At 37.4% G+C, this 72,089-nt stretch overlaps 3 protein-coding genes across 3 annotated transcripts; 1 reads left to right on the top strand and 2 right to left on the bottom strand.

Moving 5' to 3' along the window:
- Nucleotides 1-5,178: 5,178 nt before the first annotated feature.
- On the bottom strand, nt 5,179-6,696 carry LOC108225848 (uncharacterized). The gene has a single exon (XM_017400802.1). The coding sequence runs from the start codon at nt 6,694-6,696 to the stop codon at nt 5,179-5,181; it is 1,518 nt and encodes a 505-aa protein (XP_017256291.1).
- A 5,365-nt stretch (nt 6,697-12,061) lies between these two features.
- Nucleotides 12,062-13,212, top strand: LOC108225847 (protein FAR1-RELATED SEQUENCE 1-like). The gene is made up of 3 exons (XM_017400801.1): nt 12,062-12,506; nt 12,603-12,778; nt 12,886-13,212. Exons 1-3 carry the CDS (start codon nt 12,062-12,064, stop codon nt 13,210-13,212), a joined length of 948 nt encoding a protein of 315 aa, XP_017256290.1.
- A 19,292-nt stretch (nt 13,213-32,504) lies between these two features.
- On the bottom strand, nt 32,505-52,435 carry LOC108225845 (uncharacterized). The gene is made up of 14 exons (XM_017400799.2): nt 51,754-52,435; nt 51,209-51,658; nt 50,863-51,115; nt 49,764-50,779; nt 48,815-49,581; nt 47,996-48,676; nt 47,308-47,463; nt 46,937-47,216; nt 46,762-46,858; nt 35,251-35,323; nt 34,149-34,303; nt 33,941-34,061; nt 33,653-33,862; nt 32,505-32,768 (listed from the first exon to the last, which is right to left on the bottom strand). The coding sequence occupies exons 1-14, from the start codon at nt 52,433-52,435 to the stop codon at nt 32,505-32,507; spliced, it is 5,205 nt and encodes a 1,734-aa protein (XP_017256288.2).
- Between the last annotated feature and the right edge of the window lie 19,654 nt (nt 52,436-72,089).

Raw genomic sequence — 72,089 nt, 5'->3', positions numbered from 1 at the left:
CTTACTTGAATTACTTTTCCTTGGTGTGTTCGTAATTAACTGTGTCGCTTGATACCTTTTGGTTTTTCTTTTTGTGTATGTAATCTTGTTTCGTATGTTGTCAGAACCATTCTTCACATTTGACCCTACCAACGAGGCTGCCCAGAATGTTGTTGATAAAATTGTATCCCTGCCTATTGAGGACAGGATTTGGCCCAACTGTTTGGGTCGTCCCGTACGTAATGCTAGTCCGGTTGATGTTGCTTAGTGGATCAAGAAAGGAAAGTTCAAGGAGGAGGGTGAAGCGTCTGAGATTCTTCCCGTGAAGACTGTTGCTAATAGGACCGGTAGCAAGATCAATATCACCATTAGCCGAGCATCATCCACCCCTCAAACTCTGTCTTCCGATTCCCATAAAAGCCCTAAGACCGAAAAGGGGCTTGAGATGAGTTCTAGTCGGATTTTTGCGAAAGGTATTCGGTACTCCGTGAAATTATTGAGTCGGTGTCTTATTCTTGTGCTTGTGGTGTGCTTCTCATCGTTCTCATTTTTCATGTTTGCAGAGTACAAGACACCTGCCATAAAGCCGCCAGAAATGTCCACTAAGGAGATGTTCGCGAAGAGAGCACGTGACGAGAAGTCTGTTGGGACGGGATCTTCCATGACGCCACTACTGGTCAGCCCCATACTTAGTCCTGAGGCCAAGAGGATAAGGTCTACGCCATCCGAGACTGGTGGCAAGTCAGGTTCTTCCACCCCTCTGATATTTTTTGGTTACAACGCACATGCTAGGCCTGCGGAGTTTGCACACTATTTGGGTGACTTGTTGTTACCACAGTATATCGAATCATCAAACGGCAAGAGCCCCAAAATGCTATTATCTGAGGCTACTGGTTACTCCTTCCATGTGAGTCATCTTTATCTTCGACATCTATTCTCGTATTTTCATTGTCCTTTTATTGTTGGATTAATCTCTTCTGTGCGTACAGGCCTTGCAGGCTTCTCTCATGGCTCAGGAAGCTTCCATGCATGAGAGTCGGGAAATGGAGGAGAAATACAAGGAGGTGGTGACCAAGTTGCACACAGCTCAAGTGGCGGCTTCTGAGAACTTGAAGGCTGCAAGGGACGTGCAGCAGGATCTTGATGATTTTACCGTGAAGGTAAAAGCCACTGAGGAGAAAATGCATGATGAAGCCCAGAAGCTCACCACACAACATGCGATGCGCGCGAGAGTCGAGACCATGATGGAGTACTTTAGAGGCAAGCACGTTTCCTGGGACATGAATGAGACTGTAAGGATCTATAACGAGGCTTATCCGGATGACGCATTCCCCCTTCATGTCTCAGGAGACAACGGCGTGGAGTCTCTTGTGGAAGATACTTGGGCGGTAGATGTCGTTGCTGTGGAAGAAAAGCTTTCTGGTGAGGACGGTGATGGCGACGCTCTTGGCAGCGATGGGAAGGATCCATGATTCTCTGTTTAATTTCTCGTTCTTAAGTTTCAGCTGAACAACGTTGAATTAAGTCTTTTGTCGTATTTTAAGTATTTTGGACCTTTTGGATGATGCATTTGGATATTTTGCTATCTGGATTTTTCTGGCCGTGGCCAGACTATTAACGCCGTATTGTTCTGAATTCGTTGTTATTGTTGATTTTGTTATGAGTTCTCTTTTTTATTTGTAATTTTGTGGATTGCTTTTGTTAATTGTTAGTGATTGTAGACGTACTTTCGTAGGTGTATGCTCATGTGGGGCAACTAAGAGGCTTATCCCTCTTGAAGCATGCCTTGTATCGTTATTAGTTGGTGATTGGCTTGTGTTGTGTTTTGAAATTCGTGTGATTTGTGGAATGCAATATGCTTTGTCATGATTTGGATGCAGAGGAGAGTAAATAAGAAGGTTTGAAAGTCTTTTAAGGATTAGAGTTTTAAGAGTTTTAAAATTGTTAAGCACGATATCGTGAATTTTATAGATTTCAAATTTTAGATGTATTTGAGAGGAAAAACTTACAAATTCTAGGGATGCACATGCTCGTGGAATATATGGGTCATTGTTAAAACATTAAGTGTGAAATGCCATACCACATGTGTTTTATTGATGGAAAATTCGAAGACAATAACATTGAATAAGCTAGACTGCCAATCAATGCTAAACAAGCTAAACTGTTCACGTCAAGTGCCATGATGTCCTAGCGACTTATTTGATAACTCTGAATTATGAAAAATAGAGCTACATGTGGTAATTCTTGAGATGTAGAGCATTCCAGCTCCTTGGAACTTGCTCTCCTTTGAGTGTCGACAGTCGATAAGCCCCTTGTCCAACAATGACGTCGATCATATATGGTCCTTCCCAGGTGTCTGCGAATTTCCCCGCGGTTGGGTCCTTTGTGTTCTGAAACGCCTTCCTCAGGACCATGTCCCCCACTCTGAATGTACGAACATGAACATGCTTGTTATAAGACTTGGCCACTTGTTGTTGGTATGCAGCTAGTCGCACCTTCGCTACTTCTTTGACCTCGTCTATGGTGTCGAGGTCGTGAATTAGCTCTGTTGAATTTGTGTCCTGAGTAAGGAGTCCGTCCCTTGCCGTTGGCATCATAACTTCTGTTGGCAAGACAGATTCCGCCCCATAAACCAGGCTGAAGGGTGTTTGTCCTGTGGATATCTTTGGTGTCGTCCTGTCAGCCCATAAGGCCCAAGGCAACTCTTCAGCCCATCTTCCTTTGTGGGAAGTCAACCTCTTCTTCAAGTTGTTGATGATGACCTTGTTGCTTGATTCCGCTTGTCCGTTGGCTTGTGGGTATCTAGGTGTAGACTTCACTAAGTTTATGTTGTATTTCCTGCAGAACGCTTCAGTCTTTTCACTTATGAACTGTGATCCATTGTCGCATACAATTTCTGACGGGATCCCAAACTTGCAGAGAATGTTCTTTTTGATGAAGGAGATGACATCTTTTGACGTCACCTGTCTGTAGGCTTCCGCTTCCACCCACTTGGAGAAGTAGTCAGTCTTGGCAAGCATGAATACCTTTTGCCCTGGTGCTGTTGGTAGTTTACCCACTATGTCCATTCCCCATTTCATAAAGGGCCATGACGGTATGGAAGTGTGCAGGTGTTCCGACGGCTGATGGACGACGGGTGCCTGACGTTGACAGGCGTCACACTTGTTGACGAAGTCCACTGCATCTTGCTTCACGGTTGGCCAATAGTACCCCATTCTCAATGCCTTTAGTGACAAATTTTTCCCCCTGTGTGGTTTCCACACTCTCTTTCGTGGAGGTCTCGTAGAACCTTGTCTGCCTCATTGCTGGTAAGGAACCTTTGTAGGAGTCCTGATGCCGACTTCTTGAGTAAGACGTCATCAATCATGATGAATTTTGAGACTTTCATGCGTAGGACCCTTGCCTCCTTGCGGTTAGCAGGCTGATTTCCCAGCAGCAAGTAGTCCTTGTATGTTTGGATCCATCCATCTTTGTCATGGGCAGCCACTTCTACATCTAGGATGGGGGTCGTCAATTGGGTTTGATTCCTCGAACTTGCTGGCTCCAGGATGTGGATGACTGGGATGTTGAGGGTGTTGATGTTTTATAAGATGGCAGCCAGCCCTGCTAGTGCATCAGCTTGTGTGTTGAATTCTCTGGGCACCTGTTGAATGTTGAATGTGTCAAATGAGTGCTGCAATTCTTTCACAGTGTTAAGATACAACGACATTTTAGCATCTTTGGCCTCGTAAGAGCCATTGACGTGATTGACAATTAAGAGAGAGTCACAATTGACGTTAATGTGTTTGACCTTTAGATCTTTTGCGATGATTAGCCCCATGATCAGCGCCTCATACTCAGCCTCGTTATTTGTTGCCTTGAAATCACAACACACCGCGTATGGTAGGGTGTCCCCCTGTGGCGATTTGAGGACGAGTCCTAGTCCTGTGCCATTCACGTTTGACGCCCCGTCAGTGTGCAGGATCCAGGGTCCTTGGTCTCGTATTGACGTCAATTGTCGACATTCTACTTCTGCCTGCACCATGAGACTCGGACTAAAATCAGCCACAAAATCAGCTAATGCTTGGGACTTAATGGCGACTCGAGGTTCATAAATGATGTCGTAAGTGCTCAGGCGGATGGACCACTTCTCCATGCGTCCTGTCATGTCGGGTTTGCTCAACACCATCCTCAAGGGGAAATTTGTCATGACACGAATCTTGTGCGCCTCAAAATAGTGTCGTAGCTTTGTTGACGTCACATCAAGGGCTAGCACCAGCTTTTCCAAAGATGTGTATCTGGTTTCGGTGTCGACCAGAATTTTACTGACGTAATACACTGGAGATTGTGTGTTGTTGAGTTGCTTGACCAGCACGCTACTGACGGCATGCTCTGTGACCGAGAGGTAGAGGTAGAGTTCTTCTCCTGGCGTGGGTTTGGCAAGGAGTGGAGGCGTAGTTAAGTACTTCTTCAATTCCATGAGTGCTTCTTCATGCTTGGTTGTCCATTCAAAGCCTTTATTCTTTCTTAATACGTCATAAAACATTCTGCATCTGTCGGACGAGCGCGAGATGAACCTGTTCAATGCAGCCACTCTTCCCGTCAATTTTTGGACCTCCTTTACGTTGGAGGGACTCGTTAGGTCAAATATTGCCTTCACCTGTTCAGGGCTAGCTTCAATTCCCCTTCTCGTCACCATGTGTCCCAGGAATTTCCCTGAGGAGACGGCAAAGTTGCATTTGCTTGGGTTGAGCTTCATGTTGAACTCGCGAAGTATGTCGAATGCCTCCTCAAGGTCCCGGATATGATCCTCTGCATGTCTAGACTTCACTACCATGTCGTCAATATAGACCTCCATTGTGTGTTCGATTTGCTGCTTGAACATTTTGTTGACCAATCTCTGGAATGTGGCACTAGCATTACGTAGGCCAAATGGCATGGCAAGGTAGCAGTATATGCCTCTTTCCGTGATGAAGGCAGTCTTCTCGGCATCGCTGGGTTCCATCTGAATTTGGTTAAATCCGCTTGAGGTGTCTAGGAATGTCAACAATTCATGTCCGGCTGTGGAGTCTACCATCGTGTCGATGTGGGGTAGTGGGAATGGATCCTTGGGGCATGCTTTGTTTAGGTCCATGTAATCCACACAAACTCTCCATTTACCGTTCTTCTTTTGCACTATGACCACATTCGCAAGCCATTCTGGATACTCCACCTCCTTGATCATTCCTGCTTGTAGTAGTCGTGACACTTCCTCGTTGACAATCTTGTTTTTTCAGCTGCGAACTTCCTTCTCTTTTGCTGTATGGGTTTGAAGTCTGGTTCCACATTCAGTTTGTGTGTGATGACATCAGGGCTGATTCCCGTAATGTCCCCAAGTTCCCATGCAAAGGTGTCAAGTCGTGATGTGAGGAATTCGACGAGGTTCGCTCCCAAAGTGGGTGTCAGGTCCTCTCCCACAAGAACTTTCTTATCTCCGGTTGTCAGATCTATCTCTGCTAGCTTTTCTGGTCCCTTCATGGGTATTTTGGGGTCTTGCACGCCGTCACATTGAGCCGTAGGTTTCATACAGGTTTTGTAACATTCCCTCGCCATGCTTTGCTCTCCTCGTATCTCTTGGACGCCCCAGGGTGTTGGGAACTTGAGGACTTGGTGGAAGGTGGAGGGTACAGCCTTTAGGTCATGAATCCATGGCCTACCCATGATTATGTTGTACGTTGAGTCGCAATCTATCACCAAAAACTTTGTCAGTATGTTGAGTCCTTTAACATACGTGGGTGATGTGATTTCTCCAATGGTCCTCTTGGTTTCGCCACTGAATCCCACTAAGGTAGTCGATTTTTTGATCATGTCACTATCCTCAAGGGCCATTTGCCGCAACGTGTCCTTCATCATGATGTTCGCAGCACTGCCGTTATCCACCATGATTCGCTTGATGAAGCAGTTCCCGACGGGTAGGGATATTACTAGGCTGTCATGTTGGGGTTCCATCACATGTTGTCTGTCAGGGTCACCAAAGACAAGTGCAGGTGTGGTGTCGCCCACTTCGACAACTGCTGATACTTGTGGACCCTTCCCTCTGGCTAGACGTTTGGCTTGTGAGTACGTAGTCCCGCTTACTTCACTTCCTCCGGCTATAAAGTTGATTATTGTCTGATACGGTGGGGGTGGCAGTTGCTTTGAAGGGGTTTTGTGTGGGGAGCCTCGTGTGACACTCGCCGTCCTGCCGGCCATGAATTTTGTCAGGTAACCCTTACGGACCAGATATTGTAGTTCACGTCGTAATGCGACACAGTCTGAAGCCTTGTGTCCGTAGTCGCCATGATAGTCACACCATAGTTTTGACTCAGGATTGGCTTTTGGTTTGTTGCTCTTGACAGGCCACTTGACCGCATCTCCCATTTTGGTGAATTCCCTCATCATCTCCGTTGGGGTTATTGTGAATCCATAACTGTCATACGTTGGGGGAGGTTGGGATCCTTCCTCCAATCTGTTTGCTCTTGAGTACAGCTTGTAGTCCTTGGTTTTGGTCGTTAGGATCTTCCTGTTTGGCCGGTAATACTTTTCATCATGATCCCTTTTATCCTCCTCTAGTCGCACATGGGCCATAGCCTTGGCTTGGACGTCATCTAGTGTCTTGCACGAGTATTTTGTCAGTTCATCGTAGAGTGAGGAGTCTCGTTCCAAGCCTCTCCTGAAGGCTTCGATGGCCGTTGGAATTTCACAGTTGGTGATAGTCATCTTCTCTCGGTTGAATCTGGTCAGGTATTCTCGAAGTGGTTCCCTGTATTTCTGAGTTATCTTATACAAATCACTTGTGGTTTTCTCGAACAGTCAACTGCTCGCAAACTGAAGGTTGAAGGCGTCCACCAGGTCAGCAAATGTTTCAATACTTCCGTTAGGTAGGCTTACATACCACTGCAAGGCTGGTCCCGTAAGTGTTGCGCCGAAGCCCTTGCACATGCACGCTTCTCTTGGTTCGTTCGAAATGGGCACAGTGAACATTCTTTGTTTGTACTGCGCGACGTGTTCCTGAGGGTCAGTCGTGCCGTCATAGGCCTTCATGGTTCGCACTGCGAAGCGTTTCGGGGTCTCAACCATGGCGGCGAGTCCGCGTAGCTCAGGGGTGTGGCTTTTTATAGGGGCTTTGGCACTCCCGGAATGCGCTGCACCATCTCCTTCAGTGCTAGTAACTCCTTTCGCATTGTGTCATGGCTTCGTGATTTGGAGGATTTGCTGTCTTTCTTCTTCTTCTTCTTGTTTCCTTTGTCGCCTCTCTCGCCTTCGCCTTGTCGCCCAGAGCCGTTTAGATTTTCAGGGGCGTTGTTGGCAGCTGGGACCTCCTGTTCAGGGTTTTCCACCTCAATTTCCTAGTCGTACTTTTCTTCCTCTTCGTCCTCCATGTTCAAGCGCCTGGCTACACTGTTCAACACTCCTCTTGACGTAGGATTGGACTTTGACCTGGCTGTCGTAAGTTCTTTCTGTAGTGTCTCCCTCTCAGTCCTCCAAGCTTCTTGTTGAGAACTCATGTCATCTTGCATCTTCCGGATCGTTTCCAACAGCTGTTGTATTGTGGGATTGTCTCCCTGGCTCGTAGAGCCGTGTTGTTGTTGATCACTCGTCATTACATGTTTCCTTGTAGAATATTTAGCAAGTTTCCCAGCGCCAATAGTTTGTGCTGAATTTTACGGTTAAATGCTAAAGAAAAATAAGTGCGATAAATAAATATTAAGACGAGAATTGGTTACGCGGAAAACCCCGTGAGAGGAAAAAACCGCGGGAGGGTCGTGACCCTGCCAAGAATGCTTCACTATAATTGAGTATGTGTTACAATGTGTATGGGCTAATGTGACTTGTCTTTTTTTCTTGAGTCTAAGCCCTATTTATACAAATTGAATCACAACTACTAGTCCTATTATTACTCCACGTGCTGCTGTGGCTTATCTTCTGCAACAGCCCCGCACATGATTATCTCAATAGTTATCCACTTCCCTTGACTCGGTCCACGCAAATTCAAACACTCGATTTGTCACCATGCGCTTACGTCTGTCTTGTCGCCTTAGCATGACGTCAAGCATCTTCACGTCAGTTGCAGTCAGCAAACATGCACTAACATATAATTTTAATTTTTAATAAGTATCAAGAATATGCATCACGATAAGCATGTAAAAAGAAGCATATGCATATAAATGTGAAAAACAAATAAATTAACCAAGATAAAAAGACTTTGAGACTTATCTCGTTCATGGACAAGAAACTGATTCCTGTTCTGTATATTCTGCACTCACTCCTTTAGTCAGAGCTTCTTCTTTTGCACTATTGTTACTTATTTGTTTTAATGTTGTATGGAGTATGGACTCCTGTCACGTGAGCAAAGTGGACCCGTCACATCTCTCCTATTTGAATATCAACTCCATGCACCTTGCTGTTCTTGTTCAGGCCGAATCTCCGATTTCTTTGTTTTCGTTTTTCTTAAACGCCAGTTTCATGAGACAAAATCAACTAACCACGCACAGATAATGAACTCCCAAGATTAATCACAATTATATATCTACTATAATTTATATGTAATATAAATTAACAAATCAAGTTTCCTGAATATGTATGATATTAGTAACATATATCTCACAGTAAAATAAAATATCAGCTTCATGACATAATTATTCATAATCATGGAAAATCAAAAAAAATAAAAAATAAAATAAGATAAGAAGAACTTATCTTTTATTTTGAGAGGTCTGTTGGTTCAAGTTTAATACATAACATGGCTATCAAAATCAACCAGTAACGTTAAGTCTTTATCGCGGCAGCCATCATAAATTGATCCCGGAAACTATCCTGCGCAACCATGAGTCTATCACTCCAGGCATATAACATTAGAACACACCTGTTTTCTCTTACAAATTTTTCACGAAGAATATAAAAATAAAATACAAATATCATGCCAGAATCTTTGTTAATATTAATAAAAGATAAAACCATATATGTAATCTTAAAAAATTAAAATAATAATAAGAAGAAAACATATCTTTAGTACGTAGATCGGAGATAGTTCAGGGTCCCGGTTGAATGCAAGAAATCATGCAGCGACCATGTCTAATCTAATGTTAATGGCTAAAAGTAATGATGACCCATGATAGATATCGATGATAGATTAGAAACACCCATCCACGATTCACCGCTGGCCGACTTATTGATGAATAATCAACCGTTAATTATTGATGAATAATCAGTTGTAGTTTGAGTAGGTCTCCGACGATCGTTTGTCCTCCACAAACGAAAGATCTAAAACAGCCCATCCTTCTAGCGCCAATTTGTTAACGGTGGAATTTGGTAGTTAACAAAATTCGAGGTTCATGACCGGAATCAAGATCTGTGACGGTGACTGAGTGGTGGCGATGGAAAATATGGGGTGGCTGAGATTAAGGTTTCGAGTTGCCTACAAGTGCTCCCAACTCGTGTCCCCTTAATTTGCCTACGTACAACTCGTCAGACTACAGAGCAAGCCCTCCTCTAATCTTCATTCTCTATCTCCCAAGGAGGACAACTCCTCAGACTACAAGGTAGAGTCTTCGACAAGTTAACAGTAGAGCCTATATACACCTAAGGGCGTCCCCCTAGGTAAAATATGTCTCCTCCTGGCCTTCAATTACGATCTTTCTCTGTAAGCTTCAACTTGGCGCGCCCTGAAGAAAGGCGCGCCCAATCTTCTTGAGGTGGGTTCTTCTTATCGACATAGCTATTTTGGGCTTGGTCCAATCTTGAGCCTATCATAGTCTTCTTTTATGGGCCGGGTCTTCATGGTGATTTTTGCGTATAACAATCGTTTTTCAAAATAATCGGTAAAAATCGGTCAAAAGTTGGTCAATTATAAATCAAGTTGTATGATATATAATTTTTTTTATTAAATTATGTCATGTAATTATGTAAAATACTTAAAAATCTATTTTTTGTTTGTGCTTATACATATAGGATCTTGTTAAAATAGAAACCTCATCTAAAATAAAAACTAGGAACTAATCCTAGCCACTAAACTAATTACCCCTAGTTTTAATCACAGCCGTACGTTTAGCAAAATTAAAAAAAAATAAAAAGACAAGAATTTGGTTTTTAATTTTCTCATAACTGCTTGAACTTTCTCATAATTAGGTATTTAATAGCTTTGAAAAGGCTTACGGATTTTACAAGGAGTGTGGCAGGTTGGGTGGTTTTGACGTACGAAAAGCAACCGAAAAGAAAGATTCTAATGGTACAATAAAATTAAAACACTCTGTTTGTAGTAAAGAAGGTTTTAATGATATTAAATTTGGGAATTCAGATGAAGTTGTAGATAAAGGAGTTAGGGGAAGACGTACTGTAACACGTAGATGTGGATGTAAAGCCAAAATTTTTGTGAAGATTATGAGCCAAAACAGATATTATGTGTTAAACTTTGTAGAACTTCACAATCATACGATGGCGAGTGAAACTGGTAGGTAATTTTTGAGGGCTAGTAGAGAGATGACAGTTTGTTTGAGGAATATAGTTTTTAATGCTGCAAAGGTTAATATTAGTTGCAGCAAGACATTTAGTTTGGTGAAGGAAATGACCTGTGGATATTCTAATGTTGGTGCTATATTACGCGATTTCAGGAATTTTGACAGGGATTTAAAAGAGTTTGTTGGAGAGAGGGATGGACAGATGATGATTGACAAGTTCAGAGTTATGCATGAGACATCTAAATCATTTTATTTTGCTCATGAAGTTGATGCTGAGGGGCACTTAACTATGCTTTTCTAGGATGATGCAGCTGGGTGGAGAAACTTTGAAATTTATGGCTATGTTGTGTCATTTGATGCCACATTTGATACAAACAAGTAGGCTTATATTGAGAACTACATTATTTTATGCTACATTGTCTAAATGTATATATTGTGGTATATATAGTATTTTGATTTCTGTGGTATATTTTGTGGAATTGTGATTGTGCATTAGATTGTTTTTCTGTATATAGTCTTGGATTATGTGGTATATTTTGTATTCTTTGTATGTTGTTCTGTATATAGTCTTGCATAACGTTTTTGTGAACACCGACTTAAATGGAAATGGACAGTACTCTTTGAATTGGTGGATGATAAGTGTTTGTTATCTAGTTGAATGTATTGAAGCCGAAACTAGTTACATGTCTAGTCTGCTAGGCTGATACAGTCTTGTATTTATGAATACAATTAACAGTGTTAAAGGTATATGAGCTGTAAATAGTTTTGAACTAGCGAAACAGTGTTGTTAAAGATCGATTGTGCAGTACCTAATTTAAAATTTTGTCTATCTATAGTTTTAGAAAATAACTGGTTTTGAGAGACCTAATTTATGATTGTAATTCCAATAAATTTAGGTCAATAGTGGAGGGCATGGCAATATACTCTCGTAGTGTCTACTATGGGCATAAAAAGCAATTATAGTATTTGTTTTTGTAGTTTCTTTTAGTGACATTGTAAGGTTTTTTAGTGAAATTTTAGGTATATTTTAGTGATATGTGGTTTGTATTTTAATGATATTCCCTTTGTATATTAGTGATATCTCCATTTTATATAAGTAATTTGGTAGTTTACAGTTTTTATGTGTTATCTTTGCGGGTATAATATGATTTTTGCTCCTTTTACTGGTGTTGACAAACATGCTAGATGTGTCACATTTGCTGCTTGTTTATTATCAAAAGAAGATATTTGTCATTATACTTGGGCTTTTAAACAATTTGTCAAAGCTATGGGACGAAATCCTGTTGTGTTTATTACTGATCAATGTCCAGCAATGAAAGTAGTTGTGCCGGTTTCATTTTGTGGAGATAATGATTTGATTCCTAGTAAGCATCTCCTTTGTATGTGGCATAATACGCAAAAATTTCCGATCAAGGTAGTTATTTCTATTTTTTGTTATATTTTATTTCAATTATATTTATATTATAGTAGCCATTTGTTTTATATATTTGGTTATAATATTGAAGGTTGGCAATCGATTGTGTAAAGAAACAGATTTCATGGAAAAAATGAAAAAATACATATGGTCGTCAAATTTTGAGATTGATGAATTTGAAAATGGATGACAATCAGTTATAAAAGAATTTAAGATGGAAGATAATAAATGGTTGTCAGATATGTATGAAATAAGGAAGTCTTGGATTCCTTCATATTTTAGGGACAATCCTATGTTTGGCTTGATGAGAACTACTTCAAGATCCGAAAGTGAAAATTTCTTCTTAGGACATTTTCATAGGCAAGGTGATACATTATGTGAATTTTGGTTACGTTTTGATAGTGTAATGCATAGGCAGCAGAATGAGGCCGAAAAGCTAGATCATGAGTCTAACTCAGGAAAACCAAACACTTTGTCAAGATGGTTTCTTGAAAATGATGATGCTGACTTGTTTACACGGACAATCTTTTACAAGGTACAGGAAGAGATTTTTTCGTCTTGCTTGGATATGCAAATTAAGAGCATGAGTGACGAGGTTGATGGTGTAACTCAATTGGATATAAAGGATGTGAAAGTGAAAGAAAAACTTTTCAAGATAAGTTAAAACTGTCTTAAAAATTTGCAACTGTGTAGTATAATTGCTTCAATATAATATGGATTATCTAAATTAGTCGTTAATTTGCCTTTTCATGTAGTTGTTGGCATAGCAGATGCCGTATGTTCATGCAAACAATTTGTTATGTGTGGAATTGTTTGTAGACATGCGTTTTGCGGTTTGAAGCAAATAGGTGTGACAAAATTTCCTAGAAGTTTCGTGCTTAATTGGTGGATGAAGATTGCAGAGTTTGGGGCTTCATCTGAATCTGTTACGGTATCTTCTAATTTATTTTTAAAATGGAGCAATTGTCTTTGAAATTGACCAATTTGTGGTTTGATTTTCGGCAAACTCTTAACAAGGCTTGAGTTCAAATGGATAAGCTTGATTATGTGCATAAAATCATAAAACATATTAGTTTTGATCTCGAAAACTATGATGGAGATGGTGGTGATTATAGTAAGAGAGATCATATTGCTACTATGATTGGCGAACAACCTGTTGGAGATGTAAGTATACTTGTGCCGAATGTTTGCAAGAACAAGGGAAATTATTTTAAACGGCTTATTTGTGTGAGAGAGAAAGCATTGAACAAAGCCAACAAAAAGATTCGAAGTAGTAAGGAATGCTCAGGAACGAATCATGATTCAAGAACTTGTCCGAGAAAGAACAGAGGAAGCAAAGATACAATAGTTGAGAACGACTCGTGATTTTTTTTGAAGATGCTTAGTATCATATGATAGTTAGTTTGTGAAAAAATATAAACAATTTGCCTTATGATCATATGAATGTGTTGTGAGAGGAATTGCTACAACACCCCCAGAACTATATTGCACAATTATAGGGATATTTGTTATAACTACGAGAATCACGGCTAGCTTGTAGGGGCTACCGTTTATACAAAATATAAAGAAACAAGTGTGTTTAGGGGTTGAGCTCGCAAAGGACCAAGCAAAGAGGCCGGAATAATGGAATTTCGTCCCACAGTTGCTTGGAAAAATACGTCACGAAGGTTACACGTGCCTCTCTTTAGAGTGTAGAACTTGTGAATCCGAATCCCTTTGCAAGGTGCCAACATACCCTATTTATAGGGATCAAGCCCATGTAGTTCTTGATATGTATCGATAAAAGATAAGCTCTTATCCCCTCTAGTTTAGGATAAATCAGCCTTCTTTAGTAGTTATCCAGCGGAATCCCACTTAAAGTAGGTCACTCGAAGCCTTCATGTTCTATGTATATCCGAATATATGCACTAGATATGTATATATGTTGTTATTATCTCTAAAATAATCATGATTATCCTTTAATTCGTGGATAAAAGCAGCTAATACACTCCCAATCCACCTCCAATTCGTCCTCCTAGAAACAAGGAAGAAGAGTCTTGCTTGGAGTCTGCCTGCCATTCTGCCTAGGCGGCGAAAGCCCTACCAGCGGCATCCCCTAACTGCAGCCCTGTAGCTGCAACCCAGGATGCACATAGCGGTAACCCCTAGCAGAGGTAACCCCTAAAGCGCCTTCAGGTGCAACTCCATTCTGATAGTAGCCTCCGTTATGCCTCCAATGCAAGCCCATAAGTCCTTCTGTATGCCCTCAACGGTTCACCCAGCCATGGTGAAGCCCAATATCATTTACCAAATGACTCCAATAAGCCCAAAAAAAGCCCCACTATAACACTTCAAAATAAGGTTAATCCCCAATTTGCGTTTAATTTTAAAATTCAAACTAATTTGAATTTAACTAAGCTCCTGAACGGACGGAGCAGCTGTAGAGCCCTAGTGCGCCTGTACCTCTTCAGCCACCCACCTAAACCTCGGGAAGCCCTGGCTCATCAACGCTACTTCCACGCTTAGCCAATCGCGACGCGCCACCTGGTGGGGCTGTTCCCCACTCCCCTTTGCTATATATTCACATATTTACATCCTTGTTTCACTTTTTCTTTAACTCCCAAACTCTTCACTTACTTTCTCCCTCTACTCGAAGCACCCCAGACGCGAGCCACTTTTCCCCTCCATCGTTCTCTTTAGTTCTTTTTCAACTCCGATCAAAGGTATGTCTCCCTAGAGCTCTCAGTTTCCAATTAAACCCAGATGAAACCATGTTTGCTGCTAAGTGTTCATATGCTCCATGCTTGCTTCCTTTTTATGTTTTGCATGCCTCTGTAGTTGCGAATGCACACTTAACTTTGAATACACACACCACTCGCTTTAATTGGCTTTTATTACGCTCCGTACATCCCCTGACCGGACCTATCGCTTCCGATCTTGTTACGGTGTGGTGTCGATTTTAAGCCCTAATCGCAACCCTAGACAATAAACGCTAGGTTCCCAATCGGCCTTTAAGGGGAAAACCCTCTTTTACGATCGAAACCCTCGTTATGTTTTTACTTGCTTTGATTGATCTGCCATGCGATTTGTGTGCAATATTTGACTAGTTCATAGGCTAGAGTAGTGACTTGGTGCCTGTTGTTGTGGTTGAGGCCGAGATTGGAGACCAGTCCCTAGATCTGGGCTTCCCGTCAGGCCTTCCTTTGTTAAGCAGAGAATGCATGCCGTCACTCGTAACCCCGGTTGTCCTTTTATGAGGGAGTGCGTTCCCTCGATCCCCTTGGGCTTCACCGATAACCTCTCCATACCCATTCTGTAGTCGCGAGGCTTCAAGTCTGTAGCCTTGCCAATTGTTGACCCCTTCCCTTTTAATTTTCCATCCTTCCTCTATCTTGCCGTTCCCCTTTTGAACTCCTTATTGACCCCTTACTTTCCTCTTGTAGATGTCTCAGGGATCCGTTTCTTCTCACTCTTCCCAGTCTGCCACAAGCTAGGCTTCCGCCCTTATCAAGGTTAACTCGGGGTCTTCCCCTAGCCCGGGTCCTCGCCCTTCACATTTGAGCTTGGGAGTCAGCTCTAGAACCCGCTCGAGGCACAACCTAGTGGTGAAAGAGCTTAACTGGACTACCTCTGAGTCCAGTAAGGCGGAGGAAACCCCGGATCCTCAGGTGGACGCTCTAGTGGCCATCAAGGGAAACCCGGATGGGTCCGAGCGGGACGTTGAGGTTCCCGCGGAACTAGCGGAACCCCCTGCCATAGCCTTGGCCTGCGAGAACATGGACTCCATCATGACTCCCGCCAGGTTGCAGTCGCTTCTAGAGTCCTGCAACCCGGGTTGCACCCTTGTCATCCCACAGCCCGGGGAGAGGTGCCACCAGTTTGACAGCCTTAGGCCAGGGACCTCCTACCCCAATGCGGTGCTTTCCTCCCAATTCTTCAGGTTGGGGTTGTCATAGGGACGGGCACGGGCCACTTCGGGGTCGGGGAGTGCTATCCCCGTCCCCGATCTCTGAATTCAAAACCCATCGCCGACCCCGCCCCGAACCCCGAACGTGGATACTTTTTCTCCCCGATCCCCGCCCCGAACGGGGATCCCCGCGGGGATTCGGCGAATTTCATTTTTTAATAAAAAAATAATGATTTTATAATATATAATATACTTTTTAATAAAATAAAAAAATACTAATTCCTAATATACTAATAAAATGATATTATCACATATTTTCAAGATCAAATCATATTAAAATTGATTTATAAAATAAATTAAAGATAATTTTAAAATTTTAAAATATTTTATATAACAATATAATTATAATCGACCAATAAAAATGAAGAATACTTTTTAAGTTTAATAATATTATAAAAGGCATATGTTTATAATAATTTATTTAGTATAATATATATATATATATATATATATATATACATAAATATATATATATATAATCGGGGTCGGGGATCGGGGCAGGGAGACAAGAATCCCTGACCCCGACCCGAACCCCGAATTTTTTATAAGACTTTCCCAGATCCCCGCCCCGCCCCCGAAAAATTCCCCGAATCCCCGACCCGAGCGGTGCGGGGATCGAATTGGGGTCGAGCGGGGTGGGGTGAATGCCCATCCCCATGCTGTCCTTACCCCTTCATCCCTTCATTCTGGAGGTCTTGGACTTCTATGAGGTGTCCCCCATTCAGCTTACCCCCAACTCCTACCGCATGGCGGTTTACCTTTACATACTCTACGACATCCATCATGGGGTGAGGATGTCGGCTCTTGAGCTGGGCTGATTTTACCAGCTGAAGCTGACAGGGAGGACCCCAGGGTTCTTCTATTATACAGCCTGGAATACCCATCACAAAAAGGGTATTATGGGGACCCTCTAGTCAATGGCTGATTGGCAGAAGCTCTTCCTTTATCTCCGTGTATCGGAATGCCTTCAACCTTTTCCCCAGTAAGGTAGTTCCTTTCTTTATCCACTGCTAGTTTAACTTTAGGTTGCTGTATAGCTTCCCTCATATTTCTTGCATGTTGTAGACATGCCAGTGCAGACCCCGTTGGCGGTAGAGTCCCTTGAAAGGGCCAAGCATGTGCTGGGGCTATCCACCAAGTTGGGTGACGGCTCCAGTCTGCTGACTTCGGAGAACCTGGAGAGGCTGGGTTTCTCCACTACAGTGGTGGACGCATCCCCCATTGACGAGGGGGGTGCAGGCGTGGAGATGACAGGAAGCGCATGTTTCATCCTTATTGATACTAGGATTACTTGCTTCTTGTGTTGTATACATCATATGTATTACGCTGTTTATCATGCTCGTACTTGCACTCCTGCATTTCTTGTTTACCCTTGCATCGCATGCTGTGAATATAATGCCCCTAACTGTTTTTTTATCCTTGTACCTTACAGATATGGCTTCCAAGATTCCCTCCATTGTAAAGAGGTCTCCCAAATATGAGGATCTCTTTGGGGAGGCCTCAGGTTCGAAGGCTCCCGTTTCCACTCCTCCTATTTTTTAGCTTCCCACTCCATCTATGGAGCAAAAGAAGACTTCCTCTTGCGGCCGCAAGAGGAACACCAGGGCGGCGGACACAGGGACCTCTTCCGACTCCCGCTCTAACAAGAGGCCCAAGCTTGCCTCTGCCCGTGGCTCTCCGGCCCTTGCCTCATCCCAAAAGTCTCAGCTCTTTCAAACGCCTGGTCAGCAACCAGATTCCCGAAGCCACGATCAGGGAGTGGGACCGGCTATCCCTGGCGGAGGCTGCCCATGACAAAGTGGTAGCCAACACCAAGAGCTTGTTCCTTGACATGAAAATAGGTGAGCAGGTGGTTGATGCAGCCCGAATTGACGAGGGGCTTCGGGCGGAGCTGAAGCAAGTCAAGAGCAGCCTAGCCACTGTTACCAAGGACCGGGACACCTTGCGGTAGGCTAACCAGGAGTTTAAAGAGGCTGAGGGTAAGGTCCAGGAGGAGCGGAGACAGAAAGGGATGGTGAGGCGATCCCTGGAGGAGCAAATCGACGGCTTGGGGGAACAAATCAAGAAGTTGGAGTTGCAGGTGAAGACCCTGCAACAAGCAGAGGTGACCACCAGGGAGGCAACCAGGAAGCGGGAAGCCGATATGTTCAAGGCAGGGGTTGCCGCGGGGATCAAAGATTGTGTTAAGTCGGCTTATCGCTTCTTCCCGGACAACGACTGGGCCAAGCTGGGACCCGATGCTGCCCTTGCCTTGGAGGACGCAAAAGTCGAAGATGCCACCAGTTTTGAGAAAACCGAAGCCATCGCCAAAGAAGTTCTTGGGGGTACCTCTGTGGGAGAAGTTGCGGCTACGGACAAACTGAAGGTTGAAGAGGCACCCGCTCAGGAACCTCATGTGGTGGCCCCGGTGGAGGCCCTAGCTGCAGCCCTCTCTCAGAACGCAATCTCCTCAGATTCCCCGGCTATCGACGAAGTTCCGAAAGCCTCCTCCTCTCTAGCTACTTCCTAATTAGTCCTCCCCTAGTGCTTAATCAAACTTTATATTTAATCATGAATTCTTCTTTGTAACGCTTACGTCATGAATTGAGTATTTTTGGATGAGGGTGCGGACTCCTCGGAAAGTCTCGCAAGTTGTTAAGATTTGATAGGGACCTCCCCCTGTTGGTGTGGAGAGGAGTTTTACCTGCTTATTTTTATCGTTACTACTTTATTCCCCTTACTTGTCTGCCTTTCTTGATTTGACCGTACTTTGGTTAGGTTGTACGCACATATAGATATGCCGTGTAACCTTGTATGCAGGTAAAGAGAATGCTTAGAAGGTGTAACCTGATAATGGAAACACTACAGACTCGGTTATCAGGGGTTACGACCCTTAAAACCTTGTCTTTCGACATTACCTTCCACTGAGTAGTACGTATTCATTGCCCAATTGTATAAGTGTTACTTTGACCTTTCCAAATAATACACAGCTCGACAGACTAGCGTATATAAACTCAAGGTTATATGTAAACTTGATAATAACACTTCGTGCGTAAGCCTTGAGAGGACGCCTCGAGCTTAAGCTTTGAGAGGAAGCCTCAAGTGTAAGCCTTGAGAGTAAGCCCTGATCCTGAAGCTTTAACAGGTTTCCTCTTGGGATGGCTTTGTTAAGTTGAAACCTTGCAGGGCTTTGACAAGCCTTAGCCCTTGAAGGGCTTTGATAAGCCCACACCTTGCAAGCTTGAAAAGCTCGAAACCTTGAAGGGCTTTGATAAGCCCACACCTTGCAAGCTTGAAACTTTGAAAGCTTTGATAAGCTTTAGCCTTGAAAGCTTTGATAATCTTTAGCCTTGAAAGCTTTGATAAGCTTTAGCCTTGAAGGGCTTTCGTAAGCCCAAACCATGCAAGCTTGAAAAGCTTGAAATCTTGAAAGCTTTGATAAGCTTTAAACCTGGAAAGCTTTGATAAGCTTTAGCCTTGAAGGGCTTTGGTAAGCCCAAAACTTGAAAGCTTGAAATGCTTGAAACCTTGAAAGCTTTGATAAGCTTTAAAGCTTGAAAGTTTTGATAAGATTTAGCCTTAAAAGCTTTGATAAGTTTTAGCCTTTAAGGGCTTTGGTAAGCCCAAACCTTGCAAGCTTGAAAAGCTTGAAACCTTGAAAGCTTTGATAAGCTTTAAACCTTGAAAGCTTTGATAAGTTTTAAACCTTGAACGCCTTGCTTTCTCATTACTTGAACGATCATTTGACTTGTGATTTGCTCATCATCTTTGTGAGTGTTGAATTGTTCATGCCCGCTAATCGTTCTTTCTAGATACTTGTCATCGGATTCCAATATAATTGGCAATCCTCCATATGGTAAGCCAAGCACGTCATACACGTCTTCCTCTGTAAATGTCAATATTATTATTCTTAAGCTTTAAAGATACTGTGTTGTGATCAAAAATTTGTAGCACATTATAGGCGAGTTTTTCTAGCAACATTTCAAGTTGAAAATCGAAGAGAAATGCAAAAACAGTTCACCCAACCCATCGCCTTTTCTCTTTGGTGAGAAAGAATATTATCTCATAAAGATGTCTTGGAGAAATCCTGATTTTAACTTCAGCTTTTACTTTATTAATATGTTTAGCTCCTTCTTATTTTTGTGAATTAATTATGGAACAATAGATTAGAAGCTAGGTGAATGTGATGTGAAAAGTAAAACAATACAGTGAATAATGAAGGAAGTTTAGTGAATTATATCATTGCACTGTTTAAGATGTTTAGGAATAATGAAGGAAGTTTAGTGATACGTGAACATCCTTTTTTAAATACTTCAAAGAAAGTGTTCCTACCTTTCTTTTTCTTTGTCGATTCTCTAATGCATTTTGCTGTTAAAAAAATATTTCAGTTGTCTATTATAATAGATAACGCAGTTGCATCTTTTATTACTACAAAGAGAATGAGTTATTATACCATATTTATTTTGAATTTAGTAATTTTCTTCTTTGGTTGAGCATTGTCAAATTGATTTTAAACTCCATCTTGAGATTCATTTTGTTCTTCCAGAGCTTGAGCAGCTTGTTCCTCAAATTCATCTTCTTCAGTTTGACTTTGTCGTTGTTCCTGAGACTGATTTGCTTGATCTACTTGTTCTGCAGTTTGATTTTCTTTTTCTTGAGATTGATCTTCCTCTTCTTCCTCTTCATCCTTTAAAATGTTAAAAATAAAAATTTGTTACTTTAGGCTACAAAATCATCCTTTAAAACGTTTAAGAAATAGGAGGAGTATCAAGTATATAGTGTGAAACATACAGTCCTAGTTGGAAAATCTCTTCCTGCAGTTATCTTTAATCTGTTTTTAGAAAGTGGATACCCTCGTACACGATCTTTCCTCTGTTGTGTTGGATCGGTACTCTTGTCATTTTCGATGTCAGATTTTACCAAGTCAATCGGAGTTGTTATTGTTGTTTTTGGGAAACTCTATTCGCGTATTCTTGAACTTCTCCGAACTTGAACTAGGTGACCTGCATTTTTGCAATACTTCCAAATGCATGTAAAATCTACCATTTCACATTTAATAGAATAAAAGCTATGTGTACTAATAGTGTCTCCTCATGAATTTGTAGAAATTTCAAATGAAATTAAAATTTTAGTGATACATCTGCAATAATTTTGTAATATAAATTGTTTTAGTTAGTGGTATCCCTGGCACTAGTTTGGATTAGTAGAATTACAAGTACATTTTAGTGGTACCTATGAGATCTTACTGCATGGAAGCTATGTTGACAATTATCCAAAAAGTTCATATGATTTATTTGTTACTCAAATCAGACCATAAATAGAAATATCAGATAAGCTTACATAGAATCTATGTGTGGACATGTCAGATAATCTTAAATTTTTCTTTTAATCACAATTACATATTTTACCCATTCGTTATTAGAGAAATGCACATTGAACACTCATTTATCATATTGAGGTATCTACACTCCATTGCCAATAAACCTCACAACTTAAAAACAACAACAACAACAGAGACAAACAATTACACTCTTTCGTCTAAAACCTGATTCACTGCAACTTGAGCTAGGGCCAAGTGTTAAGCACTGGTATAAGAATAAATCGTTGCTTCTGAGTTCCAATATGATCCCAAGGCTCATGTCTTAATAACACTTGCTAATCTCAACTAATCACTAATTTTATGAAGAAAATCTGAATGAAAACATACAAATCAACATAATATCACCAACTCACCTTAAACATAGAAATCAACAAATCAACATAAAATTAACATATGAACAAGTATATAATCGACAAATCAACATACAAATTATTACTAATAAGTGCAGAAACATTAAAAAAAAAACATAAAACCCTATATTAACATACCTCCTCTAGTTCTAGCCATAACCAAGTAGCTTTAATAGTGAATAAACTTAAATAGTAGCGGTTATGAAGAACATTAGTAGTTATTTGTTAGTAGTTAGTACAAAATATTATAAAACCATAGAAATTCGAAAAATCAAACATGCATTCACTAAACGTAGAGATTTCGCTACGAACTCTAGGACCGTACCTGTTTTCGAAGACTTTCCTCTTGATTTTGCTCAGCTTGAATGTCCGATTCAAATTTAGTGATATCACCTTTGTTTTCTTCAAAAAAGTTGTAAGAAGATGAATTAGAGTCGGAATGTTGCTTAAAAGTTGAGAAATCGGCCATTAAAGTAATACCTAAAGCTCAGTGTTGATGAACAGTGGAGAGAGTGGTAACGGTGGCTGTATGTATCGTGTGTATATTTTTGATTTTTTTATATTTTATATAATGCAATAGACAAGGGCTTTTTAAAAGTTTTGGACTGGGCTTCTAAATCTAGTGGACTAGGCTGCTAGTTTTTAATTTTTATTCTAATTTGGTACTTATCAAAGTAGTACTCTATAGATACATATATAGAGTAAAGTTCCTTGTAGACCACATTTTCATTGTAGTATCGTACTCCAACATCTTAGCCATTCATTAATTTTAATCTAACAATCATTATTATTCTCCTTTTATTACTTTTTAATTATATATAGTGGGTGAATGAATATTTGTATAAAATACGGACCACCAACTATAATCATGGGCATAAATTATGATTTTGTGTTTATGTATCTCTCCGTACTACACAATAATTCTGCACATCTATGTAATTGTTTGCCCATTTTGTTCATCATCGATTATCGTTTTTCTTCTTCATCTTGAAGTCAAACCCTCCATCGTGCTGCCCCTATATTGAATCTGGTTAATTTTTGTTATTAAACATAGTTGAAGAGGATTATGACATTTTGCAATGGATTTTTCTGCAGCTACAATGGATTGTTCTGCAAGATGATGATGAAAATTACATCTTACAGAATATTGTATGCATATGTATAATATACAATGAGGTGCAGAACAAACCATTATAATTGTCATCATCCTCTTCAAATTTGTTTAAGAACAAAAATTAACCAGATCCAATGAGGGTGCAGTACGATGGAGGTTGTTGACTTCAAGATGGAGAAAAAACGATAATCAATGATTAACGAAGTGGGCAAATAATTACATATATGCGCATACCTGTTGCATAATATGGAGAGATATACAAAACACAAAACCATAATTGATGCCCATGATTATAGCTGGTGGTTCGTATTTTATACAATATATCTAACATATATATAACCACTAAACATAATTTCAAAAATAATAAAAGAGGAATAATAAGGACCGTTAGATTAAATATAATGAATGGCTAAGATGTTGGTCTACAATACTACAATAAAAATGTGGTCTACAAGGAACTTTACTCTCTCTCTCTCTACATATATATATATATATATATATATATATATATATATATATATATATATATATATATATATGTATATATATACAACTAATATAGTTTTTCTATCCCAACACTCAATTAAGTATAGACGTGATTATAGCTTGTCTTTATGAAATAGAAGAGTTGCCAGTAGTAAGGTAATACTAATCACCGTTCCTTTGTCCATGACGCACTTATACCTTTGTGCCCATAATTTTTTTTAAATCAATAAGCTTATCTGACCATATCATATCTATTGATAAGATGAAATTGCTGTTTATGAAGTCCAGCCATAGTTCCTTGGCCGACATTTTAAGTTTGAATGTTATATTTTTTTTGGCGTTGGTCCCGCATGCTAGTTTATGCTTCCTGATTGTAGGGCGGCTTTACAATATTTTTTCCGGCGATGTGTGAAGTGCTTTGCACCTTTCTGTTCCGCGAAGGGCACGAGTTTAACTGATCATTGAAACTGTACTGGTTGTGAATTTTGCTATTTGTGGAACTTTTTTTGCGCAGATATCTGTGGAAGGTTTGACCGCTGGGATGCATGCCGCACATGAGAACGAGACGCAAACAGCTCAGCAAGCTGAGGTACTCCCAATAGTTTTTGTTCCTCGTGTTAATTAAACTTGTCCTGCTAAGATTTGTCATGATAGATAAGTAAAGCTATGGACATGTGCTTCATTAAGACAATGTGCTGCATGACAACTGACTATGGTATATATTTTAAACCTTTTATGGATGTTTTAGGGCTCGTACGAAGTGGAGAATGGAAGTCCAATAGGTGGCTAGAGCACGCAGGCACGTGCAGATTAAGAATTTGAGAAACATTTCGAAGAAGAGGTTCATTAATAATAACTTAATCATTCTACTGTTGCTTCTCTCGTTTGGTTTTAAACACAGTAATGTTTTTTCATGGCAGCCATACATGAAGAGATTTGAGGAGAATCTGCAGGAGTTGGATTTAATTTTTAATCATTGCTTGACAAATTTTATTGACTGTCTGGCTTTGTATCCACAAAATGAGAAGCTTGCTGAGCTAAAGACTAGGTATAAGCATTTTTTCACAATGTTTGGTGAGCCAAGACCTATAACAAAGAGTTTGTCAAACATTTGCGGAAATCAGATGCCGGACAAAAGGGTTGAGGTAAATGATTATGATAGTAAGCCGAGTTTCTCCCTTGTATTGTCACAGATGTTCCCTAAAATCCTAGGAGATGCGTTGGATACATGTGTTGTAACGCCGGAAACATTAATTCCTCTTTGTAAACGAACGAATGATCGAAGTGAGACTGGGATGTTACAGGAGCCTGTAAAGGGTAGACCTCGACGAGATATCATTCCAGCAGTTGTATGTCGGTCACCATACGTGACAAGATTAACCGATATTAGCCGACACATCTTACCAGCGGAGGAAAAGGATGTTTAGGAATGGTTATGCAATGATAGGGCTTATGAATCGTAAGTTTATGTGGCTACTTGTTTGGTTGCTAAAGTACTCTATTATCCAATGTAATGTGCCACAGACTAATTCCTAATGTATTTCAGGGATTATATATTTGAGTGGAAAGGTAAGGGGTGTACCAAAGCCCACTTTCACTCTTTGGAGGCTAACAAACCGGTGGAATCCACTGTGATTGACACGTGGACATATATGCTAAATGAGAATGAAATACTTAGAGCAGATTTGTCACCACTTCGCATGTTTCTAACTAGTGAAACAACTGTAAGGCTGTAGAGCATAATTCTTACATTATTGATGTTAAACTAGTTTAACCTGGTCATCTAACGTTTTAATTTTAAATTTTATACAGTATGGTCCTATGCAGATGATTGTAGAACAAGGAAATTGGGATGCGAAAATAACTAGGTATGTTGCCTTTGATGACAATATGGAGGTAGTACTGAGCTTGGTCATTGAAATCCACAGCAGGACTTATAACATACCTGATTTTGACATGGTAAGTTTTTAATTCTATCCTACGTAGCTTTGAAGTATATAAAGCCATCAATAACTTAGGAACTTGTTGACAATTAAAGTTGAACTATTACTTTGTAGTTCTTATTCCCTGTGTATAATGAGGTGCATCACTATATAATATGCTACAATATAAAAAAGCCTCGGTGGGAAATTATTGACAACCGAGTCTAGGAGATGTCTATGGAAGATACGTACGGGGATCTGCTATGGCGCTTGGTATGTATCATTCTACTTGTGATTGTGGAAATTAGTGGTTGTATTTGTAATAACATGAGCCTTTTGATCACACTGTCATTGTTTTTTGCAGCATGATTGCTTCTGCCATTTCTTGGAACACTACTCATTAAGTAATCATAGAGATATAGTTAACCTCAAGCCGAATATTATTACAATGAGTTGGCAGACTTTGGACAATGCAGTTGACTGTGGAGTTTTCGTTATGAGACACTTGGAGTCGTATATGGGGAACGAAGCATCATAGACTTGTGGACTGCGGTCTATGTTTGTATGGTCTACATAACAAACCCTCTGTTTCTCCCCTTGCCCTTGGCCATATGTAAATCACATTGTATTTAATTGGTGTGCAAGATAATCTATGCTCATCGGATTTACAGAAGCTAAGGACCGTCTATGCTCACCGGATTTTGTTGTGGGCCAAGAATAAAAAAATGCATCTTGTGCTTCAAAAAATGGTCAACTATGGCAGAAGCAAATTGTTAGGCAATTAGTTTTTTAAGGCATCAAACTAGATTTTTAGCCGTTTCCACCATCTCCAGAATTTATCTTCACTACCTACATTTATTTGGGGATTTATATGTACTAGTTAGAATTCTCTACGTTATTATGAATTGAAGAATATTATTTATCTATCTACAGTTTTTGGATTTTTTTCATGGTGTTCATCAGGAACTGATGTTCCTTTATATTTTTTTTAGATTTTTCTAAAGGTAGATACCAATAATTAGACTTCATAAAGATATCCTGTAAACAAGTACACAGGAGAATCAATATCTTGTTGAGAACGTACTTTTCTTCTAGAAAAACAACTAGTGCAAATAAGATATATGGTTGACTTTATTGGCCAACTTAAAACGAATAACATGTTAGCCCTGATTGGGCAAATCATTGTAGACAATTTGAATAGCAGGACAATTGTAGTCAGTATAGAATGAGCTACTCACCATGGACCTCCAATCCATAGTACAAACATAGAAAACACACAACAGTCTTAACTAAGAAAATTAAATAACAGAAGAGAAGAAAGCCATCGGGAATTTACAATCTAATCTTTAGATATATTAGCGACAAGGAATGACAAAATGTTGCAGTGAAATTTATAAAGCTCGTTCTCAAGGAAGGACTGAATACAATATCAAATCAAGTATATTACTCCTTTCTATTTAGAAGTTTAGAGAATAATTGTGGTTTTTTACTATCAACTAAATTAAACTAATAAGCAAGTAAAAGGATGAATTAACGATGGTAAAAAGCAATCCAAGAATTAGCTTTCTTTGCTGGCTACAATGAATTTCAATCAATCGTGATATGCGAGTCTCTACTCTGCTAAAAACAATCCTTCTATTGATTATGATGTTCTCTCCCAAGATACAAAATAATACCTATAATTTAACCTTGAAGTCACTCCCATGATCAATCAAAACCAAATTATAAGCTATCACGAACCAAGGATTTTCTGTTTCACAACTCGCCTAATAATCTCCCGATTAATTAATCGAGTTATGTCTGTCATATCATGTACAAGAAATATAAATCCTCTCCCGATTCATTATAAATCCTGCAGATACAATTACAGGTTCGCGACTCCTATAACTGTGTTATGCGCTCAATGACAGATTAGCATACATAGAGAAATCACAATATTAGATCAAACAAACATTTTAAGCCACCAAATACTCCCCAATCCTCGGATTAGAGGATTAGTTACCCATAACAATTAAATAAAACACAATTATATATATTACTGAAATCATGTCACAAAAGTACAAGAGTGAAGAAAATACAACTTGATGAAATCACTCGAACTTGGACCGAATCCCTTCAATCCTTGCTCAAGTTCTCCCAAAAAGCTTTCTCTCCCTCTATCTCTCTCAATACACACAATATTCGATATCTCTCTAATAATAAAACCCCTAATAAAAATAGTTTTTTAATGGTTTCCTTGAAAAACAAATCCAATTTCCTAAAACAAGTTGGATTCTGAAAAGGAATTCGTAGGCTGACTTTCAGGTCTGATTCTGGGCTGATCAATTTGTCTTTGGAGAGCTGGACCACTTTAAACTTGTAGAAAATGTCGATATCTTCGCGTGGGCTGTTGAATCTCCCAATTCTGACGTCCAGAGCTCAAGTTATGGCGCAAACAAGATTTGCTGCGCAGGTAGCCCATAAAGTCCGAATTTCCATCAAATAAAAGCCCAAATAAGCTAGTTTCATCCAACTTAGGAATATTTATTTTCAAGCCATTAAACACTAAAAATCAATTAGTAATTACCCGATTATTTACAAAATACTAAAATTATGGGAATAAAATCGTATAAAAGCATATATAAACTAGTATTTTTGCCCGCTCCGCTAAGGCTTTTATTAATTTTTAATTTAAATTGATTTATTTAAATGTATATGAAAAAGCAATAATTTTTTTTGTTTTGTTTAAGTTGTTTTTAAAACATTTTGTCCGTTCTTTTTTACAATTTTCAGTTGAAAACTATAGTGTATTAACTTATTATTTTTAAAACTGAAGTACATACAACTATGATGGGCTAATTATTGGGCTTATTATTGGGCTATTATTTATGGGCTTACTATCTACGGGCGGGTTAGTTGGACAGGCGGGTTATTACATGAATTGGTGGTTGGGGGTTGCATCGCCCAACTTAATTAGCCGTTTCAGACTGTAAACATAAAAGCACCGCAGTGAAATTGGGAATTGTTCAAAGCTTGCATCTTCATCTCATCTTCTCCACAGCTTGGTACCACATCTTGTATGTAACATTTTCATCTGTTTGAATTACTGATTTCCTCTGTTTCAATTAGTACATTTTCATCTCTACATTTGCATTTGTTTCAATTAGTCATCTCCACAGCTTGGTAGTACATCATCTTTGCACAGCTTCTATGTTATATCTTTGCACCGCAGCGAAATCAGTTAGTGATTTCCTCTGTTTCATGTGCAGGAAAGTATGATGAATACGGTGAAAAAATCTTTGGATTTCTTGTCTCTGAACTTTGGCGAAGGGTTTAACAAAAGGAAACTGGTAAGATTGTGTTACTTTGTACTCCATTGTCAAGTTTTCACAATTTTTACAGTCGATAGTTTCTATGGTTTGCATGCAGAAACTTCCACTGCCGATTTATAGTACATATGGGGAGTCTTTACCCACTAATTTGGTTTTACATGGTCCTTTTAATGAAGTTTGGCCTTGTACATTTAAGAAAGGTGATAATCGTATCCATGGTTTCGAAGAATGGATGCATTATTATAAAATAAAGCCTTATAATGTTGTGCTTCTAACCTATCTTGGCGGGCCTGATTTTCGATTTGTGATTTTTTCACAATATGCTGTTGAAATGAACTATCCATCTGTTATTTCGGAAACTGGGAGTAAGAACTCTGTGTACGAAGTTGACAAACTTGCTTGCAAATACCAATTTAATGGGTTTTGTAATTTTGTTGGGAAGTACCATCTTTTAGTTGAACCAGCTCACTTGGTTGAAGAATCTTTTCCAAAGGTACACTTCCTATTTTGGTGCTTTTGGTAGATTTTATATGAATCTTTTATTTAATGAAGTAGTTTTATATAGTTGTTTTATAATATATGTAGATATTGTTGAAAGAAGCAATTGAGCAGTTGGGATTGGATCAGTCCGTACGTTCAATCCTACTGGGATTTGAAGAGCATTAGTGGTCTATTAGTCTAAACTGGTATAATGATGTAGTGCAATTTGGGAGTGAATGGGTTGAATTTGTCAATGCAGCAGCCATTTCTGTTGGTGATCTAATTGTTCTGCAGGAGACAAAACACATCCGTTATCACAGAGTAGTTGTTTTTTATTCTAAGACTGTTTCAGAAGTTGAACACTCACATGATCTGTTTATCTGTCTTATGTTTCTTCAACTATTTATTTTTTGTTTTATTGATGGAATTTCCTGATTATTAACTATTTGTGAACTACAGCTTCTCGTGGGAGAAAACCAGTTTGTAAATTTTTCAAAGGTTTCAGTACGGAAGCCTTGCAAGTTGGGGAATTGGTATGACTTTTCTTACTAAATTAAATTTTCTGGTCAAACAATAGTGTTTAATATTTATTTCTTAACTATCAGGAGGTTCCATATGTTTTTAGAAGGAATTTTGGTCACAATCTTGGTAACATGGTCAAGCTTTGCTTTGCTGAGAATCATACAGTAGAAGTGGGCTACTGTTCTTCGACTGGTAGAATGGATGGTTTGCTCCCGATAATTCAAAAGTATCGCCTCTAGGAAAAGTATATTTTAGTTTTCAACTTTGATGGGAACTCGTCGTTCTCTGTTAATGTGTACGATTCATATTGCTTGAATCACCATTGTGACATACATAGATATCTCACAATCTCTGAATTTGAAACTGTTGAGGCTGGTATGAATAAAGGTAGACCTATATTCTGCTTTTATGAAATGAATAATTATTTTGTCATGTTATTAACTTGTTTCCATTTTTTCTGCCTAAATGTAGCTGATAATGATGTTATTGTAATCTCTGGTTCGAGTGCTGATTCTTCTGAGAGTTCTGATTCGGATGAGAGCTCTGATTCGGATGAGAGCTCTAATTTTACAATTGACAATGCCGCTGCTGTTGAAGAGAACTTTGTTTTAAATGTGGTTCTCAAGCGATCTCATGTAGATCAGCGTGGGCATGGAGTGGTAATATATTGTTCTGTTCATTAAGTTTAGTTAGGTTGATTTCCTATTATGTTAGAGTATTAGTTAACTCTTTCTGTTTTTTGTTTGTATTCGAAACTAAAACTGTATTATTATTTTAGACTGTGAATAGTTTTTTGTATCATGAGATTGCTTTTTGTTTGTATCCAGTGAAACTAAAACTGTATAATTGCAAGTATTAGTTAACTCTTTTCTTTATTGGTAGACTGATTCCCTAATTTATTTTAATACTAATTTCTCTGGTGCAGTATATTCCCACAACTTTTTGGACTGCCACCCGACAATGGAATAGAAGAACATCTGTTGGCTTAATAGTCGGTGATGAAGCGTTGTCAGTGGAAGTTTTGAGGTACGGGAATCAGGCAAGATTTTCGAGTGGCTGGAATGCTTTTGTTTCTGGGAATGAGCTGACAGCTGGCAGCAGACTCTTCTTTGAATATGTTGGAGAATTGGAGTTTGAAGTAAGGCTTGCGAATTAGATTAGAACACCAACTTTTTGTCTACGACTGTCTATAACTATCATCCGTATTCAGAATTACTTTTGATCTGCTGGAAATCCTTATTTAGTAACATGACAAACTTGTAATTATGCTATTACTTTGAAGCTACTGCTGGTACTCGTTGAAGTAATTTGTGCTGATCAACTTTTGAACTATATTTGAATGTAATGAAACTAATATGCTTTTCCATTATCATAACTTTGCAATTCATTTTCCATACATATCAGTTTCATATTTAGGAATGTTATAACATTAGTAATAAGAACCACAACTTGGATAGACGGTTCAGTAATTACGCAAAGTTTGCAGGTGTACCAAATAGATAGATTAAAAGCAGATGACACTCAGTTGTTCTGTGACACATCGTCTAGGTGGTAGCTTGAACTGGAGGGCTGTGCGGAAAATAGGATGTTGTTAGGATAAAAATATATAGTGAAATGCATAACTCTATGTTCAAAGAATATTATTAGAATCTCACCTCAGCAAAAGATTCTTGAATTGGTTTAGGTATATTGTCTTCACTCTCTGATTTGATTGGTTTCAAGATGTGTCCAGGAACCATATCTTTGACAGTGTACACCTTTTTCATACCAGTTATATTATGGATGGTAATCAGCAGCTTCAAAGTGTATTCCTTCTTCTCAAGTGATCTTATGATTTGTGGAAACACATTATTTTCCTGCAATCATGCAGATGAGACTAATAATGTAAACATAATTTGGATAATGTTGGCAATTTTTTTTTAATGCAAATATTAAATTTACTTCTGTTATATACCTCATCGCATATTTCATAAGCTGTTTTTCCGAAACATTTCATAGCTGAGAAATTGCCCAGCACAATTGGTAGGGTACCAGTTGCATCAGAAGCAATGCAGTAAATTTCAAACCTTTGTGGAAAAAAGAACAAAACAATTAGATGGCTACAAATCCAAGTTTAGGTCTTATAATATACATAAGATAAAGTTTTACCACTTGTCTGCATAAGGAACACTTCTCGGACAGTGCAGACAGTGCATTTGATTCTCCACAACCTGCAGATTACTATAGCACGATGTACATATATACTTGTACCATGCATCCTGCAGGACTTCGTTAATCATCACCTTGCATAGAACATCAGTCTGCATTTTTTTTGTTAGCATTTCACTTATTTGTAGTTGAGATTTTTACATAATGAACAAACCACAAATACACATAATTCACCTCTGAGTGTTCTGCTTTGACATTCTTTATTTGCTCAATGCTTAGAATCTCAATGGGTTTCCACTGGGGGAATGATTTGTTGTATTCCTCGAATTCAGGTTGTTTTAGCCTTGTGATGTTAGTTAAACAGAATTTGTGAGCACAAGAAATCATGTGATATAAACATTCTACAAACAAAGAGTTAACTAATATCACACGTACATTCTCCTCATGTGAGCGACAATGCTGTGGTTCAAGTTTATGTCGAATGTAGTGGCTGTTACATTTGCGATGTTGATTTGTTCTACACATAATAAGATAGAATGAAGAACATATTAACAAAAGACAAAAGTGTAAAATGGAGAGAAATATAGAACAAAGCATACTCTGCCACTCTTGTGGTCTTCCACAGCACACAATGATAATAAGAGGGTACTCAAAAGTATTATTCTTCAACGCATCAGCAAACAAAGCTGCAAAATCGTCCCAGAATGTGACCTTCACCATTTTCCTTGTATCATGAATAAACTAATATCAATTTCGGTTGTGAAAGATATTGTTTTGCATGTATGCCAACTATTATTGTCTTTTAAACATACCTTCCATCTGTAATAGTTATTTTGATTTGCCGTTGTTGGACTCCGAATCTGTTCTAAATGTCTTGCAGTTCAATTTTCCGTTCGTGCACAACTCCACTGATATCTGCATAACTCATAAGAAAAACTTAAAATATAATGCAACTGTTTTTTCTTTGAGATGGACTGTTGTAGAAATTTAGATGAGAATCTACCGGTTAAATAAGTAGTCTAAAATGCCAAGTCTTTAAGGTCGGCCAAATCATAAAAATCAAACGCAGCTTTGTCAACGGCTACCTCGTTCTCATCTAATTTGGTAATTTTGGTCTCACTTCCAAAAACAATTTGCCAATTTTTGCGTACTGGCCTGAACTTTTCATCTTGTTTGTAATCTTTGATGGTAAAGTTCTTGAAAAGGTATAGTTCTCCTATTTCTAATGTTGGCTCAAAGGTAGCAGCCAAGTTCCCAGGAACGAAAGCATGAACACGACATTTCTGATATATAAAAGAACATGTTTATCATTCAAAATAATTCATTAAACAATAAATGTTTTAATGAATTGCATGTTTTACCTTATGATCAACCAGCAATAGATTGAAGCTAGTAAAGACTTCTCCTTTCAAAGAAACTCCTCTCCATAAATTCATGACTCTAGCTGTAACCTTCCAGTCATATCTCAACTTGTTGACATCTTTGAAAGAATCATATTTTTTTTGAAGACATATTTTCTATTCTGTTTTGCTGATTAGGAATGCTACGAATGTATAGACTATGGGTTGTTTTTATAGAGTGAATAGTAGTATGTAACATGCAAACTTAATTCTTCAATGGCTTTGGTAGATGCTTAAACATTAAATGTCGCAGCTGTTCACATAATGCAGCAACTGAATAGGAATTAAAACATTCTACAGACATTTGTAGAAGTACAGCTAGAGATTGCATTCTTGTAGATATCAACTGTCCAAAACAGATTAAATGTTCACAGTTGCTAATTTAAGCAAAATGGAGAAGACACCATAAAAGGGAGCATTCCTGGCAATCCTGCAATAAGATACAATACAGCTGTGACAATTATATCAAACATAATATACAACAAAACTTAAAAGGACTCATTTTGGTACTTACAATATTAGGATTTCTTCAACTTAGTAGTAGGAGTTTCAACCAAGATTTCACATTTAACAGGCTTTTTGTTCTTGATACCTCGAGACTTGTTAGAGGACTTCTCAGTTGGTGGACTGCATGTTCGGGGTTCTTTCGGATTCCTGATTTCAACACATAATATCACGCATAAGGTTCATAAAACTAATTATGAAAGAATACACTAACGGTTACAGCATTTCTTAAGTTTTGTGATTCATAGAAACTCATAACTGACCGTTTCCATAGTATGGTCAACTGTTTCAGCAGTTTTCAACTCAGCAGGTTCATTTTCACCAAGATTCTTAAGTGGATTATCAAGCTTCTTTGCTTTGTACACTTTGGAAGTTTTCTTAACATTCAGAGCAGAAATGCTAACGGTTACAATATAATCCCTCTTCTCAAATTGTTTCAGCAAAGGAGGGAAAGTTAATCCGTCGATACCAACCTAAAAAATAATAAGAAAGAATCAGCTTTAATATTAAAAGTATAATCATGAATGCATTTGTATATTTATTGCATGAACCTGTGATTCATCATTCTCAATACCAAACACTTCTTTGCCAATGATACTTTGGATTTCGTCATCTGGCAGAATAATGGCTAGAATTCCAGATGCATCGGAGCAAACAGTTGTCAACCGAAACCTAGTACGGTTAATGGTTTTTTTACATTATACTCACTTCAGCAAAATTAATGGTTTTTTTACATTAGACTAACTTCAACAACATTACCTCTTGTCTGGCCATGGTATATTCCTCTTACACTCTGTGCATCTAAACCTACCCTCCACTTTATTAACTTCTTCACCACAACCAGGGCAACAATTTTCATACCAATTATATTGTTCCTCAACCTTTTTCACTTTAACGGCACACTGAACATCCTTCTGTTCAACATTAGAACAAAATTGTTAGCTTGTGCATATTAATCTGCAAATTGACATACCAAAAACTTAATCCATACCTCGATGTAGTTCTCAGTTAAGTTTTTTAATTTCATCAATGGTAAACATCTTAGACAACATTTGTTCTTCAGCAATCTTTCTTGTAAAACTAACAATGTAGTAAAAGTAGAATATTAGTTTATGCTGTTTTTCAGTAAGTTCAACATATGAGTAAACTGTATTAACAACTAAACATAATATGTCACCTCTCCTGAAATTCTTTAACACAGTAGTGCTTAGGATTAAGATAGAACCTTGTTGCAGGGTAGTTGGCCAAGTAAAGTTCACCTATATGATATTGGTTCCATGGAATCAGTTTTGTTATAGATAGTACTCAGCTTATTTGTAGACAAAGAGTTGTAAAACTGACCTTCATATTTATTAACTCTAGCAAAGGCTATAACAATAATAACCTCAGATTCTCCAACTGCTTTCATTGCTTTCTCAAAAACTTGGTGTGCTAGAAATTTAAATCGATCGCAAGCGCACAATCTCGTTATAGTAATTTATGATTCGTCCACAGAGATTAAAAATAATTTTCGCTAACCTTTAAATCTAACCTAGGCGAATTAGAACAATATTTGTGAAAGGAGTTTTGAATTTATCTAGTTTATCAACAAAGAAACAGTTTGAATTTAAATTAACTAATTAAAAGATCAAAAGTTAAACATTTAATTGATTAAAACTAAACTTCTAATTTGAATTAAAACTAATCACTAAGAAAAGAAATGTATGAATCACAACATTACTCGATTAAAACGCATATTCCTACTGCTGTAAACAACTCAAAAAATGAAAATAAAGTCAGCCAGAAAGATTCAGCCAACCAATCGCAGAAACGAAAACTAAAAAGCAAAACTAATAAGCTACTTGACTGATGACTCGATTACACCCAATAACTCAGCTATTAACAACCCAGAAAACAAAAACGCAGCAGCACATACAAACCCCAGCACAACTACTCTGCTAACAAACACAATAATCAGCGAACCACAAGACTAAAACCAAGAATTCGATTCAAAAACGAAAGCTGGAACTTGATTAAAAACGAACCCGGAACACAGTACTGCTACTAGACTCGACGCAGAACAGCACAGAACTCTAAACTCCGTAATTAGAAAAACAAAAGGGACTCGAACCCAGCTAGAAACAAACCAATCGCAGCTAACAACACTCAAAATTCGACGCAGACTCGATGCTACTCAGAATGCCAGCCATGACTCTACAACTCAGACCCAAAACACGCACTGTGACTCAGTGAACTCGCCGCGGAAACTCGACTAAACAAAACAAGCATGGCAACAGAATCAACGACAAACCCACACTTGACTCGGTGACTCAGCAAAAACAAGGCAAAAACGACTGACTCGGTGAGGTGACTCGAAAACTCAGACTAACAGTAATCAACGATCTGTGACTCGACACAATTAACCAACTCAGCTTAGCTACTACTCGCACAAATCAACACGCAGCAGAAGAACTCTCGACTCGGACAAACTCGAACAACAACCCATCAAAACAAAATCGAACTAATTCGCTAACTCGGACAGAACTTGGCAGGAAACGAACTCAAACAAGCACCCATTCGAATACTTCCAGCAAAAGAAGAAATCAAACACTAGTCTGCGGTTTTTTTTAAATCGAAAAGAAACAGAGTAAAAGAAAACAAGGGAGTGGGTTTTATGTTTAAAAACAGAGAAGAGAAAAGAATGAGTATTCGTTTGTTTCTAAAACCGAAGCAGAGGAATAGTAAACTGGAGTTGTTAATCGAGGTTTTTAATAACTAATTTTTTTTTTATTTTTATAATTACTAATTAGCAATTTGAGCAATACAACCAAGAACAGAAAATTTAAGGTTTTAAATCTAAACCCTAACACAAATTAATTTTGTGCTAGGACTTAGTTTCTTACTAAATCAAATCTATAATAAGAGATCTACACTAATCACAAGTTTAATGATTCTTCATTTCCCAAAAAGCTTAAAAAGCATGTGGTGGTACTTAGAAGAATCATTCAATTTGGAGAACATAAATTAGAAAGACAACACAAGATTAAACAAAAAGAGATTTGCATAGAAATTAAAAAAGTGTATACAAGCTTGGAAAGGAAATTGGGGCTAGCAAAATGTAAATCTATCTAAGATACTAACTATAGAAATGACTAGGTAGAAAAGGTGGGTAGGTGGCTAGGGTTACTAGGTTGCTAGGTTGGTGATTACAAGTAAAAGAAGAGGGGTATTTATAACTAAAGAATTAGGGTTCAGGGGTAGGGTGGCTCCATCTTGACCATCCATGTGCCTTGAGTGTTGGGAGAATTGTGGCCATCCATGTGTCCTTTACTTGCCAACTCTTTCTTTTCCCTTTTCTTCTTTTTCTTGCATTTTCTCTTCTTTCTTTATTTATCTACAATTTCCTGAAATAAAATAAATAAGCGATTAATACTACGAAAATAAACAAAAAAATAGGCACTTAAATATGCAAAAATATGGACTAATCAAACTTCCCCATACCTATCTTTTGCTCGTCCTCGAGTAAAAATCAAAAGAAAAGAAAATAAACTAAGCAAACTAGATGCGATTCCTAGGCTCCTTTTCGTAGGCGTGACGGGTGATTTTAGGTTCACCAACCCGTTAAACTCGTAGACGATCTCTACAAGAGGAGTTTTGTCTCCTAAGGGTTTACAGAAGATATACCCATAAAATCTTCGAGACATTCTAGCAAGTGTCTACTCGACTCTACTCTAATTTCGTTGGTGTTAACAAAAAGCGTTTTTAAGGAAAATACGACTCAAAGACTCTTCTACTAATAATCAAGATACAGTTGCCTCTAATCTACTTTCATCGACACAAAGATTTACAAGAAATCCAAGGAGTGTAAATAATTTAAGGCCTTTGATGGATCCTAATTGTCTAAGAACATTTTCTCTTTTTCAACCAATTTTGAACCGACCCAATCTCTATCGAAACAAATATCTAGCCAAACTTCACAAACTCTTATTCTTCTTCTTTTTTTCTTTCTTTTTTTTTTTTTTTTCCTTTTTCTTTTTTTTGCATTGACTTTATTTTGTCCGTTTTCTTAGGCAAACAATGTTACCCATGTAGCGAGCTTTAGGTCAGTGACTCCCAAACCAAACGGTTTTAGGGCACTAGGTTTTGAAATCCCCCGACGGACTTAATAACTCGAGTAACAAAGGCCACAAAACGGGACTAGCCAATCTACTTTTGCCCATTTATCTAAAGATTTTATCTATAAAGAACAATGGGTATTGAAGTAGTTATTCCTTCTTTCTTTTTTTTTCTATTTTTTTTTCTTTTTCTTTTCTTTTTTCTCTTTTTTTTTATTCGCAAAGGTTCGATTCGACATTGTTTCAACATGTGGGTTCTCTCTCAGGTATCGAATAATATCACTAGACAATCTCTCCATCAAAGGTCTCGTGCAAAAGTGTGTGCCATCTTGGAATTTAAAGTACAAATCGGTCGATATAAGTTTCAAAAAGACAACCTTACTCAACTACGTTCAAATTATCTAAAAGACACTACATATATATACTTTTTGAAAACATGCTAAACACCAACTACTCCTAAAGTTCGAGTGAGGGAGAGACAACTTAGCTAAAAGTATCTCTATTTTTGGATTTTTCTAATTTTTCATTTTTTAGGGTTTTCATTATTTTAGAATTACACTAAAGCCCTCCCCATACCTAAATCATGCATTGTCCTCAATGTATGCAAAAGAGAGAATTGAAATGAGAGAGTAAAGAGGAAAAATACCTGAATAGGAGATGAAGGGATTTTTATTAACTACTGAAACAACTTACATGATCAAGGTTCGATGAGGTGGATGACCTCTTCCTCCGAATCAACAGGCAATTCTAAAAATGGTTTAAGACGTTGACCATTAACTTTGAAAACATTACCATTTTTAGGATCCTGAATTTCAATAGCACCATGAGGAAAAACAACTTGAACAATGTAAGGACCGTCCCATCTAGAACGCAACTTTCCGGGAAACAAATGAAGCCTAGAGTTGTAGAGAAGAACTTTTTGGCCGGGAGAAAATGATTTTCTCAAAATAGTTTTATCATGGAAGGCCTTGGTTCTCTCTTTGTAAATTTTAGCATTTTCGTAGGCATCGTTTCTAAGTTCGTCCAACTCGGTCAATTGCAACTTCCGATGACTACCGGCGGTGGGTAAGTCGAAGTTCAATTCTCTAATGGCCCACATGGCTCTATGCTCTAGCTCAACCGGCAAATGGCAAGCTTTACCATACACGAGTCTATAAGGAGACATTCCTAAGACGGTCTTAAAGGCGGTCCGATAGGCCCATAAGGCGTCTATCAACTTGGTGGACCAATCCTTCCTATTTGAGTTGACCGTCTTTTCTAAGATTTGCTTAATTTGCCGGTTTGAGACCTCTACTTGGCCACTAGTTTGAGGATGATAAGGGGTAGCAAGCCTATGAGTGATGGAGTACTTCTTAAGAAGTGACTCGAATTGACGGTTCTTAAAATGAGTCCCTTGGTCACTAATGATAGCCCTAGGTGTTCCAAATCGAGAAAAGATATTCTCTTTAAGGAAGCGAAGGACAACTTTGTTGTCATTGGACCGAGTCGGGATGGCTTCTACCCATTTGGAGACGTAATCTACCGCGAGAAGGATGTAAAGGTTGCCAAACGAACTAGGAAATGGGCCCATGAAATCTATGCCCCACACATCAAACAGCTCTATAATAAGAATTGGGCTCATAGGCATCATGTTCCTCCTAGTGATTCTTCCTAGATGTTGACACCTACTACATGCAGAACAATACTTGGCGGCATCCTTAAACAAACTAGGCCAATAAAAACCGCATTGGAGGATTTTAGCGGCGGTCTTTTTCGCACTAAAATGACCTCCACATGCTTGATCGTGACAAAACGAGAGGATGCTATGAAACTCACTATTTGGGACACACCTCCTAATGATTTGATCGGGACAATGTTTAAAGAGATACGGGTCGTCCCAAAAGAAATGTTTCACTTGAGAAAAGAACTTGGCTTTATCATTTTTGGACCATGTCGAGGGAATATCACCGGTTGCTAAGTAATTGACTATGTCGGCGAACCAAGGAAGAGTGGAAATTGAGAGAAGGTGTTCGTCGGGAAATGACTCGCATAAGGGCAAGTCGTTAGTGGATTCAACCACTAATCGAGAGAGATGATCGGCAACGACATTCTCGCACCCTTTCTTATCCCTAATCTCTAAGTCAAACTCTTGGAGCAACAAAATCCATCTAATTAAGCGGGCTTTTGAGTCTTTTTTCGAGAAAAGGTACTTAAGAGCGGCATGGTCGGTGTAAACAATGATTTTGGACCCGATAAGATAAGAGCGAAATTTTTCTAAGGCAAAGACTACGGCTAGAAGTTCCTTCTCGGTGGTAGAGTAATTGAGTTGGGCATCATTTAAGGTCTTACTAGCGTAGTAAATGACATGTGGCCTCTTATCTATTCGTTGTCCTAAAACCGCTCCTATCGCATAATCGGATGCGTCACACATGAGCTCAAAAGGTTGACTCCAATCGGGAGACTTCATGATCGGGGCCGAAGTCAATTCTCTCTTAAGGTCTTCGAAGGAATGAACACACTCGCTTGTGAATTCGAATTTGACATCCTTAGCTAGAAGGTTGGTCAAAGGTCGGGCCTTTTTGCTAAAATCTTGGATGAATCTACGATAAAATCCCGCATGTCCAAGGAAAGAGCGAATTTCCTTAACGGACTTGGGAGGTGGGAGATTAGCTATTAGGTCGACCTTAGCCTTGTCTACTTCGATTCCTTTTTCAGAAATTTTATGTCCTAGAACGATTCCCTCCTTAACCATGAAATGACATTTCTCCCAATTTAACACTAAATCCGTTTCCTCACATCTTTTCAACACTCGATCTAAATTGTTAAGGCATTGGTGAAAAGATGGTCCAAAGATGGAAAAGTCATCTATGAAGACTTCTAGAAAGTCACCTATCATTTCCGAGAAAATGCTAGTCATACACCTTTGGAACGTGGATGGGCCCGTGGTTAGGCCGAAAGCTAGACGTCTATAAGCGAAGGTTCCAAAAGGGCAAGTGAAGGTGGTCTTTTCTTGGTCCTCGGGTGCAATCGGGATTTGAAAATATCCCGAGTAACCGTCTAAGAAGCAATAAAACGCGTGACCCGCTAACCTCTCTAGCATTTGATCGATGAAAGGCAAAGGAAAATGATCTTTCCTAGTGACGGCATTAAGCTTCCTAAAGTCTATACACATTCTCCAACCGGATTGGACACGTGTTGGAACTTGCTCATTGTTCTCATTGGTCACCAAAGTAATGCCCGACTTCTTAGGCACTACATGGACGGGACTCACCCACTTACTATCGGAAATGGGATATATGATCCCATTGTCTAAGCACTTAAGAATTTCTTTCTTAACTACCTCCATCATGGGAGGATTCAACCTCCTTTGAGGTTCTCTCACGGGCTTTGCATCTTCTACCAAATGAATCCTATGTTGGACAATCGCCGGGCTAATTCCTTTAATGTCCGAGATGCTCCACCCTATCGCTCCCTTATGCTTTCTAAGGATTCCTAAAAGTTCTGCCTCTTGTGACGTAGTCAAATTAGAGGCAATGATAACGGGATATGAGTCGTTAGGGCCTAGAAAAGCATACTTAAGAGTGTCGGGAAGAGGTTTGAGTTCTAATTCCGGCGGTTGTGACTCAACGGTTTTCTTAGGTAAAGGCAAAAGCTCGGGTTCAACAACACGCTCTTGACTTGTTGTAGGAATGGTGGATTCTAACATTTGGTTGACCTCATGTGTGTAGTTGGAAACATCCCAATCCTCTCCAAAATGTTTTAAGCAAAATTCAAGGGCATCTTTAGGATTCATGAGATCTTGATCAACTATTTCATCAATTAGATTAACGTCCATAGGTTGATCATAGAAATCATCGGATTGTTTCCCCACATGAAAGATGTTGAGATCGATTGTCATGTTACCAAATGTTAGCTTCATTAATCCATTTCTACAATTAATCAAAGCGTTGGATGTAGCTAAAAAGGGTCGTCCTAGGATAATGGGAATTTGATTCTTAGGGTTCCTAACCGGCTCGGTCTCTATGACGACAAAATCTACGGGAAACACGAAATCACCTACTTTAATTAGCACATCTTCGATCATTCCCTTAGGAATTTTCACGGATCGATCGGCTAATTGAAGTGTGACATTGGTTTGGCGGAGCTCCCCTAAACCTAAGGCTTGGTAGACAGAATATGGAAGGAGATTAACACTAGCCCCTAAATCAAGTAACGCCTTATCCACAAAAGTTTCTCCTATGACACATGAAATTGTAGGACAACCGGGGTCCTTGTATTTCACGGGAATTTGGTTTGAGAGAATCGAACTAATGTGAGAGGTAAGGAAAGCTTTCTTAGGGACATGGTTGGTTCTCTTATGGGTACATAACTCCTTTAGACACTTAGCATATGAGGGAATTTGTTGAATTGCATCTAAAAGGGGTATGTTGACCTTGACTTGCTTAAACACTTCCAAAATCTTCTCCATTTGAGCCGATTGCTTAGGTGAAATAAGTCTTTGTGGGTAAGGGACTCTCGGTTTATAGACTACTTCACTTTGCAACTCGGGTTCCGGGTTTGGGTCACTCGACTCCTCACGGGCTTTTGAACTCTCGGGTTTGTCATGTTTAATGGTAGTGCGGGGTGGACTTGGGTTAGAAGTCGAATCCCCTTTCTTACCAAGGTTCTCACCAACGTGGGTTTCAACTTGTTTACCCGACCTAAGAGAAATGACCGAATGCACATTATCCGGGGGTCTTTGATTAAGAGGAAATTTCGGGTTCACCTCGGGCTGGCTCGGGAATTTGTTCTTTTCTCGTTCACACAACGTGCTCGCTAATTGACTCAATTGGGACTCTAACTTAGAGACGGCTTGCACATTAGAATGCAAAAGTTGCCTATCTTGAGTTAAAGTTTGCATGAAGGTTTGTTGGGATTGGGTCAAGTTAGTTTGTGATTTCACTAAGGCCTCTATGCTCTTTTCTAAGGAATTGAGTCTCTTATCCGAATCATTAAATCCGGGAGGATTCACGGGAGCTTGACTCGGGTTTTGATAAGTAGGAAAAGAGTTAGGATTGGGCCTTTGGAAATTGGGTTGTGGAGTTTGAAAGTTTTGACCTTGGTTCCACGAGAAATTCGGGTGATTCTTCCACCCGGGGTTGTAAGTTGGTGCAAATGGGTCATTTCTAGGCTTAGGTTGAAACATCGCGTTCACTTGCTCAAAATCATGAGATTGTTGGATCTCGGGATGGGGAGCATTATAGTTCGAGAACATAGGCATAGATGAGGGGCCACTATGAGACTCTAAAGCTTCGAGTCTCTTAGTAAGGGTTGCTAATTTGGCATCGGTTGCCACATTGTTTCCTATCGAGTGCAAACCCCTAGAGCTAGACGCCTCGATTGACTTTTTAGGTTCCCTAGTAGACTCCCATAACATTGTTTTCTCGGCTAGGTCCTCGAAAAATTCCCACCCTTGATCCTCATCTTTCTCCATGAATTTGCCTTGGCACATAGATTCTAACAAAGCGGTTGTTTGACTATCTAAGGCCTCGTACACAATCTTACAAAGTCTCCATTTCTCTATTCCATGGTGGGGGCATTGTGATAAAAGATTTTTGAAACGATCAAAGAATTTCCAAAAAGACTCATTTTCCCTTTGATGGAATTGATTTATTTCATTTGTAATTCGAGTCGTTTTGTGGTTTGGAAAATACTTTTTAAGAAACATTACCACAAAGCCCTCCCAAGTGGAAATAGAATTGACGGGAAGACTATACAACCATTTTTTAGCATTTTCTTTTAAAGCAAAGTTGATAAGTCTAAGCCGAATGGAATCTTCGCTCAATTGTTGGAGTTTTTGCAAACCGCAAACCTCCTCAAATTCTTGAATAAAGAGATATGGATCCTCACCATCACTCCCTAAAAATTTAGGCAACATGCTAATGTGATGTGCCTTAATCTCGAAATTATTCCCATTAACGGGAGGAAGGGTGATGCACGATGGTTGAGCAGAACGGGACGGGTAACAGCGGTCTTTAAGAGACAACGCCATGTTTACTATCGGTTCGCTAGCTTCTATGGGTTCGGAGTCCGAAGAGGACGAAGAAGGAATTTCGATGATCGGTCTAACTAATCTAGACGATTCGCTCCTAACCCAAGTAGTTCGCATAAACTAGATAGTAAACACGTAGCAAATAAGTGCGAAGAAATAAAGCAAACAAAAGAAAGGGTGTAAAAGTGAAAGAAAAACTTAATTCTAGGGTTCCCTAATAAAAAATGAACTAGACCTTGCTCCTAACGTTAAGGACCACCAAAAACTCGATAAATCCAAAATTATTCGGACCGGTCTGGCCAGTTTGGAGCAGGCATTGCCAAGAGGCCAATCTCCGCGCTTAGACACCAAACCTTAATCGGCCAGGTAAGCTTTCGCTTGCCTAGACACCGAAAAGTCGGAATAATTCAAGATTACCTCGTCTTTTAGGTACCTTCCTAGTTGAGCGCGAAATCCTAGGGGCTAACGTCTAATTCAATTTTATTAAAGGAAGGGTATGCAAAATGAAGAATTAAGTCGTTGTGGGCCAAGGAAAGAGTGATGAAATCCCTTCCCTTATCTTATGATTGGGTTTTGCCCTTAAGATTTATTTAAAATGATGCACCACACAACGAGATAATTAAAGCGGTAAACAACTATGGATGCTTAAACTACGTGTCCTAATCTAGAGAAAAGAAAGAAATTAACGCACCTTAGGGTCCTCCAGCGATCACCACAAATAGGTACGAAAATTTAAAAAAACAAAAATTAAAATTCTAAATGATGTGCCCTAAGTGTAAAAAATGCATGATGCAACACATATTTAATTCTAACTACTATTTTTGGATTTTAAATTTTTAATTTTTTTGTGATTTTCAATTTTCAAATTTGTTTGTGATTTTCTAAATAAAGACGAAAAAAGTGAGTGGAGAGATACGAGATACCAAAGCAAGCTTCCAAATCCGAGCAAAATTTGTTCACTTTACTCCATGAATCCCGACTATTCCTCCTCGAAATAAAGAACAAAAAAATAGTGAGAAAACAAGCTAATCCGAAAGATTAAAAATAAAGGAGCGAAAAATTAATTTTAATCCCCGGCAGCGGCGCCAAAAACTTGGTGTGCTAGAAATTTAAATCGATCGCAAGCGCACAATCTCGTTATAGTAATTTATGATTCGTCCACAGAGATTAAAAATAATTTTCGCTAACCTTTAAATCTAACCTAGGCGAATTAGAACAATATTTGTGAAAGGAGTTTTGAATTTATCTAGTTTATCAACAAAGAAACAGTTTGAATTTAAATTAACTAATTAAAAGATCAAAAGTTAAACATTTAATTGATTAAAACTAAACTTCTAATTTGAATTAAAACTAATCACTAAGAAAAGAAATGTATGAATCACAACATTACTCGATTAAAACGCATATTCCTACTGCTGTAAACAACTCAAAAAATGAAAATAAAGTCAGCCAGAAAGATTCAGCCAACCAATCGCAGAAACGAAAACTAAAAAGCAAAACTAATAAGCTACTTGACTGATGACTCGATTACACCCAATAACTCAGCTATTAACAACCCAGAAAACAAAAACGCAGCAGCACATACAAACCCCAGCACAACTACTCTGCTAACAAACACAATAATCAGCGAACCACAAGACTAAAACCAAGAATTCGATTCAAAAACGAAAGCTGGAACTTGATTAAAAACGAACCCGGAACACAGTACTGCTACTAGACTCGACGCAGAACAGCACAGAACTCTAAACTCCGTAATTAGAAAAACAAAAGGGACTCGAACCCAGCTAGAAACAAACCAATCGCAGCTAACAACACTCAAAATTCGACGCAGACTCGATGCTACTCAGAATGCCAGCCATGACTCTACAACTCAGACCCAAAACACGCACTGTGACTCAGTGAACTCGCCGCGGAAACTCGACTAAACAAAACAAGCATGGCAACAGAATCAACGACAAACCCACACTTGACTCGGTGACTCAGCAAAAACAAGGCAAAAACGACTGACTCGGTGAGGTGACTCGAAAACTCAGACTAACAGTAATCAACGATCTGTGACTCGACACAATTAACCAACTCAGCTTAGCTACTACTCGCACAAATCAACACGCAGCAGAAGAACTCTCGACTCGGACAAACTCGAACAACAACCCATCAAAACAAAATCGAACTAATTCGCTAACTCGGACAGAACTTGGCAGGAAACGAACTCAAACAAGCACCCATTCGAATACTTCCAGCAAAAGAAGAAATCAAACACTAGTCTGCGGTTTTTTTTAAATCGAAAAGAAACAGAGTAAAAGAAAACAAGGGAGTGGGTTTTATGTTTAAAAACAGAGAAGAGAAAAGAATGAGTATTCGTTTGTTTCTAAAACCGAAGCAGAGGAATAGTAAACTGGAGTTGTTAATCGAGGTTTTTAATAACTAATTTTTTTTTTATTTTTATAATTACTAATTAGCAATTTGAGCAATACAACCAAGAACAGAAAATTTAAGGTTTTAAATCTAAACCCTAACACAAATTAATTTTGTGCTAGGACTTAGTTTCTTACTAAATCAAATCTATAATAAGAGATCTACACTAATCACAAGTTTAATGATTCTTCATTTCCCAAAAAGCTTAAAAAGCATGTGGTGGTACTTAGAAGAATCATTCAATTTGGAGAACATAAATTAGAAAGACAACACAAGATTAAACAAAAAGAGATTTGCATAGAAATTAAAAAAGTGTATACAAGCTTGGAAAGGAAATTGGGGCTAGCAAAATGTAAATCTATCTAAGATACTAACTATAGAAATGACTAGGTAGAAAAGGTGGGTAGGTGGCTAGGGTTACTAGGTTGCTAGGTTGGTGATTACAAGTAAAAGAAGAGGGGTATTTATAACTAAAGAATTAGGGTTCAGGGGTAGGGTGGCTCCATCTTGACCATCCATGTGCCTTGAGTGTTGGGAGAATTGTGGCCATCCATGTGTCCTTTACTTGCCAACTCTTTCTTTTCCCTTTTCTTCTTTTTCTTGCATTTTCTCTTCTTTCTTTATTTATCTACAATTTCCTGAAATAAAATAAATAAGCGATTAATACTACGAAAATAAACAAAAAAATAGGCACTTAAATATGCAAAAATATGGACTAATCACTTTCACCAAATTGGTTGAAAAATGTCACACTCATCTGAGAATTATTTAATTGATGGCATATATCAGTATATACATAAAAACAGCATTACAATAGTTTTCTCAGCACTTAAAGATGGGTTCAATATAGTACCTCCCATCAAATATTTTAAATTTCACATTTGTTTTTTTGTTGTCCTCCTTTGAAACATAAGTTGAAACACCAGATTGTTCTACCTTGCCAATGACATCTACAGTAAACAAACAATGAGAAGTAAATAATAAAATAATTCATTAGGTAGGTAATATATTAATGAGATAGGTATTACCAACTAAGAAATAACTGTCAGTGTAAATCTTCTCCAATTCTTGCAAAGGAAAGATATCAAATGCATAAGATGGGATTCTGCACAGCTCATAAGTCAGCTTCTTAAGATTAGTTTGGTAGTCAAAGAATATGTGTTTCTCATTCCTAACTACTCTGTTTAGTTCCTTCCCTTCATATTTCTTGACCTTAAAGTTGGAGATATTGTAGACATCGCCTTCCTTTATTCTGCCTTCAAACTTATCACTCAATTTGTCCATAATAAAAGCATGAATTCGACAACCCTGACCAAGGAAACATCATAAGAGTAGTCTGGAAAATAGGTGAACCTCATTAATGGTTAGCAGGTAGCTATAAAGAAAGAAATAATAATACCTGTATATCTGTCAAGACCATATTGTATCCTCTGAATTCGTTGGTGGTACGGTTAATACTTTTCCATATTGCTTGAACTCTTACTGAAATCGACCACTCGCTACGCTCAGGACCAATTTGAAGCAAGCTATGATATTGGTTAAACATATCTCTCAGCTGTAAAAAATGGCCTTGCTAGTGCTGAGATTGGATCTGGTCCTTTTGGAAACTTATGTTGAAGATAATATGTGTAGATCTGAATGTGTGGATGAAAACTAAAGCAAAAAGATAGGGTAGACGCGGAGGATAAGTGGGCCACTATGAATACTGTAAAAAATTCATTTTCCTCTGTTCATCTGTAATCATAGGTCTGCTTTTTGTTTGTATTAGAAACTAAAACTGTATTTTCATTTTATCATAAATTAGTAAAATCTAAGTTGTCTTTAATCAGTAAAATTAATCTCAGCATGCAACATTGTATTTTGATCTAGCAAATAAGAGGAGCACTGGGTTTTGCTGATGAGAACAAATATATTCGATAAAGAAATCAACCATATGAGACATGTTCATCAGTTTGATACAAAAAACTAAGCAACAAAAAGACTGACCAATCTTTTATAATTTGCAATCTCATAATCTCCTTAATCTTAAAGATTATGCAGATGGCAAGTTAAAAAAAAAATTCCTTGTAAACAACATTTTTAGTTACATTTGTTGGTGAGCCATTGCTAGAGTTTATGAAAATTTTAAGACCACCGGGAGAAGTAACTCTACTCACAGCCACATAGTATTGGCCATGAGTAAAAACGAGGTTTGGCAAAAATAAACCCACTCTAGTAAGCGACTGGCCTTGTGACTTGCTGATAGTCATAGAATAACAGATCTGAAGCGGCATCTGTTTCCTTATGAGCTTGAAAGGCAGTTTGGTATCAGTCGCGGATAACTCCATTCTAGGAATGAAGTGTCTTGAACCAACGAAAGCTTCACAGATGACCTCGCATTCAACACAATTTCGCAAACACTTTGTCACCACCATTCTGGTACCATTACATAGCCCAAGAGTTTGATTGAGATTGCGCATTAACATGACAGCAACACCAACTTTGAGTTTCAAATCATGAGCAGGAAGTCTAGAGATGTTGAAAGCGTTCAAATACTCAGGTGGAAAAGCAAACCCCAAATCAGATGCAGTACCACCATAGTCTTCAGCTCGATCCACACTAAAATAGGTGTTGTGTTCACCAGGCAGGTTTTCAACAATTTGAGAATTCAAATGCCCAAATACCTGGTTTGTAGGAGTCAGTATAGCTCTTTCACTTATATAGCTAGGTGACATGTAATTTTCCATCAAGTCTGGATAAGTCCACTCTATCATGTTCTCAACAGAATTCTATACATCAGGATCACAAAAGTTGATAGGTAAAACAATGTCATCTTCTTCATAGGTTATATCAGATTGTGGAGGAGGTTTGAGAGTACCGTTACCTATTTTCAACACCCATTCAGCAAATTACTGCAATTCTTCAACCTCCTCTGCAGTGCTTCCTTGATTCAGTCTCATATTTCGATGAAGGATAAAAATTTTGGCATAACACCACAACAATGATTGCGTGATGCATGCTGAGACAATGTCACCACGAGAGGCATAACTTATGACTGGGAGGATCTGACGAAAGTCACCGCCTAAGAGAACTGTAATCCCTCCAAATGGCATTTGGTATCTGTTTGGATCAACAGATTTCATTATATCTCGTAAAGAACGATCGAGACATTCAAATGCGTACCTATGTTGCATAGGTGTTTCATCCCATATGATTAGACTTGTATTTCTAATCAGCTCAGCTATATCAGAATCATGAACTATAGCACATGAGGAATAGTCATCAAGCATTATAGGAATTTTGAGGCGGGAATGTGCAGTGCGACCGCCTGGCATTAGGGTGGAAGCAATTCTAGATGAAGCCACCGGTAAAACGATTTTGATAAGTGACCGGAGCTTGTAAATCAATGTCTTCCGAACGTAAGTTTTACCATATCCTCCGGAGCCATATACAAAAAAAAGACCTCTTTCCTTCTTCTCCACAGAGCTGAGAACAACATTGTAAACCTCCAACTGTTCAGGATTGCAATGTTGATATAGCCTTTCAAATTCAGTTGCCATCTCTTCAAGATTGTAACTTGTTTCCTCCACAACCAAATTATTCTGACCAGTTTGTAGGTATTCTGGAGGAGGCTGTGGCAATTGAGTAAAATGTTTGACAAATTTACCAATCGATCTGAGCAACTTATCAATTTCTGCAATAAATCAAAGTCTTTAAAAAATATTGCCATGATCCAGAAATTATATGCAATAAAATCTACTCAGTATACTATACAGCTTGTGGTAAACGAATGAACTGAGTTGTAATAATGAAATTATGAACAACTGGAATCAAAAAACTGAATTCTTCATTGTGAGATGTATGAATGTAAAATACCTGCAAGTACATAGAATTGTAGCTGCTTCTCCGAAATCTTGGTAGGTTCCTCGCCAAACAAATTCCTATGTTGGAGCAAGATGTCATCGGCCATGGACTTCCATTGTCGTTGCCAAAGATTAAGGAGGTCAGTAACTTGACAATTGACAATGATATGGACAAAGAGCTGTCTGATTTGAGGAGGAAGCCCAGATTTAGCATAGTCTTCTATTACCTCATGCCACTCTTTGTCATCGTCCAATAAACCAAGAGTTACACATGCTTCTTTGAAGGTCTTGTAGCATCTCTTATTGATAGTCTTCAAATGATTGAAGGAGGTGGGGCCACACACCTTTGTTAGCAAGAGACGAAGGTACCAAATCTCACCAGCACTATGATATGTATACAACAATCTCCCAATTTGACTTCCTTTTTTCCTCATTGTCCATATCATATCTACTTCATTCCATACGTAATGCTCTGGAATTTGATCATATGTATACTTTCTTGCAGATGGATCTGTTTGGTTAAGTAGAAAGAAAGCTTCCAACTGGGAACGTTTGTGCCTATTCCTCCTAGCAACTTTCTCTAATGTTTCATTTTCTGTAAATGTACAGGTACGTTCCCCAGGCAGGTGGAATGAAAGACGATGCACGGATATGGACCGGTAGTGTTTTGGATATCCAAAAACGCGGTAAGCTGCATCACATGCACAAATATACCGACCATCAAAGTAAGCATTAATCTCATCAACTAGTTGATCAGCACCAACCGCTACATTACCATTCTCGGAAGAAATTTCAACCGTCTCACGATCATGTCCTTTTAGGCAATATTTGAATAAATATTTTAAGCTCCTAGCATGACAACAGATTTCTACATTCATGTGACACTGATACTTTACTAACAGATCTCGGTTATATGGAACAACCCATCTGTTGTCAAGAAAAAATTTACCTTTCTTGACATTTATTCCAGTGTTCCTTCGTTTGTATATTGGAAAACCAGATTGATCAAAGATGGTGGTGGCATTATACCTGCATTACAGTTAAGGAAATCAGCTCCCACATTTTAGAATGATGGTTTTATAATTGCAAGTAGAGAAGATTTTGTAACTTACTTCTTAGGGAAATGCTTTGTACATTTAAAATCTTTCATGCAAGCACATTTTGGGTTCTGCAGTCCACATGGTCCATGAATCATGAATCTGCTGGCAGCATTGAAGCCTCCGGGATCTTTCAGGGGATCTGGAATCTCAGCAGAGACATAGTTGTCGACATTGGCACTCAAGTTCTTCTTCGAATCTGAATTAAGCCAAATTAGCATATGTACATGCGGTAGGCCACGTTTTTGGAACTCCACTACATACATAACTAAAAAATTACAAATATGTCAGTGGTCGGCAAAAAGGAATAAAAAAAATTGATGAAACCAGAATCTTAATTAATACATTATTTAAATTGTACCTCCTAGGCAGGTACCACAATAATTCTTCTTTTTAATTTCATCTGCAATTTGTTGTAGCTTCTGGTGAAAAACTCTTGCAATTATATCAGGAGAGTTTTGTGGAGAGCAACCAGGTAGATGCTTCATCATTTGTAAGATTTCATCCCATAAAGCATTGCAAGTCATTGTGAGGAAAACATCTGGATGACCAATGACACGACACACAGCTAGCGCGTCTTGAAAATTCTGCTGCATATAACGCCTGGATCCCAAGAAATTTGCTGGTAAAATGAAGCCTTTACCAACATTTGCAGTATCAGTATTTCCTTTCTGAAGTTTCTTTGAAATATTCGTATACAAATCACTACGCGGAATCTTTTGATGAGTACGTAGCCACCACAAACGCGCCTGCTCTACAGTAGAGAAAGCATCTACAACATATTGTTGGAACAAACGCCCACCCAAACGAACTGTAAGACTTGTATCCCATAAATTGATTTCATTATGTTGTCAAACAAAAAAAAAGGATTGAAATACATAACCAGAGAGTAATAATTGGCATTACCATCATTTTTTCGAACTTGTAGTTTGTAAGAGTAGTACTCTTCCATTGTAATCCTTTTCCTCTTTTTCTTGTTCTGGTTGTCAGGATCAACATATGGAATTTCATCATGGTAACCATCTTCACCCATGGGAAACAGTAGTGGATATTGTAGAGCCATGAGTGAGGAATGTACGGAGCAGATACGTTCAAACTCTTTTACATCAGGATCAATATTAGTCTTCTCAATAATAATATCTCTTTCACCAACAGTAGTGTTTATATCTCCAACGAGAAAAGCAGCTACCTCATCTGATGGGCCGATATGATTCTCACGGCCACTCTTCGAACGACAGACTTTCATTTTGATTCTCAAATTCCTTATTGGCTGCTCTTTGAAACGATCCCTGGCCTGTCTAAACTTTCTAACCAGCAGATTACTTTCGTCTAACATCCTTATCAAACCTTCGACAATTTCTGAATCTACAGGCTCTCCATCATCAACTTTGACCCATTTCATCCTATTTTGCACCTCATGCTCAGTGTCATATATATAAACTTGACAGAATTTGGGATCTTTACCATCATCAGGAATAAGTGTACCAAAAACATGGTGATTTTGACCATTGAGACGATAAACATACGGAGCTCTTCCACGATTAATAGAGTAATCAACTTTTCCACCGGTAGAAGTAAAGGAAAACATTGCATTGTATAGACGGATATTCTACTTAAAATGCTTGGACTTGTTTTTATCAGTGTACAAATGCATGAGGTAATCAGGAATGGGTGGGGTCACTGGTAGTTTAATGGTACCGTGTCCACAACATGTGCTAAACTTTGGAATATCCTTCGTAACATTTTTATTCACCCTCTCCTCTTTCCACATAATGGAATGACATTTGTTACAACAAGCAGTTGGAGGTCATAAAGAGGCATAGCCATTGGGCACTGGGAAAAATATATATGCCTAAATTAGATATTCTTATCATGGAACATTACGGTGCAGAAAAATTAAACTACCTTCATGCACTGCTGGAGCTTCTTCAAAAGGTTCTGCTTCTTCCGCATCTTCGAAAACATCAAAGCCATCTACATCAAATAAGAATATACTTAAAAACTTTTGTAAACAAGGTATAGCATCATCTATTTATAGCTGCAAACATCAGTATAGCATCATCTATTTACCATCGTCAGACAACTGTTCTTCGTCTTCAGAATGAATATCAGTAGATTGAGAATTTTCTATTACAAATTAAAACATTATAGTGATTAGTGTAAAAGTAAATGAGATCAAGGCATTGCATATCTGATGTTTAATGACAGGAGTTGGTACCTAGTCCTTCATAATTAGTGTCATCATTTGTTTCGTGAAACAATCGTGAACGGGGTACTTGTGTAGTGTCAACAGTACGACTAACAACATTCTGGGTTGTACATGACTGTGGACTATTTGTTGCAGCGAATAAATTCTTGAATATATTAGAACATGGGACTGTGAAAATAAAAAAGCTCATCAATTCTGAGAAATATCATGACTGTGTACAATATATTACAGTAAGTTATAATATTCAAACCTGTTGAATTTGTTGCTACAGTTTGCGGAGTATTTTTGGATGTGGTAGTACTGCGGGTTGCTGCATTAGTCACACTGTTTCTTGTACGATTGCCTTCATGATAAGCATCACGACAAATTTAAAAGGTATCACGTTCTGTATTAAATGGTCCAGAAAAATATAAAACAAACCAATATAACACACAAAAGTACCATATAAATTTGTTATGTTGGATAGAGGTTGTCTAGAACTGTATGTAGGCAAAGGGGGAGTCTCAAATCCATCACACTCAGCACCACCAGCACTGGGGGTACCATTTAAAACACCTAATATATATGATACATAAGATACAATAACTGAATAAATAACAGTGCACCAACAAATGGAGAAAAATGGGCAGCAACACAAGTGTTACTGGTGGTTTTCACATAATTTGCTCAATAATATCATATATAATCAAATGATAAACAAGATGAACAAATTATGTGCACTCAAATATGATCAATCTACTCTAAAATATGTCCTCCCAAATATACCTGCTGATTTATTATGTGCAGAATGGGGGGTAGTGTTGAATGTCCTTGTATTTATTTTCACTACCTTTGATTTGCTGCTACTTGCATGGGTACCTTCGTACAAATTAACAAAACCAAAATTAAAAAAGCATATGGTGAATTAAACAACAATTTAACATATGGTGAAGTAAAACAGCAAATCAAAAGATGTTTTATATTATCATAACAAATGGTGAATTAAATCAGCAAATTAACAAAAAAGAAATTAAAATACACAAAAGTACCGCCTATATTTGTTATGTTGGAGAGTGGTTGTCTAGACTTCAATGTGGCCAAAGGGGGAGTAATGAATCCATTAGAATTAGCAACCACAGGAGTGGGACTACCATTCAACAACCCTAGAAAAACAGGTAGAAAAAGCAAAAACTAAAATTACAGGGAATCAATAAATGGAGAAAAATAGGCAACATAATAGGTTACCACTGTTTGAGGTTGATTTAGGTGTAGAACTTGACCCATCAATCTTTCTTCTCCTCCGACCTGGGCAGTCTACATCTAAGTTGTAATAAATGAGATATAACACAATAAATTCAACAGAATGTAACAGAACACATAAAGCTAAACACAGTCACCTTGCAAAGAGGTGAAATTATCAAGCTTGAGATGATCCCAATTAGCCTGAAAGTAAGGACAGAGTGTATGATACACAAAATCATTATAATTTAAATCATATAAACATGAAAAAATCAAAGGAAAATACATACCTCTCTCATAAATTCGGTGCAAAAGTGTTAGCTGAGAAGCAAATTCAGAGCTGGGGATTACAGTTTAGAAGATTAGGGTTCGTATGTAGAATGAGATGAAGAGTGAAATGAGTTTCAAATTTGAATTCATGGCTTGAATCAGGAGCAATAGGAAGCAGTGCGACGGAAGTGAGATGGAAACAAAATGGCCTCAGCTATGCAGCAGGTGATGGTTCTTCTAATTGCGACAAGAGTCAATTAAGTTAAAATATGTAAGTACAGACACGCAGCAAAAGCTACGCAAAGTAGCAAGTAGAAAACAAAAACGGTGGTCAACAACATTAATTGTGTTTGTGAAGCTGTGTATTTGGTCTGAAAGTAATGGCATCTATTGTAATTTTGTAGCAAGTTTTAGGGTAGGGGGTGTAAAAATATTGGCAATAGGATTCAGGATTTATTATATATATATATATATATATATATATATATATAGATAGATTTATGCTCTATCAGATATCCCCACACTTAGTGTTTTGCACGTCCTCGGGCAAACAAAACAACTAGAATTAATACCTAATAAGTATATACCACTTTCGTAGGTGATCACGGTTGCATTTGGCATATGCAACAAGCCCTTTAAATCCCTAGGAAACCCTAGTGAATGTACCCACAAAATTCATTTTTTTCTCTGCCTTGTCTCAACAATGCAACTAACATGAATGCAAACTAAATGAATATGCATAGATTCCAATCATGAAAGCGTCAACCTTGTCAACATATAATCCTCAGAATTTGCAACAATTAAGGAATTCATCTAGCTCACATATTAGTCATACAACTCTTTCATTGCAAGTACAGAGTGCATCGTGTGTGCTCAACATGCTCTCTAGTGAAACAAAATAGAGATCAACAAACTTCAACAGAATCTTAACCATGAGTCGTTAATCAGAATAATGCTTACACACTTCGTTACATTAGAGCCAACTACAGTTAAAGGTCACCAAGGAACTTCGATGCCTCTCCTATATATGTTTTTTCTTCTTCTTTTCTTTTAATTTTTTTTCACAACATCTATTATTTGGTGTGTACATGCTCGGTCTAAGGTCAGGACGCTTCTCAGGGTAAATGAGTTACGACCACCATAAGATTTCACCAACCAAATTGTTCACATTCGATTTAGGTGGCTTATTTGACCGTGCAATGGTTGAGATCCCAAAAGATGTATGCACTAATACCCATTTAGCGAGTGTTTGTCAGTAATCCCAAACCATGAAAGGCTTTAGGTTACTAGGCACAAAGTCCCCTCAGACTTAATTACTCGAGTATTAATGAGCCCAACCTAGTCAATTTTACTACCATTTTTTTTGTGAACTTTATTGCTAATACATGTATCTTTTAAAAAAAAAAAAAAGGCATGTATATCCCAAAGCTCCCCCTCACTTAAGAATTATAGACTCCAAGCTCAAAAAGGAATAGTCAAAATTCTACGCGCGGCTCATAGTTAAGACTCAAGAAATAAGCTAGTCTAAATCTCGTCTCTTGAACATTAATAGTGTAATTACAAGTTCCGCACAAGCAATTTCCAAACATGCAAGACATCACATATGATCAAGATTACTAGCCAAGAAATTATGCAAATAAACTCATCATAGGAAATTGACTTGGTCGACAAACTTTCATGGAATTATGAAAATGCAAACTATATAAAAAAAAATCTACTAAAAAAAATCTACTAAAATGTGCGGCTGAGATTAGATCTCATATCTCACATTAGTTGGGGTTCTCATTTGAGCACAAGCCTATATATATATATATATATGTATATATATACATACATACATACATACATACATACATACATACATACATACACATATACATATGTGTGTGTTTTGTTTGTGGTGTATTAATATTTGCTATTTTGATCATATAAAATATATAATCGATAATATGTATAAAAAATTAATAATAAAATTATACTCCCTCCGTCCTTTGGGGTTGTTAACGTTCACTATTTACACGCATTTTGAGACTCGTATAAAGTAGAGTTATATATTGTTTTTTCAATTTATTTTCTTTTTAAATAAAAGTTTAAACATAAAATTTTTATTCATAATAAAATAAAAAAATATCATGGAATTATATTATAAAGAGGTCTTAAAAAGCGTGTCGAAAAATAATGTTAACAATCTAATAGGACGCAGGGAGTATATCTATACATACTATATTATTACATTAAAAATTAAGATTGTAAGTGGATACATGAACCGATTTACAGGTCTTATAGTTCATCACATGATTTAACTAGTCCTTTTATTATGTATAAAATATATTTGAACATTTAAAAAAATAATCTTATTTAACATTTTTTTGAAAAAAAAAAGAATTAAGTCACTAATGAAAAGGCATACGACATTTACAAAAACAATTGAATCGAACAAACGTAAACAAGAACATATCGCTGATTAATCTGGTCTTTATAGAGACACACAATCAAAGTTGAAGTTGATATATGTAGATGTATCCGCTTTATCACAACCAGTTTAAGTTATCACCGTAATTGCAATCCCATATAAATCTTTATCACTAAATTAAACACTTGAAAATCCAGCAGATTTAACATTCTGGATATCGAATCACAGCAGAATACACGAAAAAACCACGCCAACCTCTCACAAGGAGAGAATATTTTGTCAAACAAACAATGAAATCTCGAAAGATAGAAATCCTTATATGGAGAGGAGTATTATTGGAAAAATAAGAACAAGGCAAATCAATTAACTGATTTGGGGTTTTCTACCGGTGAAAACCGATCGAAACCCTTACGACGGCTAAAAAAGAAGTTGAGGCTGAGAGATTTTTTGTTTCGAGAAATCTTATTTAACATGTTCATGAAAAATATATATATCAAAACGCACAACTTAATTATTTAAAAATTATATATATTTATCAAAGACAAATATTTTCGTAACATAAATATAAATTTGAAAGAAAATTAAAGTTATAATATATATAAATAGAATAATATTATAAATCACTGATATATGACGTGGGTTATTGGATAGATACTAATAATATATTTAGATATACAAAAACTTAATATATTAAAATTTGTATTAGACATTTTTATTAATGTTAACCTAGATAATATATATATATATATATATATATATATATATATATATATATATATATATATTTGTATATCGTATAAATACTAGTATCAACAAATACACAAATATTTTATAATATTTATTTAATACTAGTTCATAAACAGTGGGATGGACATATTATTTATAATATTTATTCTTTCATTATACATGTTTTAGTATTTAATTTTGTTTCAGAAAATGCTTATATTATAAATATAAAATTTTAAATAATAATAGAAGTGTTCGGTTTAATATATTTTTATTGTACATGTCGGTAAGCTTTTAACATTCAAGTATGACAAAACACTTGTTAGGTCCCGTTTACAGAAATGAGATTGATAATAAACTGTTATTTAAAAATTTTTCGACTCACGTCAATCAAAAAATCTGTATATTATGATAGAGCACAATCAAGAAATAGTATTTTTAAATCTAATATGTTTGTTAATTTCATAATGCTACAACAATTTGGAAATAAATATTCGGGTGTGACTTGTAATGGAAAATACAAGGGTTAAATTTGTTTATTTACACATTCGAAGCTGCTTATATACTTTGATAAGAACTTGTAAGCTCACATATGATTACGTGTAAATTTTTTCCTAAAATATACCTATCCAAGTTAAATATAAAAAGTGAAAATGGTTTAAATGCATTCTATTTTGAGATTATACTATCTTTTTGATATTAAACACTAGTGCTTTGTACGAAGATAGCATTTTATCTTATATATTTTTTATATTTATTATTGATTTTTTAGAATAGAACATGTGGTACTTTGAAAATAAAGATTTTGACCTAATTGTCTATACATATACTGATTTTGCAGGTTGCAAAATCGATTGGGAAAATACTTCTGGAAGCTCTCAGTTTCTAGGACGAAGGTTGGTGTCTTGTTATAGCAAGAAGCACCACTCGGTCTCTACATCGACCACGGAAGTCGAATTTAGCTGTTGGAAGTTGTTGTGCTCAAATCTTGGGGATGAGTAATTAATTTGAGGACTATGGACTCATGTTGGACGAAATTCCAGTTTTATGCGACAACAAGAATGTCATTGTAATTGCAACAATCTGGTTCAACACGCTCGGACAGAATACATTGATATGGAGGATCATTTCTTATGAGACTATATCATGAATAATATTATAGAGTTACACTTTGTACCTACAAATCAACAAATTAAAAAAAATCTTTACTAAAAGCTCTAGGCGAATCCACTTTCTCCAGGCTCGTTGGAGAACTTGGAATGTTAAATCTGTCTAATTAATTAGACAATCAAAACTCAATTTTTTCAAATCATCTATTGTTATTATTATTCCGATAAAACAATCATTTATTATTGCACACTTTTCATTTTATTGCATGTCCGGATTACACACATATTTCTAGTCATAATTTTTTTTTAATTTATTAAACCACATTTTGTTTTATTTATTCATTTTTTTTGAAAGGCAAAAGATTTCATTGATAATGATATTGGCCCATATCTAAAGATATGGGAGGACATAGATAATGATAACTACACCACAAATCTAATCTTGGGAAGATGCTGAAGCAAACTACCCATAAACCAACAAAAGTTTCTCTTCTTTTTGCCTAGACAAAATAAACCAGCCCCCAAAACACACTTACCAATATAATAGTAGCTTAATAAAACCTAAAAACTAATAATGACCCTATCAGTAGACTCCCTTGAACATCTGCCCACTGCATGCACACTTGCTCCATCAATCTTCCACCTCGACAACTTCCACAGGTTCTCCATCTACATTCAGTAGTTCGTCCTCTGCAGCTTCTGGACCCTAAGCAACCATGGCATCCTGCTCGATGACCTCCGCATCGTTGACAGCACCAGGACCTACATCTTCTTCATTCACCGCCATGAACTGGGGTTCCACAGGGCCAAGACCCATGTCATGATTCCATATCTCAAAGACTCTTCCAAACGGCTGAGCGATAAACACCATGGTCTTGTAGTTGCGAGCACCATGGTCAGCCAAGTAAGCAGCAAGTGCATTTGCATTCTCATCGCAAAGATTTACATCCATCTGAAATTTTCTATCCTCCCTTCTCAATGTATTGATGCTCTGGGAGAACACCCTCCAAGGCTGAGTTCCTCCATTCCCAGTAAGAAGCAAAGTGATCAGTTTCCAACGTGAACACCTTCCAATCTTCAATATATGCACGCTTGCATCCCTCCAGCATTGCGTAGAACTCGTTGACCCTCCTGTTCTGGATCTCCAAGGACCCTGAGAGCATACGCAGGATCCTTCCCCTGCTATTCCTGATCACCACACCTATTCCAGTAACATTGCCATTAGGCAGTGCTTGAACAAAGAAAGACCCGTGCACATTGATTTTCACTGTGCCTCTCTCAGGCATACTCCAGCGAGGCAAAGCTTCAACCATCTCAACATTTTCCATCTTGCTTGCAAGTTTAACTTAACTAGAAGTTTAACTGAGAATGTTTAACAAGGATTAATACTAAGAGAAGTGACAAATATAGTTACTGTGCTAGTGTATTTATACTAAAAGTATGTCTATTCCACTTCCTAAGCCCTGCCAAAAGGGAATACTGGGCTTACAAAAGCCCTAAGCCCAGATATTAACCATTAACCCAGAATGAGTTAAAATTTTTACTATTGGACCCTTTTTTTGCCAAGCAGTCCGCCTCAAAATTTAAATCATTAGGAATAAATTTTATTTTGAGGTTGACAGGCATTATTCTATGAAGACCCAGGAAGCTCCATTTACTCTCACCAATCCCTATTTCAAGAACTTTTAGAACTAATTCCCTGCAATCCGAATGAACTGTGAGCTCATGATCTTTCCATGGAGACTTGAGGAAGGAGTTGAGCATAAAAGACAATGCTTGACACTCTGAGTTAAAAGAACTAACTGCTGTAATGGGGCCTGAAAATGTAAAAATAGCATCATTATTCTTGTTGTAAATAATGCATCCAATACCAGCTTTAAGAGTTTGCCCCTGATTTTTGAAAGAACCATCAATAAAACCAGCAAGATCCTGCACTGAATTTTTCAGCTCCCTGATTTGCACTCTCTCAGAGCTTGTTAAAGATCCCATAGGATTGTCTGACCACCATGCAGCAGCATTCTTATGAACCAAACCAAAGGCTATGCACCACTCCTTAGTCTGTTGTTTAATGAGCTTGCAAATCATATCCCTTCTAGTTTCCTTCCCATTGAACACCTTATTGTTTCTATTTAACCACAAACACCACAATGCCGCACTAATAGTAACTTTCCAAGTTAGTTTTGCCTTCTTTGTGGAAAATTGACACTGCTGACCCCAGATACTCATGAGATTAATCTCATGTTGTGGTACTGGATTGATCTGCCACCACTAAAAAAGATATTTCCAAATGCATTGAGCCAAATCACACTCCAGAAGCAGATGATCAGTTGTTTCATTTTCAATCTGACAGATAGAGCATAGAGAGCTGGCTTTATCAATTATATTTTTAGAGACTAAGAAAGAATTAGTGTGAAGAATCTTCAGATGGACCTTCCAGAGAAAAATCTTAATTTTAGAAGGAACTCTAATCTTCCATATGAATGCCCATTCCACCTCACAGCTCTGCTCTAAAAGGAATTTTGAAGCAAGTTTTACAAAGTAACTATGTTGATTTAAAGCCCAAAACACTTCATCTTCTCCTGAAATAAGTCTAACATTTTGGATTATCTCCCCTAGATTTCCAGCTTCTACCAACTCTCACTGCCTAAGCCCTCTAGTCCATTAATGTTGTTCACTCATATCTTGCCCATTCTTACAATAACTCAAGAAGTCTGAAACTGTAGCTTCCTTGAGTTTAGATAAATGAAACAACTGTTTAAAGACCTCCCTCAAGGGTGTGTTCCCACACCACCAGTCTTCCCAAAACAAAGCCATCCTTCCATTTTTAACTCTCCATCTAAAGTTCCTTCTAGATATTTTGTCTTTTAAAGAAGAGCATTCTGAAACTTTCATTATTGCTTTCATACCTTCAGAAGCCTTCTTAATCCCACAAGCCTCCTCTAAACCCACAGACTTAGCCAGTTTGTATTTGTCTCTTATCCAACAATTCCAAGTCCTATTCCTGTCACAATTCCATCTATAATACCATTTGCCTAGCAATGCTACATTTTTTGCCCTTACAGTAGACAAACCTAACCCTCCTACATTCTTGTCTTTGCAAATCTTCTTCCATCCAATTGAATGAAGGGCTCTCCCATGCTGATATCTTGTACCAATCTTACCCCAAAGAAAGTCCCTTCTCAACTTTTCCATCTTTTTCACTACTGCAACTGGAATATAATGCAAGCTCATCCAGTATACCAGCAAACTATCAAGGACTGCTTTGACTAAAGTAAGGCTGCCAGCTTGATTTAGAGCTTCAGATTTCCAGCTTGCCAACCGCATCGAGAATTTCTGGAGTAATGGATTCCAGAAAGCTACCCTCCTAGAAGAAATTCCAATTGGCAATCCTAAATATTTCATAGGCCAGGAGCCAATTTTGCAACCTAGAATTGCAGCACACAAATTTAGATCAGTCTCTGCAGCACTTGATGAAAAAATTTCACATTTTTCATAGTTTATTTTAAGCCCCGAAATTAGCTGAAAACACTGCAAGACTCTTTTAATCCCTGTGGCTGACTCTATTGATCCATCCATAAAAACTACAGTGTCATCAGCAAACTGTAGATGAGTCAATTCTTCAGTCCCCTTGTCTAAAATAAAACCTCTAAATATCTGTTCCTTGGCCGCCTTGCTAAACATTGCACTTAAAACTTCACCCACTATATTGAAGAGTAATGGTGATAAAGGATCGCCTTGCCTAAGACCCTTACCTGGAGAGAATTCCTTTGTTGGCACACCATTAACTAGGACAGAAATTCTCATTGTCTCCAATAATTTTTTGATCCAACTAATCCACTTTGGGTCAAAATTCATGGCTTCAAGAACTTCCAATAGAAAACCCCAATTAACTGAATCAAAGGCCTTTTCAAAATCCAGTTTGAGGATCAGACCCTTGCCCCTGCCTGCTTGAATCGAGTGAGCTATCTCCTTTACCACCATAATACTTTCTGCAGCTTGTCTCCCCTTCATAAACCCTGATTGAAGATCTCCTATTAAAACATTCATGTACTGTGACAGCCTCGAGGATAGTAATTTCATCAGAATTTTCATGCTGGAGTTGATTAGATTAATAGGCCTATAATCCTTAACTGAGACTGGATTAGTGACTTTAGGGATTAAAGCTATGAAGGAAGAATTTACCCCCCTGGGCAAAACTAATGATTCTCCAAAATCCTGGATGAACTTTTCTATTTTCTGCTTTAAGAAAGGCCACAAGTATTTAATACATCTAACATTGTATCCATCAGGCCCTGGAGCCTTATCTGCAGCCAATGAGTTTACTGCTGCTTCAATTTCCTTGCTAGTAAACTCCCTAATCAAGTCTCTCTTTCCTTCTTCTGATAATCTTGAAAGCTTTAAGTCTCCTAATGAAAAAAGACTGACATGGTTATCCTTGAAGAAGTTGGAGTAGTGATTGAAAAAGACCTTCCTGATTGATTCTGGATTGTCTACCCATTCATTGTTGCAGAGAATTCTCAAAATATTGTTAGCATTTCTTCTTTTCTGGATTGCCTGATGAAAAAATTTGGAATTTCCATCACCCAGAGTAATCCAGTTCAGCCTTGCTTTTTGCCACAGCATTGAATCTCTCCTGTGATATAGCTCCAAAAGCTTCTCTCTAACTTCTGCATGCTCGACCTCCCTGCCCTCTTCCTCCTCCAAATCCTGCATCCTAATCTCCAAATCATTAATGCTACCCTTTAGGAGATTGTTATTTTCTTTGGCCATTTCTTTGATCACTTTTTTAATGCTTTTCATGCACTCCTGAATACCATCCAACTGCCAACTGCCTTCTGCACGAATTTTGTTTGACACTTTCTCTAATAGCTCATCATTCAAATAATAGTTGAAAATTTTAAAAGGCTTCGGCCCACCTTGATCTATGGAACAGTAAAGTTCCAACGCCTTATGATCCGAGTGTTTTTTACTAAGAGCCCTGACTTTCCACAATGCAAAGCTAAACCATGAAACATCTACCAAGACTCTATCCAACTTGCTCTTTCTTTTACTTGGACCAAACCAAGTAAATTTTGCATTAATCATTGCTACTTCCAGCAAATTACAGTCCTCTATAAATCCGTTAAAACCCTCCATATCTCTTCTCGCATAGTTGCAATTACTTCTTTCCTTGTCACTTCTAATACTATTGAAATCCCCTATCAGACATATTGGCTCACTTGAAATACAACTAAGTATGCTAACCACATCTCTCCATAAAGACCTTTTTCTTTCAATTTCCAGGGGACTATACACATTAACAACATGACATCTACTCCCATCTTTCTTTATCCTAAAAGTGACCCATATCCAGTTGTCTGATTGAGCCAAAGCAATGCATTGCAATTTAGATACTTCCCAGAAAGTAACCAACCCACCTGAGTTACCTGAGGATGATTGATGAACTTTGTCAAACTTGTCTTTAAAAAGACAAAAGCTCCTCAAACCTTTGTCCCACTCTTCCTTTTTTGTTTCCTGGACACATACTATACTACCCTTATGCTGATCCACCAGATCTCTCAAATTCCTCTGTGCTACTCTATTATTTAGACCTCTAATATTCCAAGAAATTACCTTAATTGTATCCATTAAGAAGTACCTAAACTACAATACCTTCCACTCAACTACAACTCCTTTCGCTCTAATCTTTTAACAATTTCCTTTACTACGACTGCCCTCTCACCTAAAATAGTAAGTCCCATGTTTTCCGTTGAAGCTATAATTTCCAGAGCTTCTTTAACTGAACTACCCACCATTCCAGTTGGCACAACTTCAACATGTGATACCCTAGCTTCTTTCCTCCTTCTTCTTTGTCCTGTGCTTTGTCCCATTCTTTTGCTCTTCCTAAAACTAAATTTAGAGCTAATTTCAAAAGGATTCCTTGGATGCACAACTTTCTTTCTAGGTCTGCCCCTATTGCTCTTAACTTTCAGTTTTTTTGACAGTCCCACACATAATGTTGACTGTGAATTATCCATCTCCCCCATGCCCCTCTCCACACTCAGAATTGATCTAGTAGATTCCACTACTTCCTCCTTTTCCTCTGTCAATTTGTCCGAACTAGACTGAGCTAGTCTAAAATCTTTGTACATACTACTACCTTGAACTTCTTTACCTTTATACACCTCCGCTGCTTTGCTATTGTGAGCTTCTTCGCTTGTCTTCAAAGTTTCATTATCATTAACATTGTTTCCAACAACAGCATCCTGATCCACCTGAGATTGATCTACTTGTGATTGGTTTACCTCCTCCTTGTCTTTATAGTTTGGTTCTACCGACTCCTTGTTTTCTCTTCGATCCTGCTTATCTGGTTTATCTTTGACATCCTGCGAGAACTCCATTGGCAAGACTTTTCCATACAAAGATTTTTCATCCTTAATTTCAATAAAATGAATATCCCGTTTGTTTCCTCTGTATAAAATCTTCATGTCCTCACTAATCTCATTCCAATCCGTTGTATCCAGACAGATTAGCGGATTAAAGAACTCTCCAAGTCCGTCACTTTGGTAAGACCAACTAATCCATCTACCAAGTCTTTCCGTGAAAGCTCTCAAATTTTCCTCTTTCCATGATGGCATTGGCAATCCTCTACATTCCAACCACACAACCCTAGATATAACTGATTAGTCCATATTTTTGCATATTTAAGTGCCTATTTTTTGTTTATTTTCGTAGTATTAATCGCTTATTTATTTTATTTCAGGAAATTGTAGATAAATAAAGAAAGATGAGAAAATGCAAGAAAAAGAAGAAAAGGAAAAAGAAAAGAAGAAAATCAAAAAGAGTTGGCAAGTAAGGGGGCACATGGAGGGCTATGATCTACCCAACACACATGGCACATGGATGGACAAGATTTAGCCACCCTACCCCTAAACCCTAAATCTTTAGCTATAAATCCCCCATCTCTTTACTTGTAATCATAATCTTTTTAACCTAGTCTTTTCCTAGTTGGTAGGTAGTATAGTGCTAGATCTTCTTTTGTTCTCTCAATTTCATACCATATTTGTAAACACTTTTTATTTTAGTGCAAATTTTCTTTTAGCTTAATCTTGTATTGTCTCTATTTTTTTCCCTACAAGTGACATGATTCTTAGTACCACCATATATGCTTAAGGGCTTTTGGGAAATGAAGAATCATTAAACTTGTGATTAGTGTAGATCTCTTATTATAGATTTGATTTTAGTAAGAAACTAAGTCCTAGCACAAAATTAATTTGTGTTAGGGTTTAGATTTAAAACCCCAAAATCATATTATTTATAGTTTTATTATTTAAAGTGCTAGTAGTAAGTTAATGTTAAAATATAAAAATTAGTCTAAAACTCTCGGTAATCAGTCCCCTGCTTTTGTTTTTAAACAAACCCCAACTCACCTGCCGTATATTTCATTTTTAAAAACCCTCTCCTCTGTTTTGCCGAGTTGACTGAGTCACGCCTTGAATTGGATTGTTTGCTCTGTTTTCTGTTTGCATTGAGTTTTGGCTATGTCGAGTCCGTTGAGTCAATTTACTGAGTTTGGGTCCTGTTTTGTCGAGTTGTGCTGCTGGTTTTGCTGAGTTGCTTTCGCCCCTGTATAGCTTAGTTTTAGTGTGGGTTGAGTTAGTTTTGGCTGTTTAGTTTGAGTCCCCGAGTTACACTACTCTGTTTCGTTTTCAGTCTTGTTAATTCCGAGTCATCGCACTGCTGTTTGATTGAATGATTTTATTGAGTCGTGGGTTTTCGTTCCCCTTTGCTGCTTGACCGAGTTCAAGTACCGAGTCGCGCTACTGATTCGCCAAGTCTGGTATCGAGTTTTGTCCTTTGTTTTGTTGCTGCGTTTCGAGTTTCTTCACCATGCCGAGTCTGCCCTGTGTTACTGAGTTGGCGTCGATTCCTGTAGCGAGTCAAGCACTATTGTTTGTCCGAGTCTAAGGCTGAGTTTGTGTCTCTCTGGTTCCTGAGTTTCGCCGAGTCATAGAGCTGCTGCTTTGTTTTGAGTTTTAGTGTCGAGTCACTGCAGTTTGAGCTTTGTGATTGCTGCGTTTTGTCGTGTCTTGAGTCGAGTTTGTAAGTCCGAGTGCTTGTGTCGATTTCGTTGTAATGGATTCGAGTTGCTGTCCTGCTGTATTTTGTTTTCGGTGCTTTACTGAGTCGTTTCCCCTGTTTGCTTGAGTGTGTTTAGCGAGTGCGTTTAGCTGAGTTCTGGTTTTGAGTTTACTGGTAGTTTGAGTAATTGGCTGCGGAGTTGAATTTAAGTTTTAGGATTCTGTTTTGGCTGAATTGTGGAGTCTGCTATTTTTGTTTACTGGGTAGCCTTATCTTTCTTGTTTTGAGTTTTTGTTAAACTTTAGGCTTTCGATTTTTTTAGGTGTAGTCACTGAGTCAGTAGCAGTCTGTTTGTTTCAGTTGGTTTTTTTTTGTTTACTTTAATTTGTTAGATTGAGTTTTTTTGTTTTGTTTCTTGTGTTAGAATCGTTTATGTATCAAGCCTATTAGTCTAGTATTTTGGTGGCTATTTAAAACAAGGTGGATTTAGTTTTCAAAGGGATCACGCCAAACTTTCTTTTTAAGTTTAGTTTATGAACTTTTCGAAGATAGTTAATTAGTTATTAATTAGTTAAAGTTTTAGACTAGTCTAAACTTCTTAATTTGGAAATTTTAGATTTCATTTTTTTAAAACCCATTTTCAACTATATTTTGTTCTAATTCGCCTAGATTAAAAATTAAGGTTTTCGAAATTTAATTTAATCTCTGTGGACGAATCTTAAATATTAAAACGGTGATCGTGCGCTTGCGATTTATAAGGTATAATTTATAGCACATCAATAACATGATCGAACTCCTCATAATTCCTAATCAAGCAAAACCAAACTGACAAGTCTGTTTTATCTAGCTCATCTCATTTGTCATCTCTATCTTTCCTAAAGAGAAATTTCCTCTTAGAAAGTGAAATCACCCTGTACTTACCTAAATTCATATCACACAATATCTCTTGCAAATTGTTGACCTCCATATCAAACCAAGTGTAGCCTATTTTGCAGTCCCTTAATGCTACCTTGACCTCCTCATCTATCTCAACCTCAATGAATTCAAACAATTTTTTTGCCAAAAGAAACATCCTCCTCCACCTTCTTATCAGCCACTCCCTTATCCTTAATATCAGCCACTCCCTTATCTGCTGGTTTAGACCCATACCCTACCTGAACACCTCTAGCCACTTTGTTAAGACTCATACTGATTCTGCTTCCTAATTTCTTTTCCATCTTCGCATTATTGATAATTGCCCCTGCTTCCAGCTCTGTAGTAGTTTTCACGAAACCATACCTCTTTCCGTTCCTATCCCTTTTCCTCGGTAAAATTATATCTATTATCTTTCCACAAGAGCCAAACAACTTCCAGATGTCCCTGCCAGTCGCCTCATCTGGAATATTATGCAGAAATATTGTTACAATCTGCTCCAGCTTACTCCTTCCCCCCGTCTTTCTTGTCTTTTTGTGTGAGACTTGCTGCCATGGAGGATTGCGCTCCCCAAAACCCATTACAGCTTCACTGTATTTCTTTCCCGATCCCAATCCGTTGTTATATGTGTTGCCTGTGCTACCCAGACTTCTGTAATGAATTTGTTCCAAAGCTTCATGAACTGCCGCCTCTTCCTTAACATTCAACCTCTCCAATATATCCTTATCTACCAAATCGTTATGCGCCCAAATAAAGTTAAGGAGTCTTTTATCGACAGTTGCCCAATCTCTACCGGACTGACTATTCCGATCACCTGCAAGCCGTTGTCTTCCTTGGAAAGTTTTCAAATTTTGAAATCGCCCTGAGTCGCCCCTATTCCTATAGAGGGAATCCATTTTTTTTTATATATAAATATCCCTCGCAATCGATTATAAATAAATAATTAATAAATTGCTTAACCATTTCTCGCACTTATCTTGTAAGTTATAAGAATTATTGCTAGACTCAAATCAATAAATTAATATTAAATGATAGGTACATGCGTATTTGCTTATAAATTTTTCAGTTGTTACATAAATGACTTCACATGTAAAATTTCTAATAAAATTTATAAATCGGGTAGAGAGAAAAATCTTAATATTGTTTAGTATGAGAAAATTAAACCCATAATGACTATTTGTTAATGTTAGATTTGAAAATGAACAAAAAAAAATTTAAAGTTGAATAATAATCAAATTTCCTTTCAAGTTGAGGGACAATTTTAAAATTAAATAAGTGGCATGTCTATAAACACTAGTGCCATTTGAACATGAAGATTCAGATTTCATATTCATACTCCTTTTTACACTACTTTTTATATGATGTCCATTTGATTTTTTAAAAAAGATATTTCTTATATCGATGAATGATAGGATTACCTACCATTACGTTTTCTTTAATATTCACATCTAATTTATAAGAAAGTTGTGCTGCCATGAACAGTTCTTGTATTCTTTATGTCAGAAAGGTGATCATATTTTCTTATCCCTGACTTTTGACCAGTATCAAAATGATTTCTTCAATTATCTTTATGTTTGAGGATTGTAGATTTTTTTTAGTTGATAGTTGTAAGAAAATAAAGAATGATATTAAGACCGTAAACATACGTAACATGAACTCAATTCGACTCGGTTCTTTATCGAGTTTGAACAACAAAACTCGTTTGTCAAGAAACTCTAATAGAGTTTTATTAAAGTTTCGATTCGAAGTCAACTCTTTAAACTCAAACTCTAGTTGGTTAGAAATAAAATAAATAAATTTTTTATTTTATTTTTTCACTTATTTGTTGGACGCTTTTTTCTTTCTTGAATTACTAATATTAGATTGGAATTCATCTGATAATAATTTTTTAAATTATTAATCTTTAACTGAAATTTTAATTAAACCAAAACTTAGAAAATAAAATAAAATATTGAAATTGTTCAAATTGTTTGCAAGTGATTGGAGCTCGACTCACTTCGTAAAGAACTTCAACTCGAACAAAATAATAGTTCTTATGAGATAAATAACAAAATTAACTCAATAATCGAAAATTTGACTCGACTTGTTTATATCCTTGATTATATGTAATGCTATGATAAAAATTAAGTTAATTTATATTATTTAAATTTTTTTACAACAAATAAAAATATGATACGATGAATTATGTTCATTTATGTAACAAGATATATGTCACATATATATAAATTTTAACAAATTATATTATTTAAAATGATAATAAAAATATATGATATAATATAATGAGAGGGGTTGTTTCTTTTAAGATCCCACAACATTTAATCTAATCTTAAAATTAATTATAAAATAATATTATATTTATTATATTTTGTTAAATAAGAGTATAATAATAAACTTCTGTCATTTTATATGCTATTTTTACCTCTAGTCCTTTTTTCAATATATAAAATTAGGATAATCACATGTAAATTATTCTTTATAGTTTAAAAGTATTGCTACACATCCCCACAATAAGTATGACAGGATACACATTTTTTCAGATGGAATATTTTACAATACATTTTCTAGAAATAGTTATTCTTCTTGAAATTTCTCTTTTTTTCTCTCTATCCCAATTTATAACACAAAATTACACATTTTCGTTTATACACCAGGGTTTATTCAATACCATGACAACTTTACATCAATCCCAAGAAATTATGTATTTCAAATATGAATAAGTCGGTTTATCTATTTTAAAAAGAGAATACTTTTACTTTCAAAAAAAGAAGAGAATGCTTTTGACCATCAATTTAGATAAAAATGATATTTTCATATAAATATATAATAATTGTTAAAATTATGCAATTTTTCTCTTATTATCGCCTGCACAGATTAAATTTTATAGTTCTGGAAACTCTTTTCACCCGTATGTATCCCACTCTTTCTGAGTTAAAACCTAGTTCATTGGATCATCACTAAACTTTCTCATTAGAAAAATAAACAATCATTGAATCGAAAAGATATATAATCCCAATATAAAAACACACTAAACAAATTTGTTCCGCAATTCATCTTTCTTTCTTGGTGTTGCTTTCTTTGAACTACTCCCTTTACAAAAAAAAGTTAAGCAATTGCTTTTTGCAAATAATATAAAGGGGCAGATAGTAATATAAACAAACTAATCACGGAAACTTATAAAATTTAAAATGTAGTATAATCAGGTTAAACAGGCACAAAGGTGGGAAACCACGTGAGTTTCTTTTTGCGCATGGCGAAAAGCAGAAAAATAATGCAATCCTCATGTTTAAATAACCCTTAATGCTGTGATTTTATATTGCTTTAAAGTAATCCGTGGTCATCTTTGTAGCATAAATATATCATCTATATGCACACAACTACATTTATAGGCTGTATAATATATAGAAATAATAAGTGCTGCGGCTGATCTTGTTTTGAACCTTTTTCTTACTTTTTAATTTTTATATCTGGTTACTTGTAAACGGAGCTGATGTACTAGAAATCTAGAATATCCCAAAAATTAATTTCAGAGTACAATAGAACCCCAACCCAATATTTTCTCTATATTTACTCATAATTTATATTATTGACTGTTCACGAATCGAGCCGAGCCGAGTTTTAACCGAACCGAGCCGGGCTTTAATTTTTTTACTGACGAGCCGAACCGAGCTTTTATATCTAACAAAAATTGTGTTCAAGCTCGTTAACTAACGAGCCGAACACGAGCTTGTTCGCGAACAAATACAAGCCGAGCCGAGCCAGAAAATAAATAAGGACAAACCGCTAGTTGACTCTTAAATAGCTAACCAAATAATTTATTTATTTTTTCGAAACTTTATATATATATATATATATATATATGTGTGTGTGTGTGTGTGTTAACATCCATACGGTTGGATAGGTAAAAAATATTTTTTAAAATATTGAAACACTAAATTAGGATTAAACACTTGTTAGTGGTACTAGTCAAACTTCTACTTGACTGTTAAAATAGCAAACCAAATAAAATTATTATCTCCCGAAATTTTGGTTACATCACTAAAATCTATCTATCTATATATATTATATGTTGAATACTGAGTTCAATGACATATGTAAACTATAAAAAAAACCCAAAAATATTACTTTTTTTCGAGCTTTAACGAGCCGAAAATATTACATGTTGAACGTACTAAAAGCTCAGCTCGAGCTCGTTTAGTTAAGAACAATTTTTTGTGTTCGAGCTCGAGCTCGTTAACTTAACGAGCCTAGCCGAACGAGCTCTTAACGAGCCGAGCTCGAGCTTGTTCGCGAACAGCTCGGTTCGTTAAACAGCCCTAAGCCGGTG

The sequence above is a fragment of the Daucus carota genome, chromosome 6 (genome assembly GCF_001625215.2).
Source record: "Daucus carota subsp. sativus chromosome 6, DH1 v3.0, whole genome shotgun sequence".
Lineage (NCBI taxonomy): Eukaryota > Viridiplantae > Streptophyta > Magnoliopsida > Apiales > Apiaceae > Daucus > Daucus carota.
This window is presented reverse-complemented; position numbering and strand designations above follow the sequence as displayed.

Coding starts and splice junctions, on each gene's coding strand:
- LOC108225848 (XM_017400802.1), bottom strand. CDS start 6,696: ATGACTATCACCAACTGTGAAATTCCAACGGCCATCGAAGCCTTCAGG.
- LOC108225845 (XM_017400799.2), bottom strand. CDS start 52,435: ATGTTTTCCTTTACTTCTACCGGTGGAAAAGTTGATTACTCTATTAAT. Junction 50,780..50,862: donor ACAAAGCATTTCCCTAAGAA/GTAAGTTACAAA, acceptor ACTGTAATGCAG/GTATAATGCCACCACCATCT. Junction 34,062..34,148: donor ATACCATGGCCAGACAAGAG/GTAATGTTGTTG, acceptor TAACCGTACTAG/GTTTCGGTTGACAACTGTTT.
- LOC108225847 (XM_017400801.1), top strand. CDS start 12,062: ATGGAAGATAATAAATGGTTGTCAGATATGTATGAAATAAGGAAGTCT. Junction 12,507..12,602: donor AGAAAAACTTTTCAAGATAA/GTTAAAACTGTC, acceptor CTTTTCATGTAG/TTGTTGGCATAGCAGATGCC. Junction 12,779..12,885: donor CTTCATCTGAATCTGTTACG/GTATCTTCTAAT, acceptor CAAATGGATAAG/CTTGATTATGTGCATAAAAT.